This window comes from Daucus carota, chromosome 7 (assembly GCF_001625215.2).
Source record: "Daucus carota subsp. sativus chromosome 7, DH1 v3.0, whole genome shotgun sequence".
In the NCBI taxonomy this organism is placed as follows: Eukaryota; Viridiplantae; Streptophyta; class Magnoliopsida; order Apiales; family Apiaceae; genus Daucus; species Daucus carota.
Genome location: NC_030387.2, coordinates 19,551,509 through 19,623,597, shown reverse-complemented (window position 1 = coordinate 19,623,597; position 72,089 = coordinate 19,551,509). Strand labels below are relative to the sequence as shown.

The following is a 72,089-nucleotide window of genomic DNA, read 5'->3' as shown; positions in this document are numbered from 1 at the left end:
TATATATATATATATATATATATATATATATATGGCAATTAAATCCATATATTTATATTATATTCATAATATTATATAAATATATGTATAAATAAAGATATATATATAAATGTATATAAATAATATTTATATAAACATATAGTAATATATATATATACATATATTTAAATATATTCTCATATATTTAAATATATATAATATACATAAAATTATATGCAAATATAAATATAAATATATATAGAGATATATATATAATTATCTATAGATATAAATATACACATATTTATGCACATAATATAATATATATATATATATACACTTAAATATATAAGTGTTTATGTAAAATATAAATTCATATACTATATACATATATATTTATTTAAATATATATACATATAAATATACATATACATATGTTTAAAAACATATATACATATATATTATATATATTATATTTAATTAAATATACATATATACATATATAATTATATTTGTACATATACAAATATATAAGTGCACACATATATAACATGTCACTTCCTGATATGGCTTTCTGTGGAAGCTTTGACATATGGCATTTGAGCAGTAAGCATTGGCATAGCTGGCATTTGACTTGGCTTGGCTTGGCTTTGGAACAAATGACTTGATATGACTGGATCAATTCTTCGATCGATAAATACTTTGCAAAGCTCCGTACGTGCTGACGCTTAGTGCACTGGTCTGGTTCACAAGCGACTAACACTGAAGTTAAACATTGTACCGTCTTTGTCAGCAAACATTGATCAGTCGGTTCCGGGTTAGTTTATGCTTCAGTTTGTTGATTATAAATAACCAACCAAGATATATAGAAATATCTTGCTTCATGGGTTGCACTGAAATCTTTCGAGTACTTGGACAACATCTTCATTGCTTCCACAATCTTGAATACTTCAATCTTTATTCTTCACTGAGGCATGAACATATTAATGAACTTCTTCCAGTGAACTTATTCCTTCAAGACTGTAGATGGATTCTTCAACCTTTGTCTTCGTATCTTCCGATTCCGGTGCAGGCGTAGTGTTATTTACTTGTCCTGTTCTATTGTTGAGTTATCATCCCTATGTAACAGATAGGGTTGTCTTTACATTTAGACTTACAATCTCCCCCTATTTGTTTGTTAATCATAACAAGCAAATCCTCTGGAGGATAACTCAACTAACACTAGAAAAAGTAAAGTCCTGGACTAGTAAATAATGCTACAAAGTTTCTGGATCATATAATACATTTCCAGATTTCATGAATAGAAATAACAAATGTGCATATCACTTTTATTTCTCTGGTTCTTGGTTACCTGCCAGATAATCCTCATAGTCTGTCTTGAAGAGAATTCAAAACATTCCATTATGCAAAGAACAATCAGCAGCTTCATTGAATTCTTCAGTGGTAATGAATAAGTTCATGTCTACCACTTACTGAAGAATAGATGTATCACCTTATACTTCTCCTCCCGTTACCTTGATCAGGTTCCCCTTGGTGATAAGTAGCTATCTCCCCTTAGATGAAAGATCAATCCTCCTCCGTAGTTGAAGAAGAATCTCCCCTTCAGTAGTACACAGCTAAAGAGTAGTTTAATCCCCCTTAGTTGTAGACAATAGAAGAAAGCTAACTTACTTTTTCTTCCCCCTTTCATATATTCTCCCCCTAAATATATTCTCCCCCTTAGTTGTGGAATCCTCCGAGGATATGTGGTATCAAATATGGTCAAGGAACGTGTACAATACTTCCTGTACCAAAAGATAATCTCCCCATAGAGAACTAAACAACGCTAAAGCTGGGGTCGAAGAAAGAGTTCAGAAGAAGGGTTTACTTTGATTGGGTTGGTCCCTATGCTGAAAGAATAGGTTCCAAACGGAAAAGTAATGAGTAAAACTGACATTCCAGTAACTACATCCACTATGTCTGTAGGTATAAATTTGGTAATTAGTGGGTGTCTCACTAAAATGTTCTGCAGGTGTATCACTCAACACTCAATTTTCTCTCGGTTTTTGGGTAAGGGTGTCACTCACGAGTTCTGTAAGTGTATCCCTCCACACAAATACTGAGCTTCCAAAATGCTGAGTACCTGCAAGAAAATCACCTTAGCCACCCTTAAAGGGGGTCACCGGTGGTGCAATGGGAGTTCGTAATTCCCAGTCCCTATAGACTCATCAGATAAATCCGAATCATGGTCCACAAGTTGCCAACCACTAAGTGGCTTATCCAATTAAGGATCCAGAGTTGTTTGCTCTGGGAGGTTAGACAAAGGCTTAATTATGGCAAAGGCCTAAGTCCTCCTCAATGTCTGTGAAGACACTTGATTCAAGTGAATCATCAACCATAAGTTCACACCGTGAAATGGAATGAACCATAGTTGCTTCCGTCAATTCTTTCAACAACTTGTGAGCTTTCAATACCAATTATCATTATATGTACCTCACAAGTGTTTCATTCTCTCAATTTCCTATGTGTTTGCACTCACTCATGCTCACATATTTCTCATTCAGGTATCTAACTGAACCTTCTCAGAATCTCACCAAGTGTTTAACTCTCAGTGTTTGGCTCACAGTGTTTCTCTCAGCACTCAAAGTATGGTCTTCTATACCTGCATGAGAAAATCACCATAGCCCCTTCAAGAGAGGTCACTGGCGGTGCAATGAGGTTTCGTAAATCCCCGATCCTCAACTGACTCATCAATAAATTGACTCATAGTCAGAGAGTTGCCGATCTCCTATAAATAGGAAATCCATTCCGATTGGATCCAGATCTGTTCTTATCTGGGGAGGGAGACGAGAATCCTGAAGATTTGGCAATTGAGATCCTCGTTTCCTCCTTACACCTGTAAAGGCATCAACCATCTTATCTACCGTAAAATGGTAAATGAAGAAGTTGCTTCTGGAACAAAACCTTTAACCTTACTGTGCACTCTCTTGTATTGTGTCCATAAGAATTTTGTTTAGGCTCTTCATCAGAGTGATTACTGATGATGTGCTTGACTCAATACAAGATGCTCTGGCTGACGAGCGAGTTTCAATGGACTCATCCTGTTGAGAGAATGATTCCAGAGACTGTTTTATTGCCTTTTCAGCTCTATATTCTTTTGGGAGAATACAGATGAGCAACAGTTACCTCAAGTTTGAAAACACCTTTTCTCCTTGAGAGGTAGAGCTGTGGGTACACTATCCCTCACATCCTTATTTGCTGCAACGAGTACAGTTTCTCCCTTATTGACCTCTAGTCTAATAAGTTCCTTATTACTCCAGGGGGAAAGTTGGGATGTGTTCTGAATTTGGTTTTATAGTCTGGGATAAAGATTGTTGGTTTTCAACCTTATGACTATTTAGGAAAGCCAAGAAGCTGATTAAGTTCCGAAGAACAGAAAGATATATAAATGCATTTTAGAAAATCTGTGATTTTGAATGAAAGCAATTGCATTTAATCTTTTTAGGAAAAATGAATCAGTTGTGATTGTAAAAATGATTTTCATAAAGAATGACAATCACAACCGATGAAAGAATCAAAGTTTTCCATTAAAAACTTGTTTGAGTACGAGAGTCTGAATCTATGCATAAAAGTTTTAAATGAACTTGTCTTTGAAAAAGACACAGACTCTTGTTTCTCACTACAATTTAAAAAGGAAACAAGAAAATTTATGCGCTACAGTGTATAAAGCACTCATCACAATAATTAGTAAAAAGGCCTCATACTAGCACATCGTCAAAACAGACGCTGCAAGTGACAAAGATAACCAAGTACACAAATACAAGATAATCAATGTCTCGTCCTATGACGCTACATGTATAGATGCAAAATATTCTAAGAAATTTTATGATATAGAGTAGTGGATACCAATTGTTGAAATCAATTGATATGAAAATTTCTTTAAAGAAACTCACCACTCTAGAACATAAATATGAGACTGAATAAAGATTATGTTGTCTCCCTTGTACTCAGAATATTAAACACCTAAAATATATTAGCCCTAGTGGTTTTAAGAAATATGCAACAATATTTCACCAGTGCCAATATATCACAATCAATTCACAAATAAAACATCAATAAAGCATCAAAGAGAGATACCAATTAAATAATTCAAAATGTGAATTAATCATGCATCTATTATTCTATCAAAGTCAATCATGAAACAAATAAGCATATAATTGTCATGGATCACAATTTAACTAAGATAAAATAATAATTACCTACGCTATATCATATAATTATCAGATCATCATATAACAACTAAAATCATGACAATCATACAAAGATATACGCAAGCCCGAGGGAAAGTTGAAGAAAAGTTCACAAGTCTTATACATGTAAGCATTGAGTACAAGTAAACTCACACAACTCCTCGCAGAAAATATTAACAATTAATATTAGTGATCTACATATAAGCATGCAAAAATATCACTAACACTAAAAGTATCACAACTATATGCAGTTAGACATGAAATGAAATATCAATTAATGAATCATCAAATATCCAACACAAATAGTTATGCTTCAAGTATATACACTAATATAAATGGATTCAGCCTAGAGAGAATCTAAGTAACTCCACAAATACTAGTATATCATGACTAAATTCTAACTAGATTCTAACCACATACCAATTACTGATACAAGTCACAAGTCTAGAAACAAATAAGTCATGCATCAGATTTTATACCTATAAAAATGAATTCAACCTAGAAAATAATCCTAAGTATGTTCACAAATACAGATATATCACGACTAGATTATGACAAAGTTCTCTACTAGATACCAATTGTTGAAGAGGTATAGATCAAGAAAAATAACATAATTAAGTCATGCTTCATGTCATCTCTAATCATTTAAATCATGAACAAATAAGTCACTTAATTGTCATGCAACACAATTTAAATAATTTGAAATAACAAATACTCATGCTAAAACATATAATCACCATCTAAGCATGCAAATCAATAAACATGGCAATCATATATAATAGCAAAAAGCACGAGGTACTGGATTTTAAATAAATTCACAAGTCCTATGTATAGACAATTTAATACTCATGAATTCATTCAAGAAATACGATAGACATGCTCATGAAAGAAGTAATACCTTATAGAAAATATATCATGTGATCCACTTGCAGTTAAGTAAAGTGATAAGTTGAATACCTCTGAGACTTGACATTTCAGTTGATGTACCTTTCTTGTACTGATTAAGTCCAGTGGTTGTTGGCATAAGTCTTGGCAGGTCTAGAATCTTCCAAAATGCGCATATTCAAAAGATCCTTGACTTCTTTTTATTGCCATCATTCTTTAGGCTAACTAGTAGACCATAAAGAATTGCAACTTTGCAAAAAACTCATCATATCACTAATCTGCATTCACTTAGCAATTATCTTGCACAAGTGACGTTAGTCCACATATAATATAATCATGGTATCACAGCACATATAGTTGTATTGTGTGTGCCTTGTATCATGAGAGGTAATAATTTGGATACCAAATATGACTCTAGCAAACAGATATTAAGATAATATGCTAGTCAGAAGTCATACCATGTCTGTGACGATCATCAGGTGTTGAATAGCAACTCATAGAGAGCTGGTGAAGAAATAGGTATACAAATTCCGTTGGATCTGCAACTGCAAAGTCCTTGAAATATTGTATGAATCTTCATCTTCTAGCTCACTGTAATATCCTAAACCCCAGTCTCGTCAATGGTGCTTTAGTTCAATCATGAAGGTCGTTGAGTCCCCTAAGATGTAGAGTCCTGAACTTGAAGATTCTGTTTCCATCATCTTCATAACCTTCTCCTTTGTAGTAACTCTAAGCAACCAAATTGGCTTGTCCCTCGTAACAGAGCCAAAACTATCCAGTTGGAATATGAATACCCGACAAGTACTAAGTACTGAATTGTCTTTAGGTCAGGGTATCAGAATCCGCACAATCTGCTTTCAAACTGATTGAGATCATCTTGCTGTGCAATCACTCAATCTGGATCCATTTAAGAGCTTCTGAATCTTCCTCAAGTTTCACTTCAGATTGAAACTCAAAGAAATAACATCATTTCACAATAGCTCTCCCAGTCTTCACTTCACCGTTAGGAACATTTAAGAACTAGAACCCGGGAATGATATTGACTCCAAACCCTTTGTCTAAGCAGATACGTTCTTTATATGTCCTGTTCATCTTGTGTGGTGTTGAGTTTGACTAGTAGATCCACCAAATGCTCCCCCTAAGCTGTTGCTGGGATTTCTTTAATAATCCTTATCCTTGCAAAGAGATTCTGCTTGGATCTGAATCATTATTAAACCAATAATATCACCTTTAACAGCTTGGAGCAAAGTGTCGTTCAATGTCCTGTCCAGACTTACAATCACCTTCTGTTGATTAATCACAATCACCCTGTAGACTGTAGACTCCATTGAGTAGCTGAGGAAAATATTCTTTGAGCTTCAAATGCAAGACTTGCAAATAGGCATTTTCCTCCAAACACATACCAAGAGTTAGTGTTTGCTTCTGATTGGCCACTGCCAAGAATGGTGTCTTTCTGGATTTATCAATGATCAGGGTTCATCTTGATCAACCTTCATTTGTGACGTCTTGTCCTTCGAACACATATGAACAACACGAAAGAATCTAGAGCAGTCAATGATCATCGCAAAAAGATATCTAGCTTTGTTTGCAGACATGACATTAGCTGATCCGTAGAAATCCATACGTATCATCTGAAGCGGCTCAGTAATGTTAGTCATATCTTTGCTTCTGTGCGATGCTCCTTCGACTTCCCTATTGACATACCTCATAATCTTCATCCATATTGAATTCCAGATGAGGTAGTCCTCTCACCAATTCTCTTCTTACGAATAGAAAGAGCTCCTTGTTTTGACATACAAGTGCGAGAGCTTCAGATGCCATAGCTAACACTTATCTCGTGAAGCTTTACTATCGAAACAGCTCACTCCATCTTCAGTTGAAGTTCCATATTAGCTACGAGCAAAATTCACATTCTTCCTGATTTGAGATAAAACACTATTCCATGAACTGACATAATGTCCTTTGTCAGAGAACCGTCTGATACTAAGAATTTTTGTGCTTTGACTCTTCCAAGAAAGATATTCTTCCATGATGACATTCCAGGAAAACAGGCATGTCCCGTAAGAGAATCTTTGTTGTCATCTTTCAAAGATTATTGACGGAACTGCTCACACGATCACATTTGCTAACATGGTACTTTTGTGAATCATATGATTTCAGCTACTCAGCAAACAGAGTGCACCAAAAATCATATGGAACATATGTAACCTGCAATCACAAATGGAAAGAGTTCTATGGTCCCCAATCATAACTGGGTCCGGATGGATTAGAGATTTTTCTTTAACAGCGGTAACAACAGAAGTAACCTTAACATGCTAATTCTTATTTAGACATTGCCCTAATGTGATTCTCAAACATGCTTTTCTAAAATCAATGCGAGTGCAAAGACATGCATTCATGAAAATAAGCAGACATGATGTTGAATACACATGGCAAACAATCAAAGATAAGACAAGAGCAAGGTAGGCAGTTATGCAATTCAGAAGATTCAGTACTCTCTACTTAAACCAATTAACACAAGTGCAACAGGTAGCAAGTAGAATTACATATATTCAATAATCTTCGAAAAGCATATGGATTAGACACAAGAAATTAATAATCACATTATCAATTTATATTAATCCCAATCTGTTGTTATATGGCATTATACTATCTCTATTACCTAAGTCAGTTTTAGATCTAACATGAAGTTCTAAAAGTTCTACTGACAGAAGGTAGACATTCCATCATAGAACAAATAAATTCCTTAACAAACAATTCAGATAAATAAGCAAATCTAATTGTACTAGGGAATCTGAAAGTAAATGTTTTAACAAAGTTATATATGCTAGGATCATAACCCCTAAAACTAAGAGTTGTTTTCCAAAGGAAAGCTTCTAATCTCACCATAGCAAATAATCAAATCCTAAATATTCATACACATGTTAAGAATCTGCTAAAGACACATGCACAAGATTATCATCAATCCTAGTTACCAGAACAATGACCTAGCATACTAGTTCAACATTATCTATTGTGATGCTATCATGCTTGTGCTTGTGTGTTAAACAATTCTACTCAGAGATTTATAACATGCTTTAAATATAAAGAAATAAGTATTGCATAGTTAGAAAGAATTTGTACCTGAGAAGTGCGAGGTGAGTCATCTTCAGAGAATGCTAGGATAGCCAGATAACCATAATCATCCTTCTCATTAGCAATTGATCCATCTCACACCTTTCCTTATGTAGCATAAGAACTTGTTGTGATGCTTCTTTCAAAACATCCACTTGAATTTCAGACAAGCCCTATCATCCTTGTTTGTCGAGGCTTCAATATGTATAGCAACCTTCTTTTGCTAAAGATACCAACCAATATTGTGTGTACAGACCAACTCAGTTTTGAAAACAACCTCCTTGAACTGAACCGTGAAGAGTCACCACTTGAAACCAATGGATTCCATCTGAATCTGACATGACTAAACCTCTCATACAGTGTTATGCTAATCCTTGAAGTTTTGTCCTCACATTCTTCAAAAGTGTTAACTTTCGTCGACTTGAGCTTCCTCAAATTCAGCAGTTACAAACTCTTCTGTTCAATTCTAAGGTTCTGACATAAATGCACGAAACTGATTTGGTGCGGTAGTAACTCGATAATTATATCCTTAAACCTCCACAGTTCTTTGTCTTTGATTCAGTTGATTCTGGATGGATTTAGCATTGCTACAATTCACTGTGTAATTGTATATCCCCGAATCACTGAGTTAGATTGAAATCCCTTGAAGATTCGTCCGTAAAAACTTCTCTTTTCTTACTACCAGTGGTGCCATTCAAAGTTGACATTCCGAGCCCTGGAAAGATGCTTCACTGCAGATGTAGCAAATTCCCATCCTGATCTGGTGATCTGATAATCAAGTAGGAGTAATTACTCAGATCAAGGCCTGAAGTACCTTCTTCAAAATCCACTGTTAGTAGTACCAAATTAGTCTTCAATGGAATCTTCTTCGAATCACAATCATCTTTGTCGAACATAGAAAAACTGCTTCTAATAATCCTTTGAGTAATCAATTGGATTGGGTCATCAATGTACTTCCATTACCGGTTCTGAGAATCTGGTATTTGAAAGCCCGGTGTTTGTCTTGTAATCTGTCAGCCTGATCTGTCTCAACTAAATGTCAATCTGATTTGTCTTGGAGTAGAATAATTAAAAAAAAAGGTTACGGGACACTTGATTATTTAAACTAAGTTTAAATTATAAAGAAAATAAATTTAAAAATAAGTTTTAAAAAAATAAAAGAAAATAAAGTATAAAATAAACTTAGTTAAATCTATAAAGTAAATTTAAATATATTTAAAAAATAAATTCAAATAAATTCATAATAAACTGAATAAGTTTAGAATAAATTTATTTCAAACTCATTTAGTAAATATATTAAAATTTATTGTATAAATTTAATTTTTGAAAATATTCAAGTGTCTCATCTCCAATTAAATCATTGTTTCTAGAACAAACCAAATTGAACCCTTGAACCTGAACTTACATCCATAATCATTAAAATCCTCTTAAATTTATATTCTAGATTTTAACTTAAATTTAAATCATAAACTATACAAATTTAAATAATAAATTTATAAAAATTTATGATAAGCTTGGTAAAGTCTAAGAGTAAACTTTACAAGTCTAAAATAAATTTAAACAAATTTAATAATTGAATTTGGTAAAGTTTATAAAGTAAATTTAATTAGGTTTATAAAATAAATTTAATTAATTCATAATAAACTCAATTAATAAGTTTAAAATAAATTAAGTCAAATTTATAAAATAAACTTATTAAAATTTAAAGTATAAATTTATAAGTCCTGGTCCAAAGTTCAGTATCCGACAGATAATCCTTGCTTAGGCCTACGGACAAATTCAGCAACACAAACCGGAAGAACATTTCCCCTAATCAAATATCAAAAGCTAGGTTCTTGATTTTCCGTACGATTAGGATCCTGATTTGTATATCAATCAGCCTGGCTCTGATGCCAATTGTTAGGTCCAAAGTATCGTAGAAGGGGGGGGTTGAATACGATACTCACTACAATTTAAAATTCTTTCGAATCTTGCGGATAAACAAATTGCAGTTCTGTAATGGGTTTCGTGTTCCGGATATTTATAGGGTCGGTTTCTGAGGATATGAAAATATTAAACCAACACACAATATTTTCCAAGGTATATCTGTATATTGATAAATACCTCGAAGGTGCTATAAATCCAAACCCGAAGGTTCGGCTACAATGGCCACTACTCTCACTATTACAAACTCTAACCACTACTGATATTTCTATTACAAAGCTAGGCTAGGGTGTGTGTATAGTGGGAGTAGCCGTGCAGAGCACTTGGCCATTTCATCCCGAAGGATGATGTATGAATTGTGAGAACCACAATCACATATTTATAGGCTTTCATAAACTAACCATGGTTAACGAGTTCGTCCTGGACGACTTGAGTTCGTCCTGGACGGATTCGATTTAACAAAATAAACCTAACTCCAAATTGCTTGAACTTGCGCCTGTGAGTGGATGGTCAAAGTTGGCGCTTGGTCAAACCTTGCGCCAACACTCTGTCCAGTGTACCCCTGTGTGGTACTTAGAAGAAATCCAAGTGTAGAATGAAGTTGCGCCAAGGGAGATGAGTAGAGGCGCAACATTTGACTAAAGTCAAATGTTGCGCTTTGACTGAATGTTGCGCTTCCAGGAGGTCAAACATGGCGCCCTTTCTGATGCTTCAATGGTCTTTGACTTAGAGAAATTCTGTTTCCACAAACTTGCGCTAGTGAAGAGAATGAGAGGCGCAACCTTTGACTTAGTCAAAGGTTGCGCACCAATGCAGTGGTAACTCCACTGTATGGAACACTTAGACACTTTCTCAACAACTACACTGTGACTAAGAGAAGCGCAGGTTTTGACTTTGGTCAAACCTGGCGCCTCATCCCTTCCACAGTGCCAAGAGTGGTGTAAGCGCAGGTTTTGACTTATGGTCAAACCTTGCGCCACACAGTGCAAGTATACTGTCTATGACTTAGACAGAATTTCATAAGCCTTTCAAATTGCACACACATACATGTGTATGTATATATATATATATAATTAATTGTCTTTATTTAATTACTTGAATTTAATAGTATTCAAGTAATTCACAATTAACAATATATGTATATATATATATATATATATATATATATATATATATATATGGCAATTAAATCCATATATTTATATTATATTCATAATATTATATAAATATATGTATAAATAAAGATATATATATAAATGTATATAAATAATATTTATATAAACATATAGTAATATATATATATACATATATTTAAATATATTCTCATATATTTAAATATATATAATATACATAAAATTATATGCAAATATAAATATAAATATATATAGAGATATATATATAATTATCTATAGATATAAATATACACATATTTATGCACATAATATAATATATATATATATATACACTTAAATATATAAGTGTTTATGTAAAATATAAATTCATATACTATATACATATATATTTATTTAAATATATATACATATAAATATACATATACATATGTTTAAAAACATATATACATATATATTATATATATTATATTTAATTAAATATACATATATACATATATAATTATATTTGTACATATACAAATATATAAGTGCACACATATATAACATGTCACTTCCTGATATGGCTTTCTGTGGAAGCTTTGACATATGGCATTTGAGCAGTAAGCATTGGCATAGCTGGCATTTGACTTGGCTTGGCTTGGCTTTGGAACAAATGACTTGATATGACTGGATCAATTCTTCGATCGATAAATACTTTGCAAAGCTCCGTACGTGCTGACGCTTAGTGCACTGGTCTGGTTCACAAGCGACTAACACTGAAGTTAAACATTGTACCGTCTTTGTCAGCAAACATTGATCAGTCGGTTCCGGGTTAGTTTATGCTTCAGTTTGTTGATTATAAATAACCAACCAAGATATATAGAAATATCTTGCTTCATGGGTTGCACTGAAATCTTTCGAGTACTTGGACAACATCTTCATTGCTTCCACAATCTTGAATACTTCAATCTTTATTCTTCACTGAGGCATGAACATATTAATGAACTTCTTCCAGTGAACTTATTCCTTCAAGACTGTAGATGGATTCTTCAACCTTTGTCTTCGTATCTTCCGATTCCGGTGCAGGCGTAGTGTTATTTACTTGTCCTGTTCTATTGTTGAGTTATCATCCCTATGTAACAGATAGGGTTGTCTTTACATTTAGACTTACATTATAAAAATACTTTTTTTTTAGGAATAACTTTGTAACTCTAGTTCATGATATTCACATTAGATCCTTTGAGAATTCACTTATTTTTCCACCAATAATTAGCCTCTACATTACGCATATAAGCATCAAAGATAGTTTTCTTATCCCCTTCTACATTAACTATTTCAAAACTCTTCTCATTTCTGTTAGCCATATCTTGGCCTCAACGGGATTTACAGTCCCTTTTTTAAACTCTGGGTTTACAAAGACTTGCAAGATTTGAAATAAATAATGAGTTTAGTAAGCTGGCTTAAAGAACTTCTTTCAGGATTGTTTTGAAAATTCTGGGTATGTCATTGAAGAAGATCAACAAGTAATTGAACAAGACTGGGTCTGGGTTGAAATTCAGGTGAAGCATGTAATATTGATTCATCAACAAGGTTGTCATTCAGGTTTAAATCCATCGTAATCTATAAGAGTAGACAAAACAGTTGATAGGTCTCATTATACAAAATGCAAGATTTATCTAAAGGTACACCAAGGTGCAATTTTGTAAAATACTCAGTACAAAACTTTGAAAACAAGTTGCATATTTTGGTTGAAAAGACAAGTTGATTCAAAGCTGCATATTTTTGGAAAACTTTTAGAAACTTTAAAGGTTGCACCTTTTCTTTTGAAAACTCTAAAACTTTAGCAACTTGAACATTTCTCTTTTTGAAAACCTCCAAAAACTTTAAAGATTGAACACATACACTTTTTTTTCCATAAAATTTCACATTGGATCATTGATGTAGCAAATGCAAGATTGTTGATAGAAATGAAACAGATCAAAAGTAGTTGACAACTGCAAGAAGCATAGGAAAAGTATAGACAAGGAAAGAGACAATAATATAAAGGTTTATCATCCCTCCCAAAATGGTCATAATATCCAAAGTTTTGTTTTTTTTTTTTTATGAGTCGCGATAGCGAAAGTACGTCTGATCTGGTCATCATCCTACCACATCAAGTCTAATCTGGACATCACTATACAAAAGATCATCTATACACATCTCTACTGCTAGAATGATCTACTGATCGAAACTATAGCATTTGCATCTAAGTAAAGGAAGTGCACGATTCTCTATTCTGATACTATACAAAAGTGTCAACATATTCTCCAAATAATATATCATAATTGAGATACACACAGACTACGTGTGTTATTTCAAAAAAAATCAAATTATACATAAAATAACAAATATATCAACCAGATATCTCTGAGATCCTACGCTGGAACTCAGAAAAGGCTCAATTTATCAGTAGTGCAACAAGTTTAACATTTACATATCATGATCTGGTGGAGGGTATCTCACAGATATCAGTACGAAGTCCCTCAAATACATAAATAGAAATCTTATACACAATCTCCATAATAAACATTTGGATCAGAAATCCTGAACTCGCAAACAAACATAGGATCGTAAGATCCTGGAATCCCAAATTTAGAGTCATAAGAAGACTCTCTCAACAGCTAGTTCTGAGGGACCAAAGAAGGTGCCACATAGTCGCCACCTGATGGTATAGAAGCCGGTGCAGAGAAAGATCCACTAATCTGACAAAGAATGGTCTGAGATGCAGAAACCGAAATAATGGATATGAATGTAAATGGTACACAAGTCTCTGACATGGTAGTAAAAAGGGGTGTAACTCGAACTCGAGGTTCAGATATGGAGTAAACAGGGGTGTGACTACTCAAATCTGTCATAGAAGCAATTCTGATCAAAGAGGGCATTAAAATCCCAAAATGACAATGATCGGAAGTATGTGTGGTGACAGGACTATATGGAAGAGATGTAGGCTCAAAATGTCGAAGCAGGTCTAAAATGGAAAGGTCTCCATTCTCAGAAACAGATGGAGGAATATTAGAAATGGTAACCTAAAAGGAAGTGGTCAAAGTACGAACAAATGTCAACTCAGGTAAAGATGGAAAGATATTCATCCCATCATTCTTAGTGAACTTAAAAGATTCCCTATCCTTGATTTCCTTAGATACTAAGTTAATGATCTCAAATGCTGGTGACTCTAATATCTGTCTAGAAAAATTCTCATACTCGATATCTATCATCTCAATCTCCATCAATGGATCAGAATCAGCCACGTAACCTTACAACAAACATCTTTACTAATAGTCACTATGACAACGATTGCTCGTAACTATAGATACATATACTCATAGGGTTTACTAACCCCTTTTCTTAAATTATGTATGTACTCTAACATATGAGATAGGTTTAACTAGAGCACCTACCTTAAACTCCGTATCATTCTCGCTTGTTATATTCCTAGGGTTTCTCACATCCTAAGGATATAACTACAGCTCTGATACCAAACTTGTGACGCCCCCAGATCCGCATCCCGCAGATCTGGTCCATCACTAAACATCTGGTTCAAAACAACACTTACATTACATTCTAATATTATACAAACCAACTCTTTTCCCACAAGTCCAGGGTCGATCTTCCACAACACTACTACCAAGTCTAACTTTATTACATAATAGCAGGTCTGATTATAGATGACTATAATAACTATAGTTGGTACCACCCAACAGCGTTGCCTAGCAGCTTCAGCTCATATGATGCGCCTTCTCCTTTTTCCTTGCCAAAACCCGTTTCTGGGCGGTTCTCTTAAGTTGTGCCATACTCACTCTTTACTGCTCAAAAGGAATAAAGTAGATGCAAGAATGAGCAACTAATTGCTCAGCAAGTCCACATAGCACAAAACAACAGTTAACAAAATATGCGAATAAAACAGGTAAGACAATTCAAGTCAAAGTAACAAAACAGTTACCATCAAATGACAACACAATTTCAAGAAAAGAAAATGCTGGTCTTCCACCTCTCGGTAACACTACATGGCTCGATCAGCACCATTTCGTGAATACCGTTCTCCTGTGTAGTCCTAGTGGTTTGATCGTAACCACTGAAGACACACCAACACTCTCTTTGCTAGCATCAGGGTTTAACACTGGAACCCTACTATCCGCCTTACCAGATAGTCAATTTCAACTCTACCACGAATTTAATAAATTCGTGTTGACCAGCTTGAACAGATTCCTCCGAATACAAGAAAATTTTCCAAAACAAACACTTCTCAATCATCACTACTCATCTTTATCAAAGAAGTGCGAATAATGCACCCTTTCGTCATAACAAATATTACCCGAAGATAGAACCGAAAGATAATTACAAGAACTCGATTCCAAAAGATAAGATGATCTCCAAAAGAAGTAAATTGAGACCATCACTGCAATGTATTCACATCAAGTTTCGAAGATTCAAAATAATAATGTTATAGGATCAGCTCATTCCCGAATAATGGGAGGGCTCGAATTATAGAAAGTAATATGTGAACAATATCTTTAAAGCCTACAAAATGAAACGGAGTATTTTCTCGATTCACAATGGTACGAAATGTAATATCTTCACAATCAAAACTTTTCACAAAATTATGAAATAAGCACGAAAATTTCATGTCAAGACAGGGATAGTGAACTTGCCTGTCATCCTTAGCTTGAGATATTTTTGTAATTATCACATATACTCAGGCTCCGTCCTTCTGGATATTAAATATTCTAAGTCACACAAAATAATAATTTAGAAATCTATGTTATAAAGGAAATAATGATTTCAAATATTCAACTCCTTATATTCACGAGTTAATATCAATAATATTTGTTCGGTAACGATCTTTCACACTATCTTAAAATGTTATACTAAATCTTCTAAATTTACAACAGTATGGTTATGAGATACTAAATTATATATGTACAACACCCATGCTTCCCACTTTCACTAGTAATCCGAACCAATCCACTCTACTTAGTCCAAATTCTTATTATTTATTAATATTGAGCAATTATCCCATTAATATTTGTATTGATATCATTCCATCTTTCTATTTCCAATCCATCCTATGTTGTAAATTTCCGATTAATGATAAGCTAAATCCAAGCTTATCCTTTGATTTCTAACTTACTCTCAACTTTTATTATATATTCTATTCTAGATTCAACTAAACTATTTTCCAAATTCTGTAATTACATAAGAATTTATCTTTCAACTCCCAAACTATTCATAACCCATTAATTTAGGATTATTATAATTTATTACTCCTATTTTACATTTTCATCCCAAATCAAACTCATACCAACAAGCAATTCATAAGCTCTAAAGATTGTATAAACATATAACCCTAATTGATACAGATTTGGGGAGCAATTTACTATTTAATTGGAATAAGTGTGTGGTGCTAATTTATAAGGTTACTACTGTATGTGTAAAAGCAGTAGTGTAAAAGAAAAAGAAATCCATGTGATTATATATATATATCACCACTAAAGCTTTTTTTTTTTTCCTTAAATTAAAATACTCATATCCTTAAATAAGGAAGAAGATGAGTTAAAGATGTAATTACCGTATTAAATTAGATTTTCTGCTACAAAATCTCTCCTTTAACTTCGCTCCTGCTTGTTTTGTTCCAGATTCAAAAAGTCCTCCCCTTGATGATGTTTCTCAAATGCCTCAATTATTCCCAGGCTATTTATAGCCAACTATTAATTACAATTAGCCATTTTAATTAATCATTTTTTAAACCTTAATCACAAAATTACTTGGCCTCCACACAAAACAAAAAACCTTGGGCACCACGTGTACAACTTGGGCACCAGGTTTTGTAACTTGGGCAGGTAACATTCTGGAAAATTCATGCTTTTGCTTCATTTATTTTCGAATATCCCGATCCCGGCTTATTTAACGCTACCTATTTTAAATATAGCTAAAATTAATATATTATTTGAATTTTTATAAAAATATACTAAAATAACTAGTTAAATAATTATTCTAATATCTTCCAAATATTTTGAAACTAATTAATCACAACGAAATATTTATTTTAGCTAACCCGTAACATTTATCTATTATCGGGTCGTAAAATTAAAACTTTACGTCTACTAATTATTTACATAACAAATATTAAATTTTAATGGTACGTAACTGAATTTAATTTCCTAGCCCAAAAAATATAATCTAATCTTATACCAGCCTTAAATATTTTACGTACCAATAATTTCACAATTTATTTAAATACTAATTTTAACCGCATAAAATTTAGTGATCAATTTATTCACGTACTTGAAAATTTGCGGTTGTTACACGACCCGTAAACCGATAGTTGCTATTGTGATTACGAAAGCCTTTCTGAGAAAATGGGTTAAAACCCTAGCGTCTCGGGGAGGGTTGTATATGTAGTTGAAGAGGCGTGGAGTGAGTAGATATTTCAAAACTCTTTTAACAATTATCAGGGGAGTGGTTTTAGGAATAAAATTAAACGAAGTGATATTCCTAAAATAATTCATGTTTATCGACTAGAAACCGAATAACTCAAAATGTTAACCGTACTTATCACTTATCACATATATATATCCATTTGAACTAATTTGAATTTTAAACCTTATCATAAATTACACAGATAAGCACATAATCACGTATCAAAATTCAACATAAAATTTCAACTTTCTAAACATACAACGGCAATATCATTTAAGAGCACAGATTTCAAATTAACACTTAAACTGACCGGCATGCAAAAATAACAAAAATTATGTAAAATGCTAGGAGTAAGCTGATAGTACCCGGACCATGCTTAAGAGCCTGCTGACTGCACATCACACATACCCAATTCCCTTCTCAGCACGACATAGCGTTCTTCAGGAAGAGGTTTTGTGAAGATGTCAGCTAGCTGATCTGCTGTAGCCACAAATATTAACTTGACAGCACCCTTTGCAACATTGTCTCTCAGAAAATGATGTCGAACATCAATATGCTTTGTCCTTGAATGATTGACTGGATTTTCTGAAATGTTGATTGTACTTGTGTTGTCACAAAAGATTGGAGTTTGCTTGCATTTGATTCCAAAGTCCTTCAATTGTTGTCTCATCCATAGCATTTGAGAGCAACAGCTACCAGCTGCTAAATACTCCCCCTCAGCCGTAGATAGAGCAACTGAAGTTTGCTTCTTGCTTAACCAAGAAACTAAGCTTTGACCCAAAAATGCACAAACACCACTTGTACTTTTTCTATCAGTTTGACTACCTGCATAATCTGCATCACTATACCCAACAAGATCAAAAGCATTTGTGATAGGATAGAATAAGCCCAAAGTAATAGTTCCACTTAGATATTTAAATATTCTTTTAACAGCTTGTAAGTGAGAATCCTTTGGTTTTGCTTGAAATCTAGCACAAACACAAACACTATACATAATATCAGGTCTAGAGGCTGTAAGATAAAGTAAACTTCCAATCATACCTCTATACATTCGAATATCAACATCTTTACCATTTTCATCTGCTGTCAGCTTGCTGACAACACTCATTGGGGTTGATTTCGCCTTGATATTCTCATATCCAAATCTTTTGAGTAGATTCTTGATATACTTGGATTGATGCACATAAATTCCTTCTGGAGTTTGCTTAATTTGGAGCCCCAAGAAATAATTGAGCTCTCCCATCATGCTCATGTCAAACTCACTATGCATGCACTTTGAAAACCACTTACACAAAGAATCATTAGTAGATCCAAATATAATATCATCTACATATATTTGAACAACTAATATATCTTGACCTTTAAAGATAGTAAACAAAGTAGGATCAATTTTACCTCTAATGAAACCATTTTTGATCAAAAATTCACTTAACCTTTCATACCATGATCGAGGTGCTTGCCTTAACCCATATAGTGCCTTCTTGAGCTTGTAGACACGGTTGGGATACTTTTCATCCTCGAATCCTGGTGGTTGCTTGACATAGACTTCTTCCTTGAGATATCCATTTAAGAATGCACTTTTGACGTCCATTTGATGTAGCTTGAACTTCTTGTAGCATGCAAATGATAATAGCATCCTAATAGATTCCAATCTTGCAACCGGAGCATAAGTTTGATCAAAATCAATTCCTTCTTGCTGATTGTATCCTTGTGCAACAAGTCTAGCTTTGTTCCGAGTGATAGTACCAAATTCATCAACTTTATTCTTGAATACCCATTTGGTTCCAACAATTGAAGCATCCTCTGGTGGATCTACAAGTTCCCAAACATCACATCTTTCGAATTGGTTGAGTTCTTCTTGCATTGCCATGATCCAATTTTCATCTTGTAAAGCTTCTTGAACATTCTTTGGTTCCTCTTGAGCTATAAAGGCAGCATACGCACAAATGTTGGCTTGAGCTTTCCTTGTCTTGATTCCAGCTGATTTATCTCCAATGATCAACTGAGGTGGATGATTCTTCACTGTTCTAGTTGATTTTGGTAGATTATGTTGAGCTATGACCTCTTCATTCCTTGTAGTCTGCCTAGGAGGAGTCTGATCAACAACATTTTGGCTTGCTGATGAAGTTTGACCTCTGGATTCATCCAATGTGAGCTTAGACATCTTATCCAAAGTTTCTTCAAGAGATGGAGTAGTTTCAGTAGCTTTATTGCTTTCTGAAGTTGTGGCAGTTGACTTGTCAGCTTGCTGATTTCCAGTTTCCTGCACTGTCAGCTTGCTGCTAGTACCTGTACCTGCACATTCTTCCTCATCCCTTGCAAGATCATCAGTAGACTCTTGAAATGAAACATCAATAGACTCTTCAACAGTATGTTTAGCAAGATTATACACTCTATAAGCACGACTTGTTAAAGAATAGCCCAAAAATATAGCTTCATAAGATTTAGAATCGAATTTACCATCCCTATCAATGGTTTTGAGTACGAAGCACTTAGATCCAAAAACCTTGAAGTAGCTAATGTTAGGCTTCTTTTTCCTTATCAATTCATAAGGAGTCTTGTTGAGAATTGGCCTGATAAGCACTCTGTTAAGAACATAGCATGCTGTGTTGACAGCTTCTGCCCAAAAGCTTCTTGGCAGCTTGCTCTCCTGCAGCAATGTCCTAGCTGTTTCTTGTAAGGACCTGTTCTTACGCTCTACAACTCCATTTTGCTGAGGTGTACGAGGTGCTGAGAACTCATGTGAGATTCCTCTTTCTTCACAATAAGTAATGAAGTCTTTTTGGAATTCCCCACCATGATCACTTCGAATACCTACAAGTCTTGTATCTAGTTTGTTCTCAAGCAACTTGATTAGTTTCTCAAATTCACTAAAAGCACAATCTTTAGTACGCAAGAATAATACCCAAGTGAATCTAGAATAATCATCAACAATAACAAAGGCATATTGTTTACCTCCAATACTCTTATAAGCTTCGGGACCAAAGAGATCCAAGTGAAGAAGCTCTAAAGGTTTAGAAGTAGATACCATTTTCTTTGCCTTATGTGGAGTCCTTGTTTGCTTTCCCAATTGACAAGCAGAACATGTCTCCATCTTGACATACTTAAGCTTTGGTAGTCCTCGAACAAGCTTCTTTGCTGACAGCTTGCTGAGATGATCCATATGAGCATGTCCAAGCCTTCTATGCCAAATTTCTGGATTATTATCCACAGCTGCTAAACAAACACCTGCCTCCTGTTCTTCAAAGTTCAAAACATATATATTTCCTTCTCGTTTTGCAACTAGAGGAGTTTTGTTAGCACCAACAAGTATAGTACATTCATCCTTACCAAAGTTAACAATATGACCATCATCAAATAACTGACTTATACTAAGCAAGTTATAAGTAAGACCTTTGACATATTGTACCTTGTTAATAGAAATGATACTATTACCTATAGTTCCTTTGCCAAGAATAGGAAGAGTTTTGCTATCACCAATTGTGACACGACCACCCTTCTTCATCTTCAAGCTTAGAAACTGAGATTTGTCTCCACTCATGTGCCTAGTGCATCCACTATCCAATATCCATTGATTTGGCTTTACTTTAGACACGAGACAAACCTACAAAACAAACACAAACAACTCAACGTTTTGGTACCCAAATTTTGTTGGGTCCAGCAGTGTTAGTTGATAAAACATATAGAACATTAAGATCAGATTTCTTGATCCACATTTGGACCACTTTAGAACTCTTCTTCCATGTTCTGCTGGTCTTATCAGCATACTGTCTAGGAGCTGTCTTCTGTCTGTTTGTGTTGTCAGCATACTGTCTGTGAGCTGACTTCCTTCTCCAGCTTGCTGATTGAGAGTTCTTCATTGGACAATTATTAGCAAGATGGCCCTTCTTTCCACACTTGTGACAAGTCACCCAAGGCATGGCATAATTATATGGAATGCCATTTTTCCCTTCATATCTCATTGAAGATGTGGATGTAGAAGCTGCACCAATGCCTCCTTTGTCATGAGAACCTTTAGCTTGTTTCATCATAGATTTGAGACTTTCTTCTCCTTGAACAAACTTTCCCATGGCTTTCTGAAGATTTTTAACTTCTTGTTCCAATGACTTGATCTTTTCAGCTTGAATAGAGATTTCGGCTAAGCTTTGGGATTTGCTTAACTCGAATGCCTCCAAGCTTGCATCCTTAGATTTAAGATCTGCTCTCAGCGAGCTGAGTTCCTTCATGAGTGTATCATTCCTTCTTTGGATTTGCATGTTGTTCCCTTCAAGTTGTGAGATTTGTTCCTTGAGGGTAGCAATGATTCCACTGCTTGCCTTGGCACTCTTTTCATTTAAGAAATCACCTATGACTTTCTTCAAGTGAACATTTTCTTTCTCGAGCTCATAATTCTCATTCTTTAGATCAATGAGTTCCATTATTGATAAACAACTCTTATCCTGCATGGTTAGTTCACAAGTAGTTGTATCAATAGTATGTAATTCAGAATTAATAGAATGTACCTCACTATTAGTCTCTGAATCCGAATCGGTTGTATCAATTGAGCCATCGAGACCAACAAGAGCCAAATTCACCATCTCATCACTAGAATCATCAGAAGCTGACTCATCTTCATCATCACTCCAAGTTAGAAGTGCTTTGGATTTCTTTTTATTTTTATAATCAGCTTGCTGTCTAGGCGGCTTTGACTTGTTTTTCAGCTTGTAGCAATCCCTTTTGAAATGCCCTTTCTTGCCACATTCGAAACATGCATCATCCTTTGGATCTTTCTTTGCACCAAACGCTTTGCCCTTTTCTCGCTTCATTTTGTTTTTCTTTTCAATCATTCTCTTGATTTTCCTGGACATAAGAGCTAGATCCTCATCTGATTCTGTTTCCTCATCTGTTTCCAGCTTGCTGACAGAGGAGTGCAGTGCAAGATTCTTCATTTTCTCTGTTGGCAGCTTGCTGCTTTCTGAGCTGTTAGCTTCAATCTTTGCTTCAAATTGTTCCAACTCAGCAAATATAGCCAGGTGATCCATAGTATCAATGTTGAGAGCTGACTCCAATGCTGTGACCTTGGCACCATATTCGAATGGAACGGCATTTAGAATATTCATGTTGATTTCCGATTGAGGAATCTTTTTGCCAAGTCTTTCAAGACTGTTGAGAGTGACTTGGAATCTAGCTTGGCTTTCTCGAATGGATTCTCCCTTCTTGATAGCGAAGCTTCCAAATTCTTTCATAAGCTTTCCAAGCTTGACCTTCTTTAACGCCTGTGAGCCTTCGTGATATGTCTCCAATGCATCCCAAATTTCCTTTGCTGTTTTGAGAGATGAGACCTTGTCATATTCAGCTTGATTCAACCCATTGATCAATGTACTCCTTGCTTTTCCATTGGCAGCAACCTTTGATAGCTCGTCCGCTGTGAGAACATCAACGTCCTTGACTTTGTCATCTTTATCAAGATATTCATAAGGACCTCTTTGCACAACTCTTTGCATTAGGGGATCTCTGGATAGATGAGCCTCCATTTGGCCTTTCCACCAATTGTAGTTGTCAGAACCCGTGAGGAGGGGAGCTCTAAAATCGGACTTTCCCTGAAAGTTATCAGCCATATCGATCGATACTATTCCTGTTACAGAAGTATTAGTACAACCTGGCTCTGATACCAATTGAAATTACACACCTAGAGGGGGGGTGAATAGGTGTTATGACTAATATACCCGATTTTTATAAGTTACCGAATAATTAATCTGTCAAAGACAGCCTGCTGTTAATTTTCAGAGTACACTGTTGTGGAAACACCGAAATATTCATATTAACACTTACACATTATGTCCACTTTACTTTCTGGAAACCTAGAATTGCTAGAACACTTACTCAATATATCTTTTTTTTTTCCCATGCATTTCTCTTTTGAAAGTGGACTTTCCTTTAATTGAAGTGAAACCTGGTAGGGGTCTTATATAGTTCACAAAAACTTGTTGCGTCAAATACGTAAAATTGCATTCAACTAGATTAAGCTAATTGGCCAAATAAGCCACTTCCGGTGGTGTTAGAGCATAGTAAGGTTTTTTGGAAGAGGGTCCTCTAGGATGTGAGTATATATAGTCCAAGTTTATTATAATGACAAGACAACATTCCACTCCAGGTGATTCCGTCGATTAATAAATATATTATGTTATATAGCATGCTGGTGATGGATTACACAATACAAACCAATAAAGCAGTAGTAAGATGAAAGAAACTTTGCAACTGGAACAATTAATAGAAACATCAAGCATTAATTTCATATATACATATAAACTACTTGCTGACTTTTTACCTGACTGTAACAACTCAACAAAATGAGTAAGCTTCTGATGCATTCCCTCTCTAGGCACTCACACTTGTGTAAAAAACAATAAACCTGTTTGATACTTTCTGGTCTTGATCATTGAGTGTATGACAATTTATTAACATCTTGGATTACAGTTTGATAACACTGTAATGAAAGGTCTTTTGAAGGTTCACTAAATGCTGCTATTTCCTAGAGCAGAAGGATTGGCACTACAAACGGTTCATAGAATAAGCTGACAGAACTAAGGGCAATTTAAGCATCAGATGATCAACAAGTTCAACAAGGCTTCTGTAATAAGGATTATGCTGCATAATGAGCAGCATTAGAAACTAGAATATTTGTTACCAGTGCATTATATTTTGGTGATAATAACATATTTGAGACAGATTCACAATCACTACTATACGTTTATATTTAATTACCCTTTTGTGTTATTACTTAGACAATATGTACCTTGTATTTGACTGATCAGAGTGTAATTTCAGGTTAAGTTGGATCCTTCTAGGCCTTTAAGCAAGCACAAACGCTGGACTGTAGCTGAGATTTTGAAGAAGGCACGGATATATGTCCCACCAGCAAAGGCTACTACTGAATCAAACTCCCAACCAGAATTACCAGCTCCGTCACTACACCATATTTTGCCTATTGCAACAGCAAGAGTCAATAATGTTGCAAAAAATGTTACTATAGGCAAAAAAACAGCTACCCTTTTGTAATATTTTTCGAAAATGTTACCTAAAACGGAAAAGTGTTGCATGCCTAGTAACTTTTTCAGAGATTCAAAAATATTGATACCAATTGTAACACCTTTTTCAAATGTTACAATATAGTTCGCAACATTTTTATCAAATTAATCCAAAAAAATAGGCGGGCTTCTTAATTATTGTTGGCGGGACAAACCGAAACCCCCAAAATTAACCCCCAAAACAAACCCCCCAAACAAAATCCTCTCCAATCTCACTCCAATCTCACTCCAGTCTCTACTCTCACGCTACTGTCACTCTTCTCTCCTCTCCTCTCTCACGCTGTAAATCTTTTCGTCTTTCACGCTGCGAATCCTTAATATTAATTAAGGTAAAATCTGTATCTTTGTCCTAATTCATGTGCTAATATTTTGATTAGGGCTTTGTGTTCTTATTTTGTGCTGTTTAGAGCCTAATTTTTTTAGGGTTTTGTATCTTGTTTTGTGTTCTTTTTCTTTGTTCTTATTTTGTATCTTAATTTGTTCGATTAGGGTAAGATTTTGAGAATTATTAATGTTGCTTTGTATCCACTATGTTAGTTTGTTCTATTTTTTGTCTTGTACCTTGCTCTGTATCTACCATGTTAGATTGTACGTTTTTATTGAATCATTTGATTAAAATGTACTGTAAATGTGGTGATGATGTTGTTGCCCGCCAACTGTTTGATAAAATATCAGAGATGTGAAATAATATAGTTTCTAAATATGTTAAGTTGGGGATGGTGGGTGCTGCTAGGAGGTTGTTTGATCAAATGCCGGTGAGGGATGTTGTGTGGTGGAATAGTATGATTGTTGGGTATGTCAAGAGTTGGGAGTTTGGCGAGTACGTGAGGGTTTTTAAGGAGTCGAGGAGGTCGTCGATTGGGTTTAATGAGTTAGCTTTTATGGGGTTTTGACTATTTGTGTTAAAGGTAAGGACTTTGGGTAAGCAGGTTCATTGTGGGGTTTTGATTTATGGGTTTTTTTGTCGAATTTGGTAAGGATTTATGGTAACAATGTTACAAGCGCTAATGTACAAGCTACTTTATAGGTGCAGACACCAGACTTCCGAAAGCAGTACAGAGGCATATATAGGTTAGTTTTTCCTACATCATGTAGAACTAAAATGAGCTAACGATTGTGACTTTTATTGATTTTGTACAAAGACATAGTAATCACAAGTTACTGCATAATGATTGTTTTACAATTTATCTACCTAATAGATATCTTTTTAATATAGCCACCTTCAACTCTATAGATATCCTATACTTGTTGCTTGTTAGTTAGCATAATAACTCAAGTACGGCGTACATACAACAAATATATAAATAGGAACTACATCACATTTATATCTGATCACATTCTAACATATATGAGTTTGAAGACATTCTACTAGAGATGAATATGCAGATACGCTCGGCAGTCTAGGAAGTCTCCAGGCACTTACCCACACCTATATATAATAAGTGGAAGAAGCCGTAACAAGGTATGTAGCACTTGAGTTATTTCAGAGAATGTGTACCTTGTTCGAAATATACTCTGCTCAGAGTCACAGAATGAAGGTGTATGAATTTCTAAAGATAAAGGAGGTACTACACGCAGGGAGCCATGGGATGGACATTATTGGACCTCCGCAGCAAGCTAACACTTCCTATGGTGGCAAGTATGAGACCATTACCTTGGATGAAAATTTATAAGGGTGCAATTTTATTATATCAGCTGGAAATAATCTGCATATGCACTAATAGACACTAAAATGATCTTTTAGGATCAAAATTATGTGACATTCCAACCTGCTCAAGAATTTCAACCTTAAATCGAGAAGGTATGGCAACCCTGTAATATCTTTGCATATATGCAAGAACATAGATTTATGTATGAGCCTGTAGCATAACATGATTTGAAGAAGTTAGAAATTAAAATTTACTTACTTAATTTGTGAATGATGCAGATGTTGATAAAGCTGGAGAAAAAAACAAGTGAAATCAACGGAGTTATGATCAAGCATAACAAGGTCTGCATTTGTGTGCAGTAGTGTGCACTACTGTCATGTAAAAGAACAGGTATACAATATTACAATGACATGAATCCGACCTATAGACGTATTTTAGATTGTTTCTACACAAATATATAGAACATATTTTAGATTGTTTCTCAAACTTTAAAATTTCCTAGAACAATTATATTAATAAATATAAAAGCCTTTTTTATATTTAATTGAAACCTGTTTTATATTGCCATTGTTTACATGTAATATATTAGTATTTCAAAAAAAAAACTGCAAAAAATACTTAAATAGCAGAACATACTTTTATACTGGATTATTTTTCATGTGAAGGACAAGGTCTATCTACTAATATGTACAGTTTTTATAAGATTATAGTATGTTATTTATCCATAGCTTTTTAGTTGATATTTATAATAGCTCATGCATCTCTGCTTCTAAATGAAGTAAATTGCAAATTAAAATAAATAGTATACGGTAGAAGTCAATAGAAGAGGATTCTATATGGTCCCCATATACTAATACAGACTAGTTTTGTGCAGCTTTTAGTCACTTTACAACAAGGAGGATGGGAAGGCAGCTGCTCAAAAATGAAGATTTTTAGTCACTTTTTATTTTTAAATCTTCATCTATGCTTGCTTTTGGATTGACTTATGTAAGGATATATAGTTTATAAGTTGGTACTATAGTCTGGTTTCTATGTATCTTTCAATTTGATGACTCAGTTTGTACTTTGCATTCTATTTTTGTCAATTTCAAGTTAAGAAAATTTTAAAGTATTATTGCATTTATATAATATCACTGTAAATCAGGCCCAACAATTTAAAAGGATTACAATACACACAAAACTGTTGCAGAAATGTGTTACCAAAAAACTAATAAGTATTGCAATTGATTTAATAATGTTGCACAAAAGTGGTACAACAAAATTTTAAATTATTGGCATGCAACACTTTTTAAGTATATAGTGTTACAAAGAAATGTTACAGTAAATTTTTTGTAACACTATAAAATTGTTACCAAAAGCCTCGAAAATGTTACAATAGATTACAATTGAAAGTCTATTGCAATACCTCAAAAATGTTGCAAGAAACCAAATATATGTTGCAACAGAGGTCTATTGCAACGGCAGCAAATGCAACACCGAATTTTGGCAAAAATGTTACCAAATGGTCTATTGTAACAGTTTTAGGCCCTTAGGCTACATTTTTCAGCCGTTGCAACAGGTGAAATATGGTGTAGTGCGTCTTCTTCTTGACTCTTGAGGTAAGTACAGAGTTCATTGTCATTTTATTAAATTGAATTGAGTGCTCTCAACCAAAATTAATATTGAGATGGATGTTATAATACACAATCTTATTTTTAGATCGTTTCCTGAAGAACTGTGGCTTTGGCTATTGTAATTTTTTTCAAATTTATAGAAACTGAACGAAATGTAAGTTGAAAATTGGAGAACGGATCCAAATATGTGATCATTATTTTAAGGCTTTTAAAGTATTAAGAGTTAATGCCATCTTAAACCTGTAGGGGAACTGTTTTTTGCCTTTGGACTACCTCTGAAAAAATAGTATCCAGGTTTTGTAGCTTCCTCATTTCTCTCATAGAACTTGCAGTTATATTAGCCTATCACCAGGTCTTTAATGAAGTATTTTGTCAAGTATTTATTTTGATAAAGTTATTATCTGACAAGGCATTGACTAACTTATTACCAGGTCTCTCTGCAATTGTATTTTCTACAAATTTGGCATATATGATAACAAGAGTTGACTTATACTTTTTGTTCAACGCCACCTTCCGTCAATTCTGATCAAGGGTTTAAAGAAATTTATTAAGAAAATCTAGTGCTCAAGTTTATCCCTTTTTATATATATATTGCATGTTAATATCGTTTAGTCACAGGATGATAATAAATTTTTTGAGCATCGATTTCCATTTTATAACAAAGACTAGCTTGCTTCCTTCACGTTCTTGTTAATGCCTAAGCAATTTTTCCTGCTTTATAAAAAGTAAAAATATGTTAATGCGCTGACTTCAGATCATCCACTATAAGCTATGATCACCCTTATGGTGTGTGTTTCTATTGCTTTAACCTGCATCTCAGCTAAAATTTTGCAGAATCTTCTAGATCATTACCGTTTGAACCATTGTTTAATTCATCATCATCTGATAAGAAACTTTAAAAATGGTTTGAAGCTGCAGACTTGTCAAGGGGACCCTTTCATCTTTTAGTTTTTGTGCTTTATCGTACACATATTGTTATGTTGAGTATCTGTTGATATTATTAGTAAGTTAATAATATCTAGAACTGCTTTTCAGGTGTGCTAAAGGGACAAGATTTGTTACAGGCTCTTATTGTAGTTTGGTCCTCCAATCTATTATACTGTCAGCTGTTGCTGGATTGTATTTACAAAATTAATCCTTTCTGAATTTGCCTTTTACCATCTTGTTTTGTGACTTATATTTTAGTCTAGTTCTTCGTGTTTTTGGAAACATCTTGCGAGTTTGAAAGGTGGTGTGGAGAGGTGAGAAGCAACAACACAAGAACAAAGAGCCAGCACTGGACTTCTTGATGAATAATATAGTTATGCTTGAGCTCATTTTGTTTTAAATATACAACTGATGCATATGATATCCAATGTTGCCTTAAAGAATTTAATAATTTAATTATAATAGTAATTATTTATATTCTCATGATTTTATTAACACGCTAGTAATTACTATTGACATTTTTATTTTAGATTATATTGTGACAGATAAGATTAACCCATTTACATGCACATATATATTATTGTTTAAGTTCCAATTTTAATTTTTTTATATTTTTGCTGATAAATGAACTGTTGTAATCATCTTCGGCAAAATTAATCCCAAATGACTTCATCATCAATAAGGTGACAAGCAATTATCCCGTCTTTGCATGTGTTTTTGGTGAAAGCAATAATTATTTTTTATTTTGTAATATATATATTAAAATGTCAAAAATGGCCTTGTAAACTGTAAACTGCTACTATTTTATTAGAAATAGAACGACTTCCTTGTAAAACGGTACAATCACTGAGCTTAAATTAAATCGAAGAAAGTAATTTAATTGTGTTTATCATCCAATCCTATTAATATAGATAGATACCAATATAATTAACTTAAGAAAAGTGCAATTCATGAAAGCATTTTCCGAAAGTAACAAGAGTACAAATTAAGTTTATAAAAAGTTTTTCTCGTATTTTTTGACCCAAAAAGATTTATTTAATTCCCAAAATAACCTTTAATCCAACAAGTCTTTTTACTTATCTCACCGCCTTAACTCCGTTTAAGCACCTCAGCTGACTTGGGCCAGAAGTACTTTACTCATCAACAACTGGTTTTTATAATATCACGGCGCGTTCACCACAACCGACTCTCTCCTCTTGCCACGTACCCTATAAATAAACTCATTTTACTCAGTCGGGCATATCTCATTCGTCCTTTACAACGAACAAATCACCGCAGTGCACAGGAGACGCTAATTCATATTTACACAATTACCCCCAATCTTCTTTGTAAATACCAGATATATCCTTTCCATCGAAAACCAAAACTCAAGAACAGAGTGCGTTTTGTTCTCTTTTTTTCTCTACTCAGTTTTTCCCGAGTGTCTCTCCTTCCCAAATCTCAATCTCTCTCTCAATCTCTCTCTCTTCTCTCTCGCCAGAGAGATTCGCACATATTTATATACACAATTACAGTGCTTTGTATTTATATCGAGCTATTGAGATTCAATTGATTAGCGAAGACTATGACTATGCTAACTCAACAACCGTTAGATGTGAGTTTCTCAGCTTTCAATTTCGCATTGTCTTGATATATATACGCGTAATTATACGTATACGACTGCGTGTATTGCTTCGTCGATGGATTTTGCATGAGGTTTGATTGTTCGCGTGATCCTCTAGGGTTTTGGTTTTGTACGGACGCTTTTGAATTGTTTCAATTTCGTAATTTGATCGCTGTAGGATTTCAAAATTAGGGTTTTGTTTAGTGGATTATAGTTAGGGTTTACTGGATCAGGTGGATTATTGATTATTAGTTAGTATTTATGATTTATGATAATTAATTTAATTAGTTCTTTTTTTTTTTTGAATGAGTTTTAGCAAGAAGATGATGAGATGCTGGTGCCACATCAGGAGCTGGTTGAAGGCCCACAGCCCGTTGAAGGTCCTCTTCTGGTAGAAGGGCCTCAGCCTATGGATGGTTTGTACTAATTGTAGTTTGCTTTTGAATTTAGGGATCAGTTTGTTAAAAGAGGTAACTTTTTATATGGTTGTGTGGTTGCTTGGTTCTTGATGTTATGTAATTGTTTAGTTGTAGCACAAACTGAGAGCACAAATGCTGTGGACAATCAAGCTGCTGATGAGCCACAGGCGTCTAGGTTCACGTGGACGATTGAGAACTTCTCCAGACTTAACACTAAGAAGCAGTATTCTGATGTTTTTGTAGTTGGTGGTTTTAAATGGTACTTTATTTTACTTGTAAATATATTAGTATACACTTTAGACAAATTCCTCAAACTTAGTGTTCATTGCAGTCAGGAGCACAGTGGCCTAATGAGCTTAAACATGTCATATTGTGCTCCATTGATGGGTGAAAATCACATGCTCTCTAGCTGAGTACAACCACAATAAAAGAAGAATCAAACCTGTTTGTCGTGAGCGGCAGAGATCGATCCCTCAATAAATTCTGGAAGCTCCTCTTTGAGCTCGAACATCTTGGATTTAATTGAAGTAACAGCTTTAATAATCTCGTCGTACTTTTTCTGAGAATTTGTTTCTACCTTCACAAGTCGTTTTGATAACTTAGTCACTGATTCGTTTATATCATTGATCATTTTATCGTGTGCACTTATTTTACTATCGTGTCTTTCCAGCATTTTCATTACCTCTTTGAGTGACTTCTGATATTCGTTCACCGACATTTGTAGAACATGGTAGTTCATGGTATCGAAAGAAGAAGAAAGAAGAGAAATGGAAAGAGAAATTTGCAGAAGAGAAATGGAAAGAGAGATTGAAAGAAGAGAAATGGAAAGAGAAATGGAAAGAGAAAGAAGAAGACAAATGGAGGGAAAGAATATGCAGATGCAGAAGCTATCGAATATGCAGATGCAGAAGCTATCGAATAATATGCAGAAGACAATGTGCAGAAGCTAGGTGGGAATAGGTGGTGGGAATATATGTGCAGAAGCTAGGTGCATGTGCTACTACTAATATTGCATGTACTACAATATGTAGGGGTGAGCAGAAAAAACCGAAACCGAAAAATTAACCGAAAAAAACCGATAAATCACACCGAAAAAAACTAAACCGAAGAAAAAACCGAAAAAAAACCGAACCGGGAAACCGAAACTAATGGTGCGGTTTCGGTTCCGGTTTTTAGTCAAACTAATTTGTATTCTTGTCGATGCGGGAACCGAAACCGCACCATTAGTTTCGGTTTCCCGGTTCGGTTTTTTTTCGGTTTTTTCTTCGGTTTAGTTTTTTTCGGTGTGATTTATCGGTTTTTTTCGGTTAATTTTTCGGTTTCGGTTTTTTCTGCTCACCCCTACATATTGTAGTACATGCAATATTAGTAGTAGCACATGCACCTAGCTTCTGCACATATATTCCCACCACCTATTCCCACCTAGCTTCTGCACATTGTCTTCTGCATATTATTCGATAGCTTCTGCATCTGCATATTCGATAGCTTCTGCATCTGCATATTCTTTCCCTCCATTTGTCTTCTTCTTTCTCTTTCCATTTCTCTTTCCATTTCTCTTCTTTCAATCTCTCTTTCCATTTCTCTTCTGCAAATTTCTCTTTCCATTTCTCTTCTTTCTTCTTCTTTCGATACCATGAACTACCATGTTCTACAAATGTCGGTGAACGAATATCAGAAGTCACTCAAAGAGGTAATGAAAATGCTGGAAAGACACGATAGTAAAATAAGTGCACACGATAAAATGATCAATGATATAAACGAATCAGTGACTAAGTTATCAAAACGACTTGTGAAGGTAGAAACAAATTCTCAGAAAAAGTACGACGAGATTATTAAAGCTGTTACTTCAATTAAATCCAAGATGTTCGAGCTCAAAGAGGAGCTTCCAGAATTTATTGAGGGATCGATCTCTGCCGCTCACGACAAACAGGTTTGATTCTTCTTTTATTGTGGTTGTACTCAGCTAGAGAGCATGTGATTTTCACCCATCAATGGAGCACAATATGACATGTTTAAGCTCATTAGGCCACTGTGCTCCTGACTGCAATGAACACTAAGTTTGAGGAATTTGTCTCCACTCATGTGCCTAGTGCATCCACTATCCAATATCCATTGATTTGGCTTTACTTTAGACACGAGACAAACCTACAAAACAAACACAAACAACTCAACGTTTTGGTACCCAAATTTTGTTGGGTCCAGCAGTGTTAGTTGATAAAACATATAGAACATTAAGATCAGATTTCTTGATCCACATTTGGACCACTTTAGAACTCTTCTTCCATGTTCTGCTGGTCTTATCAGCATACTGTCTAGGAGCTGTCTTCTGTCTGTTTGTGTTGTCAGCATACTGTCTGTGAGCTGACTTCCTTCTCCAGCTTGCTGATTGAGAGTTCTTCATTGGACAATTATTAGCAAGATGGCCCTTCTTTCCACACTTGTGACAAGTCACCCAAGGCATGGCATAATTATATGGAATGCCATTTTTCCCTTCATATCTCATTGAAGATGTGGATGTAGAAGCTGCACCAATGCCTCCTTTGTCATGAGAACCTTTAGCTTGTTTCATCATAGATTTGAGACTTTCTTCTCCTTGAACAAACTTTCCCATGGCTTTCTGAAGATTTTTAACTTCTTGTTCCAATGACTTGATCTTTTCAGCTTGAATAGAGATTTCGGCTAAGCTTTGGGATTTGCTTAACTCGAATGCCTCCAAGCTTGCATCCTTAGATTTAAGATCTGCTCTCAGCGAGCTGAGTTCCTTCATGAGTGTATCATTCCTTCTTTGGATTTGCATGTTGTTCCCTTCAAGTTGTGAGATTTGTTCCTTGAGGGTAGCAATGATTCCACTGCTTGCCTTGGCACTCTTTTCATTTAAGAAATCACCTATGACTTTCTTCAAGTGAACATTTTCTTTCTCGAGCTCATAATTCTCATTCTTTAGATCAATGAGTTCCATTATTGATAAACAACTCTTATCCTGCATGGTTAGTTCACAAGTAGTTGTATCAATAGTATGTAATTCAGAATTAATAGAATGTACCTCACTATTAGTCTCTGAATCCGAATCGGTTGTATCAATTGAGCCATCGAGACCAACAAGAGCCAAATTCACCATCTCATCACTAGAATCATCAGAAGCTGACTCATCTTCATCATCACTCCAAGTTAGAAGTGCTTTGGATTTCTTTTTATTTTTATAATCAGCTTGCTGTCTAGGCGGCTTTGACTTGTTTTTCAGCTTGTAGCAATCCCTTTTGAAATGCCCTTTCTTGCCACATTCGAAACATGCATCATCCTTTGGATCTTTCTTTGCACCAAACGCTTTGCCCTTTTCTCGCTTCATTTTGTTTTTCTTTTCAATCATTCTCTTGATTTTCCTGGACATAAGAGCTAGATCCTCATCTGATTCTGTTTCCTCATCTGTTTCCAGCTTGCTGACAGAGGAGTGCAGTGCAAGATTCTTCATTTTCTCTGTTGGCAGCTTGCTGCTTTCTGAGCTGTTAGCTTCAATCTTTGCTTCAAATTGTTCCAACTCAGCAAATATAGCCAGGTGATCCATAGTATCAATGTTGAGAGCTGACTCCAATGCTGTGACCTTGGCACCATATTCGAATGGAACGGCATTTAGAATATTCATGTTGATTTCCGATTGAGGAATCTTTTTGCCAAGTCTTTCAAGACTGTTGAGAGTGACTTGGAATCTAGCTTGGCTTTCTCGAATGGATTCTCCCTTCTTGATAGCGAAGCTTCCAAATTCTTTCATAAGCTTTCCAAGCTTGACCTTCTTTAACGCCTGTGAGCCTTCGTGATATGTCTCCAATGCATCCCAAATTTCCTTTGCTGTTTTGAGAGATGAGACCTTGTCATATTCAGCTTGATTCAACCCATTGATCAATGTACTCCTTGCTTTTCCATTGGCAGCAACCTTTGATAGCTCGTCCGCTGTGAGAACATCAACGTCCTTGACTTTGTCATCTTTATCAAGATATTCATAAGGACCTCTTTGCACAACTCTTTGCATTAGGGGATCTCTGGATAGATGAGCCTCCATTTGGCCTTTCCACCAATTGTAGTTGTCAGAACCCGTGAGGAGGGGAGCTCTAAAATCGGACTTTCCCTGAAAGTTATCAGCCATATCGATCGATACTATTCCTGTTACAGAAGTATTAGTACAACCTGGCTCTGATACCAATTGAAATTACACACCTAGAGGGGGGGTGAATAGGTGTTATGACTAATATACCCGATTTTTATAAGTTACCGAATAATTAATCTGTCAAAGACAGCCTGCTGTTAATTTTCAGAGTACACTGTTAGCCTGCTAATAAGATAAATGCAATGCAGATAATGTAAAGCAGTATGCTAGCAACACCAAGAATTTTAGCCAGGTTCGACCCCTAACCCTAATGGTCTACGTCCTGGTCCCCTACCAACTGGTAAGAGATTATATTATTAATCAATAATATCAACGATTACAAGATTCAATAATATAACTCCCTTTCTCCCTTGTTCCTGTTATCAGCCTGCTGAAACCCCTGAACCACGAACCAAAAGCCTACCAAGACCTATACTTCCCAAGTATATTCTTCTAGCTAACTAGTCCCCTTGTTCCCTTGTTTCACAAGCTGGATACACAGCAACAAAACATTACACCTTGAACAATACAATGAATAAGTGTAATACAACCGAAACTATGAACTCTCAATATAGATATATATGCAAATATAAGTACTAGAGCTCAACAAAAGATTTAGCAATGTAAAAAGTCGTATTTCAGAAAGCTTGATGTGTTCTCCTTGTTCTCTCCCGAAAATGAAAACACACACAAATTTATATACATCATACCAACGGTCATAATCCAACAAATTTCCCAACGATCTTGGTAACAACCTCACGTTTAAATTTGAATTGAATGATTAGCGTTTGAATGAAGTAAGATTACTGAGTAAAAGATAAAACACGTTTGAAATCATCTCAGTAAGACATTTAAATAAAATCCGTTTGAAACAAAATAGGAGTTTGTTAAAGATAAGATCGATTTGAAATAAAATCTCCTATTTGTTAGGAAAACGTTTTTGAATGAAACTCTTTATAAAACTGAGCTCTAATATTTATATCAGATATATATAAATATTAGAATCCTTACAAAGTCGTTTCCTATTAAATCTCCTTGAAAATAGACTTTGATCTTTATCCGATTGATTCTCTGTTCACGCTGTTAGCCTGCTGATAGCTTGTAAATATTCCTGTAAGCTTGCTGACAGCTATAATCATGCTAACATCCTGAAATACTGTTAGTCCGCATAAACAACCTTTGATAGCATGCTTACACATATCAGTTTCATGTTATTAGCTTGCTGTTAGTGTCATCATCAAAACCTTGAGAGTATCAAGTAGGTGAAGATGTTATTCGTATTGGATGATTTAATGCATTGGATATTAATAGGTTGAATGACATTCCATGAAAATTTTTTAAAAATTTTTTATTCCTTTCATTTACTTGATTGTTTAATATTTTCTCAATTTTACTTCGACTCTAATATTCGCATATCGGGTCAATAATATTATTATATCAATGCGAATCGTTGATCTAGATCTTAATAGAACGTGGTTCCACCTATTAATCTTCAATGAAATAAATCAACCAATCTATACTATACTATAATAAGCCAACATGGGTATAATTTGTAATCCAAAGTTTTAGTTATATTTTTTGGTTCGGTACTCTCCTTTTGGGACTACAATTCTACAAATGTGGAGTATTTGTAGTCCAAAGTTTTAGTTATATTTTTTGGTTTGGTACTCTCCTTTTGGGACTACAAGTCTACAAATGTGGAGTCTATTAGTTTTACATTGTTAAACAGTTTCAAATACCAAAAATACTCATAACAATACATTAATTATCATATAATATTAAAAATTATAATGATGTTATAAATAAAATTATAAATATACAATTTTGAATATCTTTTTTTAACAAAAACATTCATATAACTCTTTTTAACTTTAACGTGTTCTATTTCAATATAAACACAAACTATTATATAACCCATTCTAACTTTAATCTTAAAAGTTACTGTTGTCAAAAAAACTAAGATTACAAAATTACGTTAAAATTTGATTGATTAGATTACTGAATCTTTCAAAGGTATTACACGATCGGCTATGTTTGGAAAAGATTTGAATTTTCTGATTTTTTTTTTAATTTTTAAATCTACATGTACTAAATTCGGATTAAATGTGCTAAAATCGTAATGTGTATATATATTTATTCGGGTTTATCCATTTTCAAGTAAACGGGAGAAAATATAGTCAGTTGAATAATATAATTTAATTAAAATTTAATCCATTAATACTAAAATACTAATAAAATGATGTTGAAATTTAAATTATAAATAATAAATTACGAATTATATATCCGCCCGTGCTTTGCACGGGTTAAAGGCTAGTAAAAATAATATCTCAACCTACCTATAATTAGCCAGATCTGAGCCGTTAAACCCATTCTCATCCAATTACATAAACTCCCGATTCACACCCCCTAATTTGGACCAATAAGATTTAACCACTACAACTACATATAGAGATACACAATTATATTTAAACCTCATCTCTCACATGAACAACTGAACAAGTATACAATTCTCTTATTTTTCTTATGTATGCATATTTAGTTACACCTTCCAACCTTCGCTCCTCTATCCATATGTAGTGGATTTCTTACCACTAAACACAATTCAATATAATATGTTTAATAATATTGATAAACCAATATGCTAATTTGAGTTCCTTTAATATCAAAAATATATATTACAATAAACAAGAAGATTAAAGTTATTAACATTTAAATTTTTTAACTAATACATGCTTGTTATTATATATAATATGATATAATATATGCGTTTATTTAGTTGTTTCACATTAGATTTTAAAATCTTAGAATTTGAATTCAACCCCAAAGGCCCTGGCCACAAATGCTTATATATCGTATGATTTTGAGAGATGTTTATGGTCACTTTTTCAGTCAAATATTGTATTTAAAAAAAAAACCACCGTCATATATTAAAGGATTCGATAACGATAGTCTCTCGAGAAGCCAAATGAAAAAACATTTATATCTACGGTCTATTTTAGATTGGCTTCACATTGGGTTTTCATATTAAATTCAAGCTAATTAGATTGTTTGTTGTTATTTATTAAAGATTGTGCCTCATATGGATTTTTTAAATATCACACAAATTCATAGAGTTCTACGCTCGTGCAACTTTAAATACATAGTTACCTATTATTTTATGTAAAACAACTAACTAAAAATTTATCTTTTAACATATTATTGATACATAAACAGTTGTATATTATTTCAAATATATATATGTTGATAAATTTAACCTTTAACATTATAGTTACATTTATCCACGTTATTAAATACTTAAATCACCATAAAAAACTTATTAACAAATTAAAATTCATAAATTTAATATATATTCAAAATCTTAATATAATGTTGTGGTGGTTATGTGCCTAAATCGCCTTATCCCCCTCCAAACATATTAAACCCAAATTTTAGGAGTTGAAGTCAAAATAAAATTAAGAAATATTAAAAACTAGAATTATTATGAAAAAAGTTCTGTGTATAATAATTTAATCATTCATTCCCTTGCACCATCTCAATTAGTCCATCTTGGATAACTCATGGATCGCTTCTCCATTGTTTAGTTAAACCAGCGAGATCGTGTATTTATAGAGTAAATAAACAAGATCCACTAAGAACTAAACAATGAAGAAAATGCTCCACGGATTATCTAATGGATAAATTTTTGTAATCAAGTTTAGTCGGAAAATATCTATTGAATATAAATAGAGGAATGAAGGTCGGATGGTGTAACTGTATGTGGATAAATTTGACAAAGAAAATAAATGCAAAATTATAGAGGTAACAGATGATGTTGAGATATATTTGTGTGCATATATATATATATATATATATATATATATATATGGAGTGATAAAATTTTATTGGTTCAAATTGGGGACGAGGATGGGGACTTTGGATCATTGGATGGGAATAAGTTTAACGGCTCAGATCTTGTTATAAGTAGGTGAAGATGTTATTCTTATTGGATGATTTAATGCATTTGAAATTAATAGCTTGAATGACATTCCATGAAAATTTTACAAAAAAATCTTATTCCTTTCATATACTTGATTATTTTATATTTTCTCAATTTTACTTCGACTCTAATATTCGGATATCGGGTCAATAATATTATTATATCATCGAGAATCGTTGATCCAGATCTTTATAGGCCGGTCTTCCACCTATTAATCTCCAATCAAATAAATCATCCAATAAGAATAATATCACAAGCTTCCTATAATTAACCAGATCTGAGCCGTTAAATCCATTCACATCCAATGACATAAATTCACAATCCACGCCCCCTAATTTGGACCAATAAGATTTAACAACTACACCTATATATAGAGATACACAATTACATCTCAACCTCATCTCTCACATGAACCATTTTACGATTCTCTTCTTTTCCCTATGTATCCATATTTTATACACCTTCCAACCTTCGATCCTCTATTCATGTGTAATGAATTTGTTACCACTAAACACAATTCAAAATAATATTCATCAGATTATTCGTGGAGTATTATCTTCATTGTTTCGTTTTTAGTAGATCTTGTATAATTGCTTTATCAGCATATGATCTTACGGATAAATTAAACAATGAAGAAATGCTCCATGAGTCATCTAAGATGGATGAATTGATATCGTGCAAAAATAATGGATGATTAAATAATATACATTCCTTTTATTCTAATGACATTATTATTTAATATTTATATATTTTGTCCGTGTTTACATTTCTAAATAATCACCGAGGCAATATTATATAACTTTTTTGTTTTTTTTGAAATAATGAGTTTATGAATTTTATAAAATAATATGTTAATTTGAGTACTTTTAATATCATAAATATATTTTATAATAAATAAGAAGATTAAAATTATTAACATGTCTATTTTATATGCTTCTTTACATATGTAATATGATATAACATAAATTTTTACTTAGTTGTTTCACATTAGATTTTAAAATCTTAGAATATGAATTCAACCCGTGAGGCCCGAGCCCTGAAAACTCAAGAGACATTATCAATAGAATAATTTGGAGAGATGTTTATGTTCAAGCTATTTTAGTCAATTGTATTAATAAAATAAATCATTGTCGTCATATACTAAAGGATTCCATAATGATAGTCTTCCAAGAAGTCAAATAAAAAAAATATTTATATCTTCCGTCTAGTTTAGATTGGCTTCACATTGTTTTTTCATATTAAATTCAAACTAATTAGATTGCTTGTTGGAATTTATTAAAGATTGTGTCTCGCATGGATTACTTAAATATCGCAGAACTTCACAATTTACTACAATCGTACAACTCCAATAAATAATTAAATATGAGTGAAGGCAACAATAAATTTAAAAGGATAGAAGTCCAAATAAAGAGGCGGGTGTAAAAATAGATGTGAATAAATATAAAACAAAAAGGTAGCAAATTTAGAAGACATGATATATATAAATATAATAAATAAATATTTAATATATGTATCATTTAAATCAAGAGAAGTGAAGAGAGAAAATCTGTACCTCAATAAAACAAAAAATTGGTGCAAAATTAAAACCAAATCGGATGACAATTACATTGCTAATACTCTTTTCCAAAATCTAAGACAAAACAATTTAAAATTTTTAAATCAGTTATCCCTCCGTCTCTAATTAATTTTCTCTTTTGATATGTCGGGATTGTTTATAACATGAGACAAATTATTAATTTACGTCTAATATATGAGATTAAATATAATCGTGAGTGATCTTGTTAGATTCGTATTTATGAGTATTTTAATACGAATTTTATATTTAACTCTATAAAATTAATAATTTGTCCAGTCCCAACTAGGGACCAGTATTAAATTGGACCCCCGTCGATAAAATAAAAAAAAATTCAAATTCCAATGTATATATATTGATCCCAACCAAACTATAAATTAATAATTACTAAAAAATTTCATATACATGATGTATGTGTGTGATACACTTAAAAATCTAAAATTATCTAGTAAAAAATAATCTATAGTCACTTATTTTTTGTTGAACTTCAAATCTATATTGATTTCATCTTTAAATCTCCTCACTGCACTTAAGATTTGGGGCATTATCTTCACGTATTGCAACAAAAAGTTCCGAAGAGTTGTTGCCGCTTGCAATGAAAAAACAAAATGAACTGACAAATTCGATGAATTCGTAAATGTAAATTCATCTCTAACAAATATACGTTCTACATAGTATACTAGATTTGAAAATATAAAAGTTATACACAAAACCTCTTTAAATTCATAAATTATCAATTTATCGATATAATAATAAATCGCTAAATTAATAGATTATCCCGACCTCGACATTATTAATTCATAGAAATTTTACAGTATATTGTTTGTCTTATATGCAAAACAGTAGCAGACCCGTAGCTCTCATTATCCCTTTTTTCTTTATCTCGTCTTCTCACTACACTATGAGGCCGTTTGGCTAAACTTAAAATAAGTGACTTCTTGCTTAAAATAAAAAAAGTGAAGTAGAAGTAAGAAGCAGAAGTAAAAAAATTTAAGTTGTTAAGTGTTTGGCTACTTAAACTAATAAGTTTTTTAGTGTTGGGATTGTTTGACTTATAAGTTCATGCAGTGTTTGGTACATTATAATATTATTTTTAAAAGAGTGTAAATTATTTTTAAAAGAGTGCCGAGAATTATTTTCGATAAATCAGAAATTTTCAGCCAAATTACAGTATAATTAAGAAATTGATAAAATATATTCAGAAATTGATCAGAATTTTCGAATTAATTTTTAGAACGCTGCTTTTTTTTTTTGCGAAAATGTTGTGGTCATTAAAATATATTTAAAAATAAGACAAGCATTTTTTTATTCTAAATAAAAAACTTTATGATCGAAATGATAAATTAAAATTAAAATAATTAATAAATGAAGGAAAAGAGATAAGAAGAGAGAGAAACAAGGCGCAAACATGGCGTTTTTGAAAGAAGGTGAGAAACGAAAGAAAAAAGCATGCACTCCTTAGTTCTGTTTTTCCACTTCTGAAACTCACTTTAATCGCTCTGCTCTTTTTCCAAAATACAAGCCCAGCTTCTCTTTTGAAATCTATTCAAAAGAAGCCCTTGCTTCTTAACCACAAACATGCACTATATCTTACTATTTATATTGATCACCCGCTAATAAGCCACAAAACAATTACCTCCCTTAATCTTATTTATTTAGTTCCTACAATAGCTACACATTACCTATAAATATATGGTCAATTTGTTTATCCAATTAAAATGATAATATATCTAACAAATGTTGAAATAATTAAATTAAGCTAAAATTAATGAAATAAAGTTAATGGGGCTATTATATTATTTCCTTCATAAAACAAATTTCTTCGTCGAAATTAAAGGCACGAACGTGATTCAAAAAAATATGGATATTTTATTCAAACAGATTCATCGGTCTCCCACGTAACTTCCTGAACATCGTGGTTCTTCCGAATAATCTTCACAAAATGGATTGTTTTTTACGCAACAAGTATATGTGTTTTATATAAATCACAACATGAGTAGTTGTAGATTTGTCTAAGCAATTTGCATCTCCATTACTCAAACCCTCTCTAGATTTTAACAAATTGATTGAGTTTGTAAGAAAGTCATACAAGAATTTGATTCTTATATGCTCGACTTAACTCAATTTGTCACTGTGCTCGAATTTTTTTAAAAAAAGTTGTGTAATAAATGTATCAAGACCGCTCGAGTTTCAATAGTGGTCGAATCCACATCAACTTTGATGAAAATATCGTTAAGATCTACCTTGAATTGATAAGTGAGAGGATTCATATGAATTTATTTAATATGAACTTTATGTGTTGATGGAGGACTTTGGTAATAAAATAAAAAAAAGATGAGGTTCGTGACTGGAATCAGGATCTATGATAGTGGTTTTGCTACCGGAGTGTGGAGGCGTTGTTGTGTGTTTAGGGGTGGTTGAGACCAGGGTTTCGAGTTGTCTCTTTGTTCTTTCAACTCGTGTTCTCCTAATTTACCTACTTGCCCCTATATTTATAGGAGATCAAGCCATACGTAGTTTGTGGAGATCAGACATCAAATTCGATTAGAAGTAGGCCTCTCGGAGATAAGTCCACACCCAAGACGGTGACTTATCTACTTAGTCTTCTAAGTTCTTCAGGAGTCTTCCACCAAGACGGTTCCAATATACTTGGATGGAGAATCCTACTCCGCTCTTGAGGCCCAACACATCACGAGTTCGGGATTACCCCTAACTTCTAATCATGTAATTTTCACTTGAAAGTTTTGGTTGTAATCGCGTATAAACGAGTGTATAAAATATTATCAAGATAATTCATAAAATAATTAAATTAAATTAAATTATATAGTGTATATTGATACAAATATATATTTTAAAATATATGTATATCATATGAATTATTAAAATAAACTAATATTTTAATAAAAAATATCCATGAAACGGGTTATAAGCTAGTATTATAAAATATATCTTAAAAATAATCTTGGTAGAAAGTTCAAAAAATTGTTTTGAAAATATAAAAATATAAATATGGTGATAACTTTTTTTCCTCAAATCGAACATGTAAAAGGGAAAAATGGCGACCGAAATTGATCCGAGTATTTGTTTGGGTGAGATGTACGATACAGCAATTTGGACACCAAACAGAGAAAAGGAAGGTGTCAGAGGGTTCAGTAGTAGTCTAGTTTGCAGCAAACACAGAACTAACTCAACTAAACTACCCTTGGGCGACGATTCCTAAGAAAAATGTCTCTAGCCGCCATCACCCATTTCACTCCTTCCACCAAACCCCACCACCATCTCCCCACCCTCTCCCTCCTCCCCTCCCCTCACTCTCTCTCTCTCCGCCTCTCCCCCATCTCTCCCTCTCTCTCTTTCTCCACCACCCATCATCGCATTCACCCCATCTGTGCCCTCTCCAGCGACGGTGGCGATGACAATGGCGATGGCAAGGACTCTTTTGGAGGCGGAGACAAGGGGGGTCACGGCGGCGGAGATGACAATCAAGGGGGTGATGGGGGTGGCGGTGAAAACGAGGGGGAGGCTATTTTGATTTTGGCTCAGGCTGGGAGGGCTTTGGATAGTCTTCCTAAGGATTTGGCTGAGGCCATTCGGGCTGGAAAGATTCCCGGGTCGGTTGTTTCCAAGTATTTGGACTTGGAGAAATCTGGGTTGTTTAAATGGTTGCTTCAGTTTGCTGGGTTTAGGGAGAGATTGCTTGCTGATGATTTGTTCTTGGCTAAAGTTGCTATGGAATGTGGCGTGGGTATCTTCACTAAGGTACTTTTACTAATGTTGTATTATATGATTTGGGTCCGGTTTTTGGTCTTTTTAGTACAATGCTGTTTATTCTGATTATGATTTTAGTGGTTTTGTATATTTTTAGGCTTAGTAATCATTCATCATGGCTTTGTTTTGTGTGCAATAATTATATACTAGTATTTTTTGCCACAATGCTTGTAATTTGGAGTCGTTTGTATTGTGTATGCACAACAAACTCTCCATCGATTTTTTTTCTCATTGTTTTGCGTTTTCACAATTCTTTGTTGCATTTGGACCTTGTTCAAGATATTTTTTGTCTTGGAGTCTTTAGATAGCCTCAAAGTACATCTTACCTTTCCGAGCCTTACTTCTGACTTCTGAGAGAGATATGTTTCAAATGTTTGGTTTCAGAGATATGGGGTGTGTTTGTTTTGGTTTTGGTCACTTTTGTGTGTGAACACAACCAATTCCTTTTTTCCCTCTGATGTATATATATAGATAGTTAAAAAATATGAAGCCTTTTTGTTTTATAGTAGGATGGAATGTGTAGCTTTAATTTTACCGTTTTCTGTTCAACTATGATCCTCTTGGATTTTACTTTGCAGACTGCTGCAGAGTACGAGCGGCGAAGAGAAAATTTCTTCAACGAACTGGAGATTGTTTTTGCAGATGTGGTATGATAGTATTCTCAATAACTTTGAATTCTCAGTTTGACATTACCTTTCGGTTGTGACTAAACTTCTTTAAGAAATTTCTTTGCTTAATGATTATTGGTTGTATTTGTCCTGTAAAACATGCTCATGGAAACAAGAGTTACTCCTACCATAATTAGTTTCAAGATTAGAATATATTATATACATAAACTTCTCTTGTTTTTCTTAATTAAAAAAAAATGACTTATTTTTTACAAGTAAGGTAAGCCAAACAAGGCCATGATACCTTTTATTTGTGGTACACGAGCTACATTTACTATGTACAGCTTCTACATTTGTTACTAGACATATATATATATATATATATATATATATATATATATATTAATATATATAAGTCTAGTAACAAATATGTATTAAGGTGATTGTCTACAAAGAGGTTATTGATGGCTTTGCTTTGCTTCTGGCAATTGTGTATATATGTACCCCTACTTGCTTTTCATATTGGTCTTAAGGAGGCGGTATAAGAATTCAAGGTTACATATATATGCTCTTTGGTGATGTGGGATATTCTAGGGTTTATGATTGAGGAGTTCTTAGGGATAATTTTCTTACAAGAGCTACTTCTTAGAAAGAGAATTCAGACAATTTCAATAATCAAAAATATAAATCTGATTTATTATTATATATAAGAAACTTATTGCATAACTAATCTGAATAATAGTAGTAATACACTACTATATCTAAATAATAATTTAATTCTACTTTCTTAATCCACGTCATTCTCTCCCCATATTAAAATGACTTGACCTTGGTATTTGAAGCAAGGAGGAATTCACTAGCCTCGAACGGGACTGCCAAAATTTGCTCTAGTTTTGCAATGGATTTATCGTAGCATTCATTCTTCAAAGTTGAATAATATCTAAATAATCGGGACTACAAAAATTAGCCAATAAAAGCTACTCCAATATAACCTGATGTATCTAAGCACAACATAATCTTAGATCAACTATAGTCTCTATCCCTCCACTCTGCTGTACCAGGGTCGGTGTGACCCAACACAGGTTCTGGTATGGGATTCGTATGAGATGTGGTAGTCTGGGACTAGACATGCAGCTGAAAAAAACTGGATCAACAGAAATGGAAGAGAAGAAATATCATCAAGAGATGAAGCTGTCCTCGATTGTCAGGGATGGGCATGGGGATCAACACTATAGCAAGTTGCGACAGTAGTTTGGGGTCTCGCAAAATAAGTGCTAAATTTGTAACTTTAGGATTACAAATTAGAATATCTTCCGGTTTTTACTAGCTGTGCACACATACCCCCTCCCCCCCTATTGTAATATAGAGGATAGATTAGGACTAGACAACCATGTCTCCTGTTTCGGATCTACTTTGGGGGGCGTTTGGTTCATGGTTAATTAGCCCGGTTAACGGGAACCGGAACCTCGAACCTATGTATTGGTTTCTGGATTAGCAATTTTGTTGTGTGGAATGGTAACCTCATTCCACTTGGTGGGTAACTCATTCCTTACACTCCCCTTGGGATACCCATTCCCATATCCTCTATTCTCATACCCCTCATTCCCATCCCCATACCATCCAAACGCATCCTTTGCTTTCGGTTAGATTTTAATTATTGAATGAATTTTGATGAATTGGTGAGAATTGAAATCGGATATGAAGAAGATAGTTTGATTAAAACGTATCAAGAATTTCCTTCTTACCAGTACGAGGTCGGACTAGTTTGAAGATGGGGTATAACATGGGGAAAGGACTAATCTTGGCAGATAAGTCTTAAAAACTGAAAACACAATAAGTTCTCAGATCTATTATGTACTCATCAATGTTATTTACCTTTAATCTAAACAACGATATTATTCTTTTTATTGTTTTGCCATTAGTTAATACTATTTATGTGTTCTTGCCCAGGTGATGGCCATAATTGCTGATTTCATGCTCGTATGGCTTCCTGCTCCAACTGTTTCTCTTCGCGCACCTATTGCACTTAATGCTGGGCGGATTGCTCAGTTTTTTCATAAATGCCCTGATAACGCATTCCAGGTTAGCTTCTTTTCTTTTTGTATAATATTTAGCGAATAAATTTTAAATTATATGTAGGTAAGAAGTATCTTGTTTGCATAATAATCTTTCTTGAAATCCTTCTTCTACAGGTTGCTATGTCTGGAACATCATTTTCGTTATTACAGAGAATAGGAGCAATAGTGGTAAGAGAACACACCTTTGCTAAACAAATTTCTTAAGCAATTTAATTTTTTTTGCAAATAACAATTGATGATATAGCTTACGTTTGGAATTATTTTTTCAGCGTAATGGTACAAAGCTTTTTGCAGTTGGCACAACTTCGTCTCTGGTAACATAATCTTTTATCTTCGGTCAAGTTAGTTAATTTGGGATATTGTCTTTGTTTTAATTTTGAGTACATTAATGTTTTGCTTTAGCTTCCACCCTTAGTGGTGATCAGAGTTATGTGTTATAGGAAGTATCTTCTTTTTTTTTTTGTTTCAAAACAGAATATCATTCTTTATTCTAATCATCTCGTTAATTATTTTTTGCTAGAAATTTTGTAATTTTTCTTTTATATAGCACTGCAAAAGAAAAAAATAAAGAAGATAAAATACAGGACAAAAATGATTTCAAGGAGATATTTCAATTGTTTTCATTAATAAGTTTGCTACTATGACTCTGAACCCTCACTATCCAGAGTCTTATCAAGCTCTAAAAACATCGAATGAATTTTGTTCAAGTATAGCCAGAGTTATTGTGTGGATTGAGTGATACAATTGACATGCGAACTATTTTAGTTGCAGACTTGCAAGAAGAGTCGGTTTGCTTTTGTTGTGATGTGATTCATGTATCTTTATTTACCAAGGAATTTTAAAAGTATTGGACAATTGTTTGCTAAAAATATGAAAAATATATTTATGTTGGAGTAAACAATAGATGAAAAAGAAAGAAATATAAAGGACAAAAGGAGTCAAGGTAAAACGTATATCTTTTACCATCCTGTAGCTTTGCTACTTTTACCTCTCCATGGCGGTATGCTTAAGCTTCCAAAGCATCAAATGAGATAGATTGACATATTGTAGAGTTGATTTACATATTTTAGAGTTGTTGCGGCAGTCTGCTATGCAATCGAAATATGTTACTAATAGTCTACAAAGTGCCACAACATAAGAGTCTGTGCTAGTGTTGTGGTTTATGCATCTTTTTTTTTTTTTTTAAGATTTCTGTTAAGAGTAAAGACATATCATATGTCTCTCAGAGAAAGAGAGAGAAAGAACCTTGGAGGTTGATTTTGCTTCAAACTGCATCAATGTTTTGGTGATATGCTATGCAGAGTATAGTTGTAAAAGTTACAATATTATTTTTCTAAAATAGGAACAAATTAGAAGAATATGACAGTTTGTATCATGTTAAAACTCTGAAACACATGATAGAATGTTACTTTACATACTTCAGTTTTCTCTTTCATTCAAGTAAACTTACTTGAACATAGTCTTTTTGTTACAAACTAGTATATTCCTGTCTGACTTAGATTCGATCATTGTGTAAAATTGATCATTGTTGTAAAATCTTGCCTTTTTTTTTCGCGAAAAAATAGCATATGTATAATACGACGTGATGATAAAATTAAAACAAGAGTTGGCACAAACAAAAATATTTCTAGCTGCTAAGAGTTATACTAGGGTTTACATTATCACAAGTAATTCATCAATTACTAGGCTTCCACTTTTTGCTCTGCCAAATATCATTGTATTTAGTTACTGTCTTTTTCTCCTTTATTTGTCTGTAAGTAAATGTGCAAGGTTTTACCTTCAAAATTTTAAGTTTTTTACTGTAATATCGATTTCTGTTCACTTTTATTTCTCATGGGACCTTGGATGGTGGGGAACAAATGACTTAGATACTACCAGGAAAATTCTTTTTGACTTCTATCTGTTATGAATTTACCTTTTACTTTGTTATATGTTTGCAAGCCAGTGATGTCTCATAGTCAGTCTGGTAAATTACATCAGTTCTGTACTAATTATTCTTTTTGTTCTGTGATAATGACATATACAACTGACAGTTTCTTTCATTTCTTCCAGGTTGGAACAGTTATTACTAATGCTGTAATAAATGCACGAAAGTCTGTTGACAACACCTCAGCGGAAGAAGTGGAAAATGTACCTATACTTTCTACTAGTGTTGGCTATGGTGTCTATATGGCAATTTCCAGCAACCTCAGGTTTGTTGTATTTATATTTAATTTCAGTCTCTGATCATTAGTCTTCCTGTCTCCATAAACACCCACACAAAATATTGCACATCTATCCTAAAATTCTAATAAGCAATCTTACTTTTTGCAACAATTTAGAGAATTCAGATACCAGCCACCTTTTGTAAGCTCGTGTTAGGTTTGGCCACCAAAAAGTAGTTAATTATTTTTTATTATCAGCATCATATCATCATCTTTGCGAATGTAGCAATGTATACTTTGCTTTGTATGTCACCCAAGCCATTTGCCAGATGACTTGCCGATATGCATCTGTCTTACAATTTCTTTTCTGATTACTAGCGTCACAGTAACACCAGGGATGGATTTAGCGTGGGGGCAGTGGGGGTACTTGCCCCCACTGACCTCCACAATCCATCTATATTTTCACTGTATATTTGATTGATTTGCTCAGTTGCCCCCATGGTTGAGGTGCTGGTTTTTCTTACAGAAGGTGCATGTTCGATTCTTGCAGGCAGTTATGATAGAATTTTTTTGCCCTCTTCCTTTTATTTCCTCTCTATTATATTCCCCCCCCCCCCCCCCCCCCCCCCCCCCCTACATTCAAATCCTAGCTCCGTCCCTGAGTAACACCCTAGTCTCACATAGAAACAAGCATAAGGGGCAATTTGTTCAAAACATGAACTTCATTTTCAGGGACTGTGGTGGCACTGGTGGGTTATATGCTGTCTATGTTAGTCACCTGTTTGATTCATATCATAACTGTAATACCTTAGTCCCGCATCAAAACATGTGCTTTTGTACAATGTGAAGTGCACTAATTCCGCATGATCTTTTGATGGTCTATGGCGGATTTGTAAATTGCCCAAGTCGGTTGTATTTGGGCAGTGGACTTTGGACTTATGTTAGACCCAAATTTAGGACTGACCCGGTGTTTTCATTAGGCTTTGTGATTAGATCCTCTTTAAAGTGTCATGTTGCTTGACTATTCTCCATATCATAGTCCGAGTTATAGAGTGTTTCTAAGCGTCTTGGTATGTATTCCTAGTGAAATAGGGGTAAATGTGTAATTTAAAATTTGGGTTATGGGTATTTTATGTATTAATGCATACAGTATATATATGTAATAATTGGATTGGATTATAAACGGATCAGATCAACCTTAATATAATCAGATGTCTCTTATTAGATTGTATAATCTTTTGAGGTGAATACATGTTTGTTTTGAAGGCCTTGGATCGATCTCTGGTCCATTTACATGCCTACTTAAATGCCTTTAAATATAGCCAAATAGTACCCGAATTTGGATTCAAATTCAATCTCAAGTAAACAATTAATATAAGTCTGTTTTCTGCTTAAAGGGGAACTCTCTTAACATTGCAACAAGGCAATAAATAATCTGTAATGTTCTGAGTAGCTGAATTGTGACAAATAGGTACCAGATATTGGCCGGTGTTATTGAACAGCGACTCCTAGAACCGCTGCTACATAAGCACAAAGTATTGCTAAGTGCAATGTGCTTTGCTGTCCGAACTGGAAACACATTCTTGGGGTCATTACTGTGAGATTCTTCAACTCTACTTGTGATGTAAATGTATTAAATTAAACAATGTCACAGCTCTTATACTTTTAACACGCTTTAAACAGGTGGGTGGATTATGCTCGTTTGATAGGAATTCAGAAAGCTCCGGAGGCAGAATAGTTGGTAGCAAATATCTACTTTGCTCTCAAGTGTTGATTTATCCAGTTTGTTGACATTGCATAGAGTGTAGGTCAGTATATGAAGATTACATTGCAGGATGGTATACCCTAATGTATACTTTTGGTTTCGTGTAGACTTGTGTATCGACTTGCCAAAGTATGGCAATTGAGACGTGTTTTAAAATCCGCCATTTACATTTGCTTTTGTTTCAAGTTAAAAGATGTGATACATATTTGTGATGAATTAAAGTATTTGTGGCACTGAAAGCCATACATGACATCTAGAGTATATTTCGACATCAGGGATGACTACTAGAATGTCCCTATCCTTGACAGATAATGTTAACGTGGTTTTAATTTTTAGGGAGTTCAAATGGTATATTGGAACTGTCGGGAGCAAGAAGTATGTACTATAGAGAAAATTATGACTTCTACAAGCTAAATTAAGAAAAAATTATGAAATCTACAGACATGTTTAAGCTACTATTTCACCCTCCATGCAAGTCCTGAGTTTAGCTGTTGTGATATTCCTATGGTGGGTATTGAGGAGGTCGCAACATTGGGCTCCGGTGTCCATCTGAAAAGGTCACAGTAAGAGAATAGTTACTACAACTGAGAGTTGATTAACAAACATTTTACAAGGATATTAATCATCTCATTGATGAGTTAGATTCTGTTTGTTCACTTACCTCATGACTTGCAAGTGTTGATGAGATCTGAATCTTGGAAACATGATCAGCTGAATTTGTTGAGCAAGAGGGCAGGCGCCGTCTATAAGGCCGGGATTTAGTATAGCTAGTAACAAGATGCCCCCCTGCAGTGACATTTTGTGATTCAAAGAAGAAAACATGTGGATCTTTGCATGGACCATCCGGCTCAAGCTTGCGCGTATTAAACATATAATGTGGCGGTCTTGATCTTGGATTCCATGGACGAAACGTCTCCAGAGGCTTTCTAAGAACGCTCCTCGGATAAATCTGTTCAAAAATGTAGACAGAGTACCCCCATGAAATGGAGTAAGTCCAGTTTCTGTGCTTGTCATAGCAGATCGTTTGTTGCAGAAGCCTTGATTGATGACTTGAATTTCCAGCTTTCATTAGATGCTTTACTGACTCGTAACGACTCATCGAGGGGAAAATTGGAAGTGCACTGTCAAGGTGATGCAGGGTAACTAACGGAGATTGTGCAGATGACAGATATCCGGAAATGTCTCCTACTAGATCAATCTGTGAAGCGAGCAAGACAAGAGTTGAGAAGAAAGCTGTGGGATATAAGTAAAAAATCATGGTGCACGCTGGGGTGTTGCCCCTCATTATCACTATATCCATGATTAATGTCCTAATATTATGATTAGAAAAAATGGCCCCAAATATCATTTATTAATCGTGTAGCGTTTTGGATATACATAAAAAACGCTATAGAACGCTTTATGTAGTGTTCTGTTAGGTTTAACCTAACAAAACGTTTTATCGTGTAACGTATTGCTGGGGTTAAAATAACAAAAAGCTACACGATCTAGTGTTTTCTTCCCAAATTGAAAAAGCTAGATTATCAGGCGTGATTAACTGGTATTTGGGATCATTTTTTTCAACTCTGTAATTTTGGGCATTAATTCTAGAATTTATGAGATCTAGGATCATTTTTCGATGGTTTTACCTGATGAAATTCCTTATGAGGAGTGAGGGAAACTCCAATATCAGCTATGCAAGACTGCAAAATGATATCACTCACTGCAAGCAACTTATATTTCTCAATACAGTAATCCAGATGTGTCACGAGTGCTGATGCCAGAGGTCTGCTCAACGCGAATCCAGCACCACCATATGCCATATGAAATGAAAAATCATCATTGGATTTTCTGCACTCTGAAATGCCACCAATGTAGAAGTACTTTGTGTGATCATACCTCTTCAAAAGACTCACCAAATTATCAACAAAAAATATGGTGTCATCGTCTCCTATAACATACCATCGTACGTTTCTTGGTTCCTCTTCAGCACGATAGGCCTCAAGAATGGCACGCACTATACGGATCACTGGAGGATTTGCGTGGCTTGAGAAGACCTGAAACTTTGTAGTGTCCTCAGAAACTTTGAAAATGGGAGAATTTGGCCAGGGATTTTGGGGCAGTTTGTCGAAGAATATGTATCCACTAGTACTATTCGGTCTCCACCAGGCTTCCACGTAATTTCTTCTCCGTGGCCATAACTTGTTAGAGCTTGAGATTGCGAACACAATGTGGCTAATATTAGTAGGAGAAATGTCAGTTCCAGAGGGCTGTAAAGAAGTGGTTGTCCATTTGTTCTGTAAGGAGTACATGAAGTTGGATTTGCTGGAATTGAGAATACCAGAAAGCGAAGCCAAGAATATGAAAAAGATCAGCACTACTAGGACAAGTGATTTCGATACACTGAAAGACTTGTTGAATGAAAATGGTCGGAAAATCGCGAGGCGCTGAGAAAGCATTGTTAAGGATGAGAGTATGATTGATGCAGAACTGAGGAAACATACATGGTTACATAACATTAGAAACACGTTATGGTAGAAAAATACATGAAAATTCAGAAGGTGAAAGACCTTAAGGACAGTACAAGAATGCAACTATGAGATGGGTGAGAAATGTGATAGCACCATAAATTGTGTTAGAAAATGGAAAAAAGTAGTGAATTGCTGGTAGAGAACAAGTTTAAGCCATCATGTCCACTTTATCCTTGCATTTTCTCGCATGTCTTTATATCTGTTGGTTGCATGGATTGCATGTATATATCATGCACAAATGCAGGAACAGATAAATATTCAATGTGCTCCTGCAACAAAACAATGGAAACATTTATTGTGAAGAATAAATTAATTCCCACTTTCAATGTATAATAGAAACTCTTCCCTTCGCTTGTCATGCATATTTCGGTACGATCCATTGACGTGAAATTATATTTGCGCTTGCTAATATTGTTCGACGGTATTTTATAATAGAAAGAGAGTTGGTAGAACATAAGTGATGCTAACATTATACTTTAACATATTTTCATCATCAGGAAATTTAGTCAGGTTGTATATTATCAAGACTCTTTTGCAGAGTCTGGAGAAACTCAGAAAAGTTTTCTTAGTGGACATTAGATGACAATTGGCAAGGCTTGTTTTTGTGGACTTTCAAAGCTTCTATCGCTCTTGGACGTCCTGCCGTCGAATACCAAACGCCCCATGCTCTCTGTTTGAGTATGTATGCCAATCCCCACGAGGCAATATATATATATAAATATATATATATATATATAGGGTGAGGTTCAAATCAGAGCTACTTAGGACCGCAGACATCGGTCAGATTTATTTAAAATCTATGGTTATGATCTAAAGGGCATTTATATTAAATCATTTAATATCTTCCCTCATTAAAGCACACATTATGTTTTACATTATACTAGGTAAATAAATTATGTATCATATTTTACTATTTGAGGAAATATATCACACATGGTATAAGTATAGTATACTATTGCAGTATATCTAAGTAATAGCTAAAATAATCAACTCAATTCGAAAATATACTATAGTATACCATTGTAGTATATTTAAGTAACAGATAAAATAATAAATTCACTATTTTATCTATTACTTACATATACTGCAATGGTATGTACTACAGTTATGTTATTTTTGTATTAATTCGACAATAGTGAAGAGTACAATTTATGATATACTGCAATAGTATTTTTTTTATTTTAATGAATATATGACATAAAAGATATATTTCTTATATATTTTCAAATATAAAAAAATAATATATTGAATATATTGGTATACTGTAATTTATATGTTTCTCAATACTAGTATGATATGATTAAAAACATATAAGAAATAATCTATTTACAAAATAGAGTATACTGCAGCAATATATAATTATTAAAATTAAAATTAAAACTAATTATGGTAAGTAAGTCATTTTATTTAAAGTGATTAGTTATTGATCATAAATATGTACATATTTAATGCATATCATATATATATGTACTTTATATTTAAATGTAATTTCAATCTCAACCATATAATATATTTAGATCTAATGATCCTTAGCGAATTCTAAGTTCTAACAATAACTTGGTTCTATCTCGAACCTGACCCATATATATATATATATATATATATATATATATATATATTCTTGTCAATTTTAAAAAAATTCCAAGCAAATTTTCTCAAGAATTTTTCAAAAAAGTATTTGAAAAAAATTTGGAAAAAATTGCTGAAAAATTTCATTGAAGTTTTTCAAAATAATTTCCTGAGAAGATTTCAGAGACAAATTACGAAAGAGCTTCCCTAGAAAATTTTCCCCAGAAATTTTCCATTGACCAATCCTGTTGTATAGGCTTGAATAAAAGTAATGGTGAGGGGACTGAGAGTCTGAGAGTAATGGTGAGTCTCTCTTGTATAAAATGAAAAACCTATCTATTGTAAGATTTTCCTACAGAAACATATATTGATCTCTATGAAATACTAATATATAACTTGATGATCAAAGGGATAACTCAGTACCCAATTACACATGAATACATGATCTTGTAAAAAGCGGCAAGAATGAAAAGATGAACTTGCGCTGCTGTCCCTCACACAAGAACATGAATGAAGCACCAAGATGTTTGCCCCTATTGACCAATCCTGTATAGGCTTAATTTGCTGAGAAAGAAAACATATCTATGTATCCCGAGGACCATCGCTCAACTGTGTCTTCCTTAAATTCCAGTGAAGCCCTTCATGGATGCTGTGCAAGAAGTCACTAGTAGAATCCTCTCGGCAAGCAGTAGGGACAGGCCAAGGAGCCATGCTACATACAAGTGCATCACCTGGTCCCAACTGTTTTCTGTCCTTTCCATCGAATGATGCCCAAGCACTGCCTCTGCTATTAAAGGGAACCTGTACCCTTAGCGTGACGTGCTCAGGAAATATCAGAGGCCTAAAAGACAAGGAGTGTGGGCAAATTGGGGTAAACAATATTCCAGGGACCTGAAAATTGGTGCAATCACAAGGAAATAGTTTTTAACACTATTAATCACTAATACAGTAACACACATTTAGATCATCAGATCCAAACTACTGCTATAAACAAGGATGCATGAACATGATAGTTTAGCTTTCTGGACACATAGATGAACTAAATATAGTCTGCTCATAAATAATATGAAGGTGTACTCCTTCCCTCGTATTTCCTGAAACATATTGTAAACAAACTTAAAGAAAAAGTAGTCCCTGATTCCAAATTGTACGTCATAGTCAGAAAACCATATTGAAATATATGCACTGTACTATAATTGCATTTTGTTGATGAACATATAACCAGTATTAAAGCTAGAGATATTTTTTCTTCGGCTACAAGAGTGTGGTTGTTTGATATTATATGAAAAAAGAACTACAACAGTATACATAATCCAAGAATAAATCTACAGTGTTTAAAAATTAAGAGAGTTTTCATCAGATCATGTAATGCCTATTTTTCTAAGAACCTAACCTAAACACAATCATCATTCCGACACAGCCCTGCACTGATAGAGATACAAGGCTAAAGGCATGGCTATTCTTCGAATCGATTCAATTTGGTGATTCTTATTTGTAGTTGACAAGAAAAAATAACTTTAGGCGCAATTTAGCTTTCACTTTCAATACCCACGTATATACAGCTATGCACAGACAGTAATAGTGTGACTATTACGAAAGTTATGTTTGCCAAAGACTGGAATTGTAGTTCATAAAGTCCAAGGGAAACTATGAAAAGATGTATGTGTATTCAAAGTTAAGCTAGTAAACTATTTTCTATGTTGGGCAATTTTAATTGATTTATATGACATACCTGTGGATGGACCATTGACCCTCCAGCAGCTAGGGAATATGCAGTGCTCCCAGATGTTGTTGATAAGATCAAACCATCCCCCTGAACGCAGGTTACGAAAGTGTTGTCACAGTAGCATTCCAGATTCGTGAGGAATGATGATATTCCTCGGTCAATTGTAACCTCATTCAATACAAGTACAGGTTCTTCTGTCTCATGCTCACTTTTAGCTGCATCTCGAATCACATGGCACTGTAAACGGTGGCGCAGTGTGATACTAATGGGACCATGAAGAATTGAGGTAAGGTATTCTCTATAATGCTCACTATCTGAACATGGTTAAAGAAGTCATGCAGCACAAAAAAAAAATATCTGCATGATTAGATCAGATCCATGCTAGTCAAATTAAACGTTGACAGTGTCCTACAGTACGAAGCACAGAGTAAAGAAATGACCAGGATAGTGGTCAACAAAGTAACAGGAAAATTTCAATTTTATAACTTATGAAGAATATTATTTTTAAACATCTAGACAACTCTTAAATTATGGAGGATACAAAATGGTGTCATGAAACCCAGAGAGCCTAAAGAGAAAGGAACAATTGGAGGCACTGGCCCTTTAAATTTTCTTGCAGCCTGCAAATAGCGAACACAACATAATTAATAAAGAATGTAAAGAAACTAAAATAAAGACAGAAGCACCAATGTCAGCAATGTTAGAAATATATGGAATCCACTTATGAGAAATTCAAAACTGGTGCAAGATGTTATTCTTTTATACAGAAAAACCCTACAAACTAATGCAAGATTGCTTAATGAACGATGTGGGTGTGCAATCCTCACTATTGCATCCAGTCACCAGGCCCCGGAGTTTTAATCACTGTCCATAAAAATTATCAAGGCTAGCACTTGACGTTGTTTTGTATAAATATATTAATTAATTGGATATTAGTTGCATAAATATTAATTTTGTTCATATATCAAATTATATTATCAGTCAGGCCTAACATTAAGTGGCAGCCCAGTATGTACCAATACTCTAAAAAAAAAAAGTTAACCTAAACATAACTACTTGTAACAATCATCCACACTATGCATAACTACTTGTTGTAACAAACATCCACAAAATGTCACAGATGACTTGTTTCATCTAGTTATAACTAATGATGAACTTACACCAAGAACAATATCAGTATCAGTTGGATCATGAGTCTTAGCTTACACCAAGAACAATATCAACGTCAGTTGAATCATGAGTCTTAATCGTTTCTCATTCATATATTTCATACTTATTTAGCATCGAGGGTAGTATCTGTCTGTGAATTTTATAGCTAGTAGGATTGTAGGTGCTTATTATGGAATAGTATGTCCCTTGTGTTTTACACAATCAAGAACTTGCTCCACTTAATTACTTGTCGCAATGTAATGCACTTGGTATTGATCCATCAAAGTGGCAGCAGTAAGAAGCAAAAAAAATAAGAAGCTTAATTATCAATCAAATGACACAGTTCTTGGTGCAAGCAAAGAAGCAATAAATCTTGCAACATCAGAAGTATATGTAGAATACTTGGACGCTATGTTTTAGTGTTTTAAGTAGTCCCCAGTTCCATATGTATACCCCATGGCTACACCAATGGATACCAATGTGACTTCCGCAGCAGCCACAGGTGGATTGTGGAAAGCTGCATACTGGAGGTTGATATTATTAATGAAACTAAAATAGCTGTGTAAGATGGGTAGGGTAAGTATAGTTCAATGGAGAATGATAGTGAATAAGTCTGGTATTATGTGGCCGGAGTACGTCAATATAATATTAAAATTTTACAGAAAAGAAAGGATAATATATATAATTGGAATGAGCATGTGTTCTAGTAGTCCAATCATATTTAATAGCACGTACCCAAAGAACAGTTCCATCCCCACCAAGAGTCACAATGAGGTCAACTTTCATGTGAAGCAGTGATATCTCCTCATCTGAGAAATAAAAGTTAACAAAAAGACATCTGCATTTAGCAACAGAAATCAGCATATTCTACTTATGCTCATCTGGGAGAAAAGAAAAGCAAGACCAAAAAACTGGTAAAGCCTCATTGTTGACAATGTGAAGCCTGAACTAGCATAACAATGATCAGATGGTGTTTGTGGCAGACTTGCCAACTGGAAATGAGAACTAAAAAGATGGACCAGTAGCAGCAATAACTCAGATAAGGCTTTAACTCTAGATGTGACTGCTACTAGGTGCTTAGCCGATTATATATATCCAGAGAGGGACCCGTAAGCGTAGGTGAGAGACTTTAACTTGCCCTAATGCATATTAGGTGTATATCTTAAAATCATAAACCTTAGATTAAAATGATCGAATTCTGTCAGGACTTTTCCTTCAGCAATTGTAATCTTATTTGAGAAGCTTAAATTACTGTCCTACTTCTCCCTGAGGAGCAGTTACTCACAGATATAGAAAGCTAATATATCACATACTCTTCATTGTTGCACATACACCCCGAAGGTTATTTCGTTCCAAGACCAAGTAATTTGTTATGAAGATATCGACATATTAGTATAATACTAAAGAAAATAAAGCAAACATAAGTGTAATATAGAAGTAGGCAATAGATCTCCTCGATTGGGTACTTCTGCTGTATATGAAAGCAAAAAAGCTGAAATCCGCATAGTGTGAGCTATTAAACATAAAATGCAACGACAATACAATAATAAATACATAGTAAGTGAGTAACAGAGTTGTGCATTTACATGATATATAGCAATAATTAAATAAGTTATTCGAGCTCACCATCTTCCCAGGTTTGAACAAAATTGTAGAACGATGACTCGGTCAGAAGTTCAGACTTCACTCTCGGTTCTACAAAAATGTTCAACTTCTGCTGCTCTTTCAACCATCTGAACATCAAGCAAAGAGGGTATGATATAGTGACATTATTCTAATCAAGTTGGTCACCACATCTTTAATGAGAGTCAATAGCATAATAAAAATGTGCACTGTTACTAATCTTACCTGACCATATCTGCACAGAGAATGCGCACTGTTGTTGAATCTGGCTTGCTCATAATAAGCACAGTCTGTGGAGGTGATTCCCATCTTAACGAAATCTGCCATGACAAAATGATGTCCTCGTGAATGGATTTACTTTGCATGTCACTAATATCGTGTATTGGGATTATTTTATTTCCTTCTATTTTCGGGTGTGTGTTGGATCTTATATAGTAAAAGATGAAAAAAATCTTAAAAAGTGTGCACAGTAACAAATTAGCAAGAAGAGTAATTGCAGTAGAACAGATACTACTGGATTTTGAATTAAGAGGGGACTGCCTTCTGAAGTCTGTGTTGGATTTATGAGTAACAACTAAGGAACTAGAAGTTCAGGTATCCAACTCATGCTTATATTGTCACATGAATACGTGAAGGTTTGATTAGCCTGAGAGTTATAAAACCAGCAAAGGTACCTGCTTGCTGCTACGCTCTGCAGTTGTTATATTTCCCTTTTCAAAGGAGACGATGTCATGTTTATGTTGATCACTCTTTTCACCTTTACAAAACCATGATAGTTTAAATGATGCCTGCACTCAGTTGAAAAAAAATAGATAATGTTCTGTTACATATTTATATAGAATTAATCAACAACCAAAAACCTGAAATTATATAAAATGAATTAATATATTTGTGTGAGTGAATGTGTATCTCAGCACAGAACAGAGAAGTGATTATAGTACTGAAATCTTAACTGTTAAAAGAAGGAATTAGATGCAATAGCATGTCAGTAAATATAACAGCAGCCACGAAAAAGAAAAGATAAACACATTGCTAAGTTGAAAGTTGAGCTTTCCAAATGTCAAACCAAGTCCACAGAACATGGCAGTCTGCCGCAAAGAAATTATCAACAAGAGTGTTCTTTGCACATAAGAAAGGCAATTAAATGGGGTCAGCCTACTAATACTTCACATAGTAATAACCCAATCAAAACAAGTCATCTCTTTACAAAAAAAATTCAACACAAGTATAGCCATAAAGACACAATAACAGGAATGATCTCTATCAAAAATAAGGCTGCATTCTTGGAAGAAAAGAACAACACAAGTTACACAACTAAGGAAGGTCATCGCAAAAATAAGTCCAATATATTAGAGTCTAACTTGTATTTGTAATTAAGTTTAAAACGAACCATTATAACTGTTACTTTCAGTTGAATTTTTTTATGATTCTAAAGAATCTATGGTTCAAAAGGATTCTATCTCCGTATGTTGAACAACTTGCTCCCTGCTATATATATCAGAAAAATTCATATTTGAAAAAAATATATCCATCAATTTAAGTCAAAAAACCAAGTAGAGCTGGATAGTCTCCAGAGTTTGATCTTGAGGACAAGCTTGTTATCTAAAAAGGGTGCAGAAGAAACTAAATAGATAATATTGTTGCAAATATAACTATCTACAATATCATGCCAATAGTTTTGAGATCTACTTGATTTTGGTGATTATCTTTAGCATAAATCATTACAGCTGTTAAATTTTAGTGGGCACATTCCATAATCCTCAACAATCTAGGTTTGATATAAACAATATCTCCGTAATTTGAAAAGTTTTCTTCGTCCAACATTAATGGGAGGTATACAATGGAATTTTTTTTAGCATTACGGTCAAAGAACCAAGGACGGTTGGACAGTATCTCAAACAAAGTTTAAATTGCAAACATAGGTCGTACCATGGAGAGGCGAACTAATAAATCAATCTCAAAATCCATGACAAGATCCATATTTTCCCGACCATTTCAACAACCCAACATATATGAAAATAAAAAACAGGTCCATGTAGAAATTGTATGAATATAAAATTTTGGTGCTTGTGAGATAACAATTATATGTTCTTTTACACGCCCTTACCTTTTTTGAAAGTTTACATTTCCCTGCATTCGAACTATTGCCATGCTCTCCATCCAGAAGAACTTCGTGAGAGCAAATTCCATTCTCCCCACAACACGTTTCAAATTTCTCCTCAGCTTCATTTGATAACACAGGTAGTTGTACTACAAGCCAAAGAAGATACACATGAACAATTGAACATATATATACATGTCAGGGTTAATATGCAAAAAAATTACTAAAATTATGGCCATTTGCAGGTGGATCACTGAACTTAAAGAGCTTACAGTCAACTAATAAAAACCTTCAAACAGATTTCAACTATTAAGAATATGGACAGAAGGGTAACTTGGATGGTTAAAGTAGATACTGAGTCCAAGTTGTAATCTTCAAGGTTTAAAGCTGTGAATTAAATAGTCAAATAGTCACAGGATTGAAGAAAACCTTGCATGTATGTAGGTCATCTAACTCCAAGATTCTTTCATTCATGATTTCAGATTAAATATTAACTAGCTAAATCCAAAAAGAGACTAACACGCTGTTTTTTTTACGAAAACACACTTAAATCTCCTTGCATTAATTTATTTTCAATTCGTGATTTGAATTTATCTGTTCTTTTTACAATTCTCCATTGCATGAAATCTATATTGCTTATCAATATTCAGGACTAAAGTTTAGGACCAGACTCAACTAAGAATATGTCGACTCAAGGAATCAAACAATTAACAAAAAAGTCTCAGACTGATGTTTGTGAGGTTATATTAGATGCTACAAGAGGACAACGGGATGTATTATTTGTGGATTTAAGTTAAAGCCTTGATAGTTTCCATCTCCAGCAACACTGCAAAAGTTGAGGAAAGAAGAGATTTCCATGCTTACTGCAAGAAGAGGTTTATGATCTGATGTGTGATTTAATTTCTTCTGTTTTGGTTTTTGTTATATGGGATTCTATATAGCCTCCTTTATTATGGCACATTAAGTATCCCAAAAACGTTAAAGCATATTTGATCCAGATTATTGTGTAACAACAAAAAAAAATTTAATAGTTGCATATATATTGTAAATCAAATATATTAACCAAAGAAATTATTTAAAAATTCAGTTACAATTTAAAAATTCAATCATAAAAAAAAAATTTAACGTTGTATGTATATTTATGTTCAGTTGCAGTGTAAGTTCATTTCTAGTCAATGATCATTTCTCCATTTAACATGATATTTATTATAGTTAGGCTCACTTTTGCGAGAAGCACAATAAAGCAAGATGTGCATTTATGCACACAGATTGGTGTCGACTTGTTAATGCGCCTTCAGTTAAGCAATTGCTTTCGTGAGCTTCTGGCCTTAAAGCGCAGTGCACGAACCCAGAAGCACAAATGAAACTGCTTTCTTTTTGAGCAAATGACTTTTTGTTTGACTGGGTTATAAATACGGGGTTCATCGAAATTAGGTTATATAAAACCTCTAAAACTAATCTCAGCCGAGAACGATATATACACATGGTGATACATATATATAGGCGATATATATACACACCGATACATCGAGAACGAAACTGATTTCTTCTCTTTACCATGAGCCAGGTGGATGTAAGTGTTTTGGTTTGTTGGTCTCCGTTTAAAGTAAAACTGATTTTACAGCCGTGGAATTATTTGTATTTAGTGATTCAAATGTAACCTCTATCTGACTAATGGCAAATCTGCATAAGTACTATATAAAAAGTAGAAGACAGCTCAACAAATCTAAAAAGGATTACTTTAAACTTTTAAGTATTCAAATCATTAATATTGACATATGTGGGAGAACTATGAATCAGAACTATCTATAAGGATTTATGAGGCTTATAATGACTCGGATGCAATTCTAGAGATTCATGATCATGACCAACACAAAGAGTAGAGTGCACCAAACTAGCAAGGAATCTGTAGCTAGACTAAAAAACAAAATGAAAGATACCATTCACACATATTCACAAATGGAAGAAAGTAGCTTACAAGAAAGAACCGATGATAACATTTACTGACCAGTTTAGGAGACCCCTCGAGTACTAAAGGTAGATACCAAAATGTAAACTCTTGGTTGACAGAATTATTTCCTTTTCAGCCTTAGTATATATTTCACAGCAAGAAAGAAGAGCTTCAGATAAAATTCACAACATGACGAATATATCAAGTTCTGTCTGAATTAGCCTCATACATAAGAAAAAGGTATATTGGTTTTGCAAAAAGAATTATATTGACTGCTTACCATATAAGTGCCAATAGAAATTTATTTATTGATGAGACACATTTTTTACAAAAGGTTAATATCTACATAATATCTTATACTATATATAGAAAAATACTCGTGAACTCTATAGATGTCTACATGAGAGGTGCAGACCAAGCCAGAAAGAATAAAGACACCCAATACATTTTCTGAAGCTAGCAATTGGTAACAGATAAGAATGAGAGCAAAATGGTTCAGATACGTACAAATCTACAACTTCTCTACCAATACAAATAAAATATATTTTGCAAATGAATGCATCTTGGGGGAAATATAACACAGCATACACAAAAGTAAAGTTGTGACATGGGACATTACAAAAGCAATACAAAAAAATATTGGACAGGAAAGTAGTAGTCTGAGATACATATGTGGTCATGAACTTAATTTAAGCTAAAAGAATAGGCCTTGGATAGGCCATACTAGTTGTGACAAAAAACTACGCTGTACTCGAAGAAATCATTATTATGTGTCAGATATGAAGCAAGCACCATGAAATCAAGATAAATAGTTCAATAATAAACCTTTATGCTCCAGCTGCTTATTCCGTGCCCTCTCTAGTTCGTATTTGCGCTTCCATTCAGCAGCTTCAATTTGAGCAGAAGCCTTCCCTTCAGCAACTTGTCTTAATGCCTTTGCGACAGCTGCATAAATGCAATTACGGGTTGAGCAATTCAGAACTAGTTTTCAAACAGCACACAAACAATATGTGTATGAAATTAATCAAGGGTAAAAGCACTCTTAACATACTTCTCAAAGCCTCAGAAAACTCCACAAGATGATCATCAGTCCCTTGAACGATCGGTTGCATAGCTAGTTCATGTACTGATTTCTCAGAGTTCAACAGAGAGAGAGCATCAACAACACCATTCTCCTGTGGAGGAGAAATGCCATTCTGTTCCTATAGGGTTCAATAATTGATCAGTGCGGTAATTAGCTGAGGAAAATGCATCACACTTAATACATGATATTCTGTTAATAGTTACAGGACGTAAAGTAAAGATCACAAGAAGTGTTTTCAATAAAGAAGGCCACGTTGAAGAGAATCACATGACCACGATAAGTTACATACAGAAAAACCAGTATAACCTATATGGCACCAAACTATATTTAAATAAGTCTTAATGTGTTCAACCAGTTTCATGGAGTGTCAGGGGATATGACTAGCACAAATTATGGCCTCCCACAAAAAGAATCAGAAATGGAACAACTTTTTGCCCATAGCCTGTCAAATGACAACCAATTAATTGTTGGAATTGGTTAGTTACCTTCTTACACCTCTAGCTGATCAACCTATGGGGAAGAGAGAAGGGGGGGTTAAAGAAGTTATTAAGCACGTATGGACGTGCAAAACAAAAATTCTCTATGGACCGCAATCCAATCTATTATATAAGAAAAACGAGTAAAAAGAAGAGACAGTGTATTGTATATATATAACAATGTCATAAATATGTTTATCTCTTATGAATACACAATAGAGCATTACTTTCTGCTATTAAATAGGAAATCTTCATCCCACCTAACACGTTTATTTGAACTCAAGAAATTCAAAGATAAGACTTAGAACTCATCAAAAATTAGGGATGCTTTAATGACATGGTCTTATTCTTAAGAAAAAATTCAATAGTTCAGGTTAAAAAGGGTTTCAGTAGTTCGAAAATGTGTACACTCGTACACCTAAATTTCTATAATCATAACAAAGAATCAAATTATGATAATTTTTATAATAGTTTCACAAGAATGTCTACTGTGTGTGTGTATTCTGTTAGTTAAAATGATTGTACTTGTATAGCCTTCGTTCATTGATAGTTTGGATATATTACTAGGTCAAGCATCAATTGTAATATCTTGTAATTCTAATTTCCAGATTAAAAACGGAAAAACGATGATCTTCAAATTTCTATTGAATTCGGAAGAAGTAATGAAATGCATTTTTTTAAATCTCTACTAGATCCACAAAAAGTCAAAAATTGAATTCTCTACAACTTGTAGAAAAATCTGTACATCCTTGAATGTATTTGCAAATATAAAAAACATATCAGGGCATTTGGTACCATTAATGCAGATTATGCACAAATGAACAAATAAATTGTGTAAATACATAACGGGAAGCATCAAATACGGCTAATAGAAATTATTTTATACATGAACATACAAAAAATCAAGAAAAAGTTAAACACTGAATTGACGAACAATGCATTACTCAAAAAACATACCACATCCCACTATAATATATCAGTTCTAACAACAAAAATGAACTCCGCTGTTAAAAAGAACACCCATGTAACCCAACTTTACAATATATAACATAATTAACACCTCTACATACCCATAATATACAGAAGTAAAAAGAAAAATCTTAGCTGACATGAGACTACAGCCCAGGTGTCGCTTGATTATGTCAATATTTTACTTTTAAAGTTTACTATGACAAACAGGATCATTCTTAAAACAAACCAGCACATACCTTCCTTATACTAGTACTCCCTCCGTCCCACCCAATTGTTTACATTGGGTTTGGGCACGGAGGTTAAGAAATATGTATAAAGTAGTGAAAAAGAGGAAGAAAAGTGGGTGAAGTGGTGGGACCCATCGATTTTTAATATATAAAAGAGAGATAGTGGAGTAAAAGTAGTGTGAAAAGGAAGGAAAAGTGATAAAGTGGTGGGACCCATTAACTATTTTGGGAAAGTTTTGTAATGTAAAGAAATGGATGGGACGTCCAAAAGAGGTAACTGTAAAGAACCTGGTGGGACGGAGGGAGTATCATGTCAAAACCCTTTTACTTCTGCCAGCACTTGCAATTTCCGGTTCAGGAAATAAAAAATAAAGAAATGAATATCTAATTTTTAATAGCTAATAATTTCATTAGTACTCTAATTTTAAAATTAATAATTTATGTATATTAACCAATTTTTGAAAACTTGTGTTATATCCACTTTCTAATAAACAAATAAAAAAACACTTCACATATTTAAAACTCGAGAATGAAGATTTCAAAAGTTCGTGCATTTTTAAGTAAAATTTGTTGACTTTCACAAAGGTAATGTTAGAATTGTAAATCCGGATAAAAATAATAAAATATTAATTACTCCAATATAATACATCAAAAGTATGATTTTCAATACATCATTTGATCAGCAGCTACTAGGACGAGGCTTCAAAATTCAGAACATCATATAAGATATAATATTTTATACGAATGTATAACAATATTGAAAGTTAATATCAAAACTGATGTAGTATAAAAAGGTGTGGAGTTAGTCTGCCGGAAAATTCAGGTAGTGTCGAGGCAGCAGCAGAAACAAACAGCTGTAAAAGAGGCGCAGCAGTGGAAGACTAACCTAAGTTGCAACCGCGTTTAACTCAAATTGGGAAATCCAGCCTAACCAGTTAAAACCTAACCGTTATCTAATATCCATCCAACCCTTGCCCTTCAAATATTATCCAAACACGATTCTTCAATTTTCGAGCCTTCCTGCCCAAACCTAACCCTTCCCAACCTCCCACCCAAACACTCTCCTTAATTCAGAACCTATCTGGCAGAAATTCATCTCAATTTAACAAAAAAGAAATTCGTAAACACTACTTGAATTCTAATTTCGGTAAACACACCTTCAATTATAGCAACAATTTAACAACCGAATCAAATGCAAAATCGAAAAATTAAACGGTCAAATTACAAAGATCAAACCTAAATTCCACAGCAAAAACAGCACAAAACATAATAAATAATCGAAAAAACCTAAAAACAATAAGAATCAGACGGCGAAATTAATTACATATATAAAGAATGAGAATTAGATTGAGTACATTTGAGCTTGAATTGCTAGGAGACATAGCTGCTGCTGCTGGTGCAGATCACGCAAATGAAGCTGTATCAGTTAAGAGGTGTTGTTAGGCATGTATGTATATATAAGGGATGATGAGAGGAGGGAACAAAATAGATACAAAGATATATGTGTGTATTGTTAATTTATATATGTTTGTTCCAGTTATGCTGGGGATAGTGGGAAGAAAGTGGTTATGGAGTGTTATAAAACAAAGTCAACGAGATGTGTAGACTCATACTCACGTCAAAACGGACACATAGGGAGGGTGGACTTTGTGAAACCACTTAGTTAGCGCATGCTATCTTTGACCGTTGATCTTTCGCCCCCACCACATCACATTTTTTATGTTTTCTAGATACTCATTTACAAATTTCGATTAGTTTATAATTATAAGATGGGTTGTTCACGGTGGCGGAACCAGAGGGACTAGGGGATGCTAGAGCCCCCGAACTCGAAAAAACAGTATATATTTTTTTTTCAGCCCCCGTTGAATTACTTAGATGTCAATATAATTTTTTTAGCCTCTGCTGGATTATAAATATCATAGAAATAGACTTGCTTTCCAAATTTTAAAGTATGATATTTTAATTGATTCCTGGATAAATTATTATTCTTTAATCTTTTCATATCTGCTGTGATTTTGTATAAAAAGATTGTTAATTGAGTGTTCCGGATTTCTCAAGAACTAGAGTTTGAACTTTGAACAAATGATTGGTATATAATTTGATGAACCGCTGTTTGATGAACATAATGTGGGGGTTCTGTTGTTTGATGAACATGATTTTACATTTGTTTTTGTGAATTGTGATGGTCACTTGCTTGTTTTCAAAAAACTTTGCGCATAATTACATTACTCTTCTGATATATTAAAATGTGCATGTATCCTCTTCTAGCAGCTTGTATAATCTTAAGAAATGCTCCTGCACTTTAGATAAAAAGTATCAATCTGAAATGTTCCGTAACACGATTCCTCTTCGACCTGGATCATCAGGGATCACGTTCGAGTTCGCTGATTTTGGTGATCCACCTCAAACTTAAGCAGTATAACAAAGAAAGATAACTTGACAATATCTTGATTGAAATTGTTTTTAGAAACTTACATTAGTAAAAGAAATAAGAAAGAATGGAGTTGGGAAGATGATACATATGAAAGAAAAGACACACAAGACATGCCTTTTTACAAAAAAGATTTAGATCTCCTTGTAAATACGTATTGAAGGTCCTTACCATTTATTAAATAATCTTAAAATTCATTTTCCTCGGGCAAGATAAATATTTTAATCATGAAAATCATAATAAATAGACTATATATTGTTTAGTGAAAAATCACTAAAAGAGATCAAGATATCGAACCGCGAACCAGATTCACGGGTCATCGTACCCGATTAATAAGAACTAGCGTTTTATGTACCCCATCCCGTACCTCCAACCCGAACGACCTGTGAACAACTCTATTTCAGCCCCCCCCCCCCTAAGTCTAATTCCTGGTTCCGCCACTGGTTATTTAAGGTTACATTTGTACTCGATGTTGAATTTTATTTTGTTCAACTTTTTTCTTTCCAAATCCATCGACGAGATTATTGTGAATTCTTAGGGGTATTTACATGTTCGTCTTCATTATAATAATTTCAAGTAATGCATCAAATATTAAATTCCGAAAATATGATCTCAAATATCATTTTATAACGTTACTTCATGTAATGTTTACACTAATTTTTGTACCAAAATATTCATTCATGTCTTATTTTAGCCCGAGCCCGTACGAAACACACTTGAAAATCCTAAAAAATCTAACGCGAGAGATGTAACGTTTGGTCATAATATTTCTTTATCTAACGTTTGAAACTGAAGTCTATGTAATATTCTCACGACGCTGCATTGTGTGGCGTTTTATCCTTATGATCTAACGCTACATGACATAGCGTATTAGCTTAATATTCAGGATCATATTTTCACATTTTTCCAACTCCATTTTATGATATTAAAGGCCTTTTTTCTAATATTTTTATGTTTTGTGTGTATATTTGTATGTATATTCATCTAGAAAGTTCTATGAAATATACAAAAATATTGGCGTATTGAAGCATCATTCATATTTTTTAATTTAATCATAAATAATATCTTTGATTTTCAAAATAAAAGTAACTCTTTAATAATATATGTATTAAAAATACACATATAATCATAACTACATACTTATTAATTATTAAAAACTTACTTAATATTAAAAACCTTGAAGTATTTAATGAGAATTTCAGGTTAGCATAGGATTTCAAATTCCACGCTCTCCTCCAAAAAACAGAATTGGCATTGGGAACCAAGTCCCCAATCATTTCTTCTATAAGCTTGTATGCACTTTTAACTGTGAATACCCCACTTACTCTCCATACTAGTACTTAACATTTCCCTCCTTCTTGTTGCTAGGAGGGATCTCATAGATTAAAATATGAGCTCTCACATCAAATAGATCATGTATCACTTATCTATCCCTTTCTCGAGTATTTGTTTTCATCGAAATGGCTACATACTGATTCGTTATTGGATATCGACTTACAATGAGCGTGTTAGTACAATCATGTAACTAGGCATCTTTTAAAACTTCGACTTTTGTTCCATCTCCTGTTCTCCACTTTGTACCTGCCTTAATCTAATTTTGGGCTGCCAAAATACTTCTCCAAATGAAGTTTGCCCAGTCCTGATAAGAGCATCTAGTAAAATATTGAGTCTTAAAAATATCTCAGTGGCTAGAGACTCCTCATTATTAAGACGAAGTCACGCGTGTCTGCGCGATAACACAACATTAAAATCATGAATCTTCCGGAATCACATTCCTTCATTGCACTTCGCTTACACATCCTATCCCAACTAACCCAATGAATGTCCTTGTTGTTTTTAGTATCCTTCTTCCACCAAAATCTACCATGAGCTGTTCAATATCCTTGCACATCTCTAAAGACAATCGAAAGACACACATGACATATGTAAGAACGACTTGAATAATCGTCTTCAGTAAAATCTCCTTGTCATGTTTAGAGATAATTTCTCCATCCTAGTTGACTACTCTTTTAGAGCACCTCCAACCCAGGTGACTCCTTACCTATATTTCATAAAGCTAGACTGATTTGGGGATTTTGTTAAAATTTCTAATCTTCAGCGCTGCTCCCCTAAAAATTTTAGGGAAGAGAAAACTCAACCTCATATTTTGGTAACCAAATCTTCCACCTCATCTCCCACTATTTCACCTCTTCTGCCTCTTCTCTTTTCCTACAAACTTCATTTTTCTTCATTTTTTTTGTTTTTCTTCACCAGTTCTTAAATTCTCTAGATCCAATAGATAATCCATTAAAGACCTCTTCTCACAGGTGGAATCTCGATTTATTTTGTATCTATTATATGTGTTTCATTTGATTTGTGTATAGATTTCAATTTAAATTTTCAATTACTTATTTTCAGATTTTGGAGTGAAGAAACTATACTTCGGGCTATAAAGAAAGATCTTCTTTTTAGCGTAACTAAGGCATAAATATAATTATTTTTACATCCTTATCATTGTTGTGCTCAATTTTATGAACTCCCTGATTCTTTGAATTAAAAATTTAATTTAATATTTGTGAATTACTTGTATTGGTGAAGTGAGTCCCAATGTTAGAATCGGAACAACTTGAACACACAAAAAAATAAATTTTATATCTACATTACCATGATATGTCATTATGTTGCTGGCTTGTTGTCCTCTGCTGCAAATTCTTGTTCTTTAATTATAGTACTAAAGATGCCTGCACGAATAAAATTACTCACCTCTAGTAGTCGTGATGACTTGTAAAAATATATGATGTAGGTAGAGTTGTTGTACGTTAATTAGAACTCGACTAGTGTGGGAGAAATCTAATGGGATTGACATGTTATGCCAATTCCTTACTATCCTTTACTTGTATGTCAAATGTCATATTACATTTTTGTTGAATGAGGACGTGTACATAATTGATGATTTTGATGCATATCAAGTCCACCCTCAAATACCTTCATTTAGTATACAAGAACTTAATCAGCAAAAGAAAAGAAAGGCCACTAATTTCTCTGTAGAGGAGGGTTTGTTACTTGTTTCTGTTTGGTGAAATATTGGCACGGATCAAATACAAGGAAGCAATCAAACACACCAAACCTACTGGGACATAATTGCAGCCTTTTATGACGAGAACAAAACATTTTCAAGTGACCGGTCAGCTAATTCATTATCTCATAGATGGTCTGTCTTAAATTCATCTGTTTTCAAATTCATTGGGTAATAAAATCTAGAATG

At 33.9% G+C, this 72,089-nt stretch overlaps 4 protein-coding genes and 1 long non-coding RNA gene across 9 annotated transcripts; 3 read left to right on the top strand and 2 right to left on the bottom strand.

The window, feature by feature from the left end:
* Positions 1-24,829: 24,829 nt before the first annotated feature.
* On the top strand, positions 24,830-27,487 carry LOC135147706 (uncharacterized). 4 transcript variants are annotated; one of them, XR_010285486.1, is made up of 7 exons: positions 24,895-25,094; positions 25,793-25,836; positions 26,126-26,227; positions 26,322-26,404; positions 26,510-26,566; positions 26,693-26,804; positions 27,289-27,487. It is a non-coding gene; the product is annotated as an uncharacterized LOC135147706 (long non-coding RNA). The 4 variants fall into 4 exon arrangements; XR_010285485.1 differs by having other exon boundaries at positions 24,897-25,094; positions 26,344-26,404; XR_010285484.1 differs by having other exon boundaries at positions 24,896-25,094; positions 26,126-26,404.
* A 2,870-nt stretch (positions 27,488-30,357) lies between these two features.
* On the top strand, positions 30,358-31,840 carry LOC108194250 (ubiquitin C-terminal hydrolase 12). Of its 2 annotated transcripts, XR_001801370.2 has the most exons (5): positions 30,359-30,548; positions 30,874-30,973; positions 31,085-31,235; positions 31,308-31,503; positions 31,701-31,840. XR_001801370.2 is itself a non-coding variant. In XM_017361186.2 (4 exons), exons 1-4 carry the CDS (start codon positions 30,519-30,521, stop codon positions 31,387-31,389), a joined length of 363 nt encoding a protein of 120 aa, XP_017216675.1. In that variant the 5' UTR covers positions 30,358-30,518; the 3' UTR covers positions 31,390-31,620. The 2 variants fall into 2 exon arrangements, 1 of the variants encoding a protein (XP_017216675.1); XM_017361186.2 differs by lacking the exon at positions 31,701-31,840 and having other exon boundaries at positions 30,358-30,548; positions 31,308-31,620.
* An 11,894-nt stretch (positions 31,841-43,734) lies between these two features.
* On the top strand, positions 43,735-51,276 carry LOC108193240 (protein RETICULATA-RELATED 4, chloroplastic). Its single transcript, XM_017359819.2, has 8 exons — positions 43,735-44,422; positions 45,010-45,078; positions 46,990-47,121; positions 47,232-47,285; positions 47,387-47,431; positions 49,170-49,309; positions 50,733-50,858; positions 50,945-51,276. The coding sequence occupies exons 1-8, from the start codon at positions 43,889-43,891 to the stop codon at positions 50,997-50,999; spliced, it is 1,155 nt and encodes a 384-aa protein (XP_017215308.1). The 5' UTR covers positions 43,735-43,888; the 3' UTR covers positions 51,000-51,276.
* A 197-nt stretch (positions 51,277-51,473) lies between these two features.
* Positions 51,474-53,464, bottom strand: LOC108194671 (uncharacterized). The gene is made up of 3 exons (XM_017361625.1): positions 52,655-53,464; positions 51,688-52,224; positions 51,474-51,575 (listed from the first exon to the last, which is right to left on the bottom strand). Exons 1-3 carry the CDS (start codon positions 53,462-53,464, stop codon positions 51,474-51,476), a joined length of 1,449 nt encoding a protein of 482 aa, XP_017217114.1.
* Positions 53,465-55,397: 1,933 nt separating this feature from the next.
* Positions 55,398-68,034, bottom strand: LOC108196835 (NAD(H) kinase 1). The gene is made up of 11 exons (XM_017364287.2): positions 67,770-68,034; positions 64,707-64,857; positions 64,481-64,600; positions 61,711-61,853; positions 60,278-60,391; positions 59,829-59,923; positions 59,607-59,713; positions 58,716-58,789; positions 57,373-57,451; positions 56,838-57,145; positions 55,398-55,996 (listed from the first exon to the last, which is right to left on the bottom strand). The coding sequence occupies exons 1-11, from the start codon at positions 67,794-67,796 to the stop codon at positions 55,688-55,690; spliced, it is 1,527 nt and encodes a 508-aa protein (XP_017219776.1). The 5' UTR covers positions 67,797-68,034; the 3' UTR covers positions 55,398-55,687.
* Between the last annotated feature and the right edge of the window lie 4,055 nt (positions 68,035-72,089).

Excerpts from the sequence above, each read along its gene's own strand:
- LOC108194250 (XM_017361186.2), top strand. The coding sequence starts at position 30,519 with ATGACTATGCTAACTCAACAACCGTTAGAT. Across the intron at positions 30,549-30,873 it reads TAACTCAACAACCGTTAGAT|CAAGAAGATGATGAGATGCT; the intron begins GTGAGTTTCTCA and ends AATGAGTTTTAG. Across the intron at positions 30,974-31,084 it reads AGGGCCTCAGCCTATGGATG|TTGTAGCACAAACTGAGAGC; the intron begins GTTTGTACTAAT and ends GTAATTGTTTAG.
- LOC108193240 (XM_017359819.2), top strand. The coding sequence starts at position 43,889 with ATGTCTCTAGCCGCCATCACCCATTTCACTCCTTCCACCAAACCCCAC. Across the intron at positions 47,286-47,386 it reads AGAGAATAGGAGCAATAGTG|CGTAATGGTACAAAGCTTTT; the intron begins GTAAGAGAACAC and ends TTATTTTTTCAG. Across the intron at positions 47,432-49,169 it reads TTGGCACAACTTCGTCTCTG|GTTGGAACAGTTATTACTAA; the intron begins GTAACATAATCT and ends CATTTCTTCCAG.
- LOC108194671 (XM_017361625.1), bottom strand. The coding sequence starts at position 53,464 with ATGCTTTCTCAGCGCCTCGCGATTTTCCGACCATTTTCATTCAACAAG. Across the intron at positions 52,225-52,654 it reads CTCATAAGGAATTTCATCAG|ATTGATCTAGTAGGAGACAT; the intron begins GTAAAACCATCG and ends CTCGCTTCACAG. Across the intron at positions 51,576-51,687 it reads CAACACTTGCAAGTCATGAG|ATGGACACCGGAGCCCAATG; the intron begins GTAAGTGAACAA and ends TGACCTTTTCAG.
- LOC108196835 (XM_017364287.2), bottom strand. The coding sequence starts at position 67,796 with ATGTCTCCTAGCAATTCAAGCTCAAAT. Across the intron at positions 57,452-58,715 it reads GGGATGGAACTGTTCTTTGG|GCTGCAAGAAAATTTAAAGG; the intron begins GTACGTGCTATT and ends CGCTATTTGCAG. Across the intron at positions 57,146-57,372 it reads GGGTTTCATGACACCATTTT|ATAGTGAGCATTATAGAGAA; the intron begins GTATCCTCCATA and ends AACCATGTTCAG.